This window comes from Hyperolius riggenbachi, chromosome 2, assembly GCF_040937935.1.
Source record: "Hyperolius riggenbachi isolate aHypRig1 chromosome 2, aHypRig1.pri, whole genome shotgun sequence".
In the NCBI taxonomy this organism is placed as follows: domain Eukaryota; kingdom Metazoa; phylum Chordata; class Amphibia; order Anura; family Hyperoliidae; genus Hyperolius; species Hyperolius riggenbachi.
In genome coordinates this window covers 180,598,364-180,670,452 of record NC_090647.1, presented here as the reverse complement: position 1 = coordinate 180,670,452, position 72,089 = coordinate 180,598,364, and the positions used below count along the sequence as shown (strand labels likewise).

The window sequence follows — 72,089 nt, the reverse complement described above, 5'->3', positions numbered from 1 at the left end:
TGCAAGGAGTCACACCCAGCCTGCCTACAGCATTCTTTATTGGCCCTTTCTGTGTATGGGGCCCACAGCATGCTCATGTGGCCGGCACATTAACCTAATCTTTCTGAATACAATCCTATTAACTCACATTTATACTTAATTCATTCCTTCTGTCATAAGTTATTCATTATATTTACTACACACCACTTACCACATACCGCCCACAGACACATGCACACACACACAAATGGACCAAAAACATGTATAGGCAGTCCCCTACTTACAAACAGCTCACGTTACAATGTTTCATACTTAGAAAGTTGTCTGCATGTACAAAATGTACTGTAATGTTTTTATTACAGTACATATTTATTTTTGTTACATTACAGTATTTTATAAACTGTTGTGAATAGTTGAAAACAGATGAAAAGCACATTGAAAACAACAAAAAAACATTGTTTATACCATATGTCCAAATTCAGAATTGTCCTAAAGTAAATCATGTATCCATGTTTCACTGTGTTGAACATATGACTCAACTTACGACAAATTCAGCTTACAATCTCCCAGAAGGGAACCTGTTTGAAGGGTCCCGCCTCTACTATCCATTAATTGTGGTTTCCCTCAGTGTCCTATTTTTCTAGTAAATAGTTCATGTAATCCGGTAGTCACCCACTCTATACATAACTCCGGGATGCTCACACACTCACGTACATGGCCTCTACACCCTCATCTGTATCCCATTTACAGTACGTCTGGTCAGCATTATTTCTTTAATTGAACTTCTTTTTTCTTATTATAGATATTATACACATCCCAACCTATATGTCGCTTACTCACATCTACAAGTGTGGGATGCAATGCTGATTGTTTGTATTTATTTAGCATTTCCCACTCACTGAACCCAGTTGTACTATGATAACACACATTTATTTGTAATGTATTCCTTTTTAATAATGTATATAAACTCCAAAATACACTCGCCCTGTGTATCACTGTAGCACAACCCTCTGCCAGCAAATCGACAGATGCTGATGTCCTAAGCAGATTGTGCATCTTGATAGTGATGTTTTTCAAGAAATGGGGACACATTAATAGAGTGTTGAATTTTGATATGATGTTGACACATGTTGGTACACTGTGATGAGTGTAGAACATTCCTCATGGATTATTTTGGACATCATCTCTCCACGTACATAAAAAAAGATGTGAGTTAGAATGGGTGCAGATTTACCAGTTAGTAGAATAACAGTAAATTGACCAATATTTTATTATCTTCTTTTACCACCAGTACAATATCGGTAAATATATGGATACTATATTATGCACTTTTACCATTAGCAGAATATCTGTAAATTTACCAATATTCTACTATGAATTAATGGTTACCTAACCCTCTAAAGCAGTACTCTGTTCCAAATGAATTGGATCGGAACGGGGATTTCAAGCACAATGAACAACGACAGAAGGGTGGGGGGTGTAACTCACCCTTGACGCTACCTCCGTGCGCTGCCCACGGTGTGTTCCAACTCTCCAGCTACTTCCTTCTTCTGGCTGTGGAGTAAACCCCACCCCTGTCATGGTCCGCTGTGCTTCAAATCCGAGCAAAACATCTAAATTGGATTGCCTGGCAGGGCCCAATACATATTTACATACTATAACTGTCTTAAAGCCTAAGCTTGATAATCTGAGGCATCAAGGACAACTACCGATCCCCCTTTCTCTGCCTCACGTATAACAATGGATTTATCATCTTGATCCTGAAGCAACTGAAAAGCTAAGTATAGGGGATAGAGGTGCCCAGGTTGAGATAAAACTTGTTTAAAACCAATAAAATAAGTCGTGAAGATGTGGGTTACCTCTTAAGGCCCGTACACACGCTCAACCAAACTGCCTGATTGTCATCTGACTTTAGTATGTTGGACAACAATCAGGCATGTGTACGTGTGCAAACGACTTGACAAGTGACTGATAACAGGCAGTTTGCCTGATCCAACTGTCGGATCTACTCACATGACTGTTGGTCTGATATCGTGCAGTTGATGCGTGTGTACAAGTTGTTTGAATGACTTGTAATGACTTGTACTTGACTTGTACAAGGACGTCGTCCTACTGAGGAATATGTTGCTGAGTTTTGTAGATGTGTACATCAAGTGGAATGGTCCTGACCTTCTTGATCAGTTTCTTTATGGACTTTCAGATACTGTCCCCGATAACTTGGTTAGCCACCCTGTTCCTGATACCTTAGAGGAAGCCATCACTCTCCCCATCCGAGTTGACCGGCAAGCTTGGAAATTTTGTCAATGTAGAACTTTCTTTGCCCTGCTGACAGTTGTTTCTGACTCTCCAGCCAGTCCTGCCTTTAAGTCTCTGGAGGAGCCCATGCAGATTGGTTCCTTCAAGTTGTTATCTACAAAGAAACTTAGGAGGCATTCTGAAGGGTTATGGCTATACAGTGGAGGTAAAGGACAACTGGACAATGAGGCAGAGCTTCTTGGCGCACGTCCTGTAGCGCCTGAGTTTGGGGTAGCTATAGCAGCAATGGCGACTTACCCTGCACCAAATTGACCAGAAGGCAAAGTGCCATGTATGCCCTGGCCTGTTCCACAAAGAAAAAGTAAAAAAACTCCAGCACCTTAAGCAGGGTCGAGGAAACTCACTTAGGCGACCAGGTATTTCCCCTCAAGTATGAACGTGTGTTATTACCAGTAGTCATTTTTGGGGGTGATTGGTCACATACCTACAAAGCCTTTCTTGATAGAGGTGCTGCTGGTAATTTCTTAGATTATTCTCTGGCAGGAATTGGGCATCCTTGCCTTATCATTATCAGAGAAAATGTGTGTAACAGCTATTGACGATTCTCCTTTACGATTGAGCCATCCGGTAGCTGTTACTCCATACATTCAGCTCAAAGTAGAGGCTGTTCATTGTGGGAAAATTATATTCTTTTTGTTAAAAATGTCTTCTGCACCTATGATTCTTGGTTTTCCATGGCTAAAACAGCATAATCCAGTTATTGACTGGCAATCTGGACAACACACTAGCTGGCCTTGCTATTGTCACAAAAATTGCCTAAATATCTTGCCTCCACGTTGTGTAGTAGCAGCTTTAACTACTTCTGGTCTGTCCTCAGACCTGTCAGAAGTTTTGTTTACAATTCAGGATGGTTCTCTTCCAGGGAAGTGACCAGACATGTTATTCGTTCCTCTTCAGTTCAGACTACAGGTTTTACAACAATTTAAAGAAAATAAATCTGTGGGACACCCAGGGGAGTCCAAAACATAGAATTACTGTCACATCATGTCTGGTGGCCTTCCCTGGTGACAGATCCTAGGGCTTTTGTGAAAGCTTGTAATGTTTGTGCCCAAAATAAATCTCCCAGGACTGCACCTTCTGGTTCATTAATTCCGCTACCCATTCCAGTAGAACTTTGGACAGACTTATCTAAGGATTTCATAGTGGATTTATCTCTCTCTAATGGTGTCCATACATGGTACAATAAAAACATTCAATTTTCCCTTTTATTCGACCAGAATGATCAAAACGAATGAAAGTTTAAAAGAATATTTTTTTAACCAAGAAAAAAGAATTGACCATGCACATACACCAGCAAAAGCTGTGTGCTTACTGTCAAAAAACACAAACAGGGGAAGGAGAGAGTGCACTGAATTATAACCCTGGCCACAGGGGGTCAGTAACAAGAAAAAAAATCCCTTGATAGGTTTGATGCAATGAATGTTTGCATGCCTGCACTATGCATGTTACAGGGCCAGAGTTAGGACACCTACGTTTACGGGGGTACTTCTGCGCAGTCTAGGTGACTAAGCATAAGAATGCATTCTTCTGTGAACTAAGACCCCGGCTTTTAACTTAGCTGCAGGGATAACAGTGGTGCCTGGATGAGTGAATCTGTGAATGCATTTGTTTGAACATTTGCATGCGAGAGTGCGAGGGGTTAATAGATTTTCACTCTAAGAGGCGGATGTGCGTGATCACCCATTCCTCCTATGCATTATGTCACAGATGCTGACGCAGTTAATGAATGATCTCATTGCTATGCATAAATTATGTGCAGGAAGTGGTTTCTGGTTGGCTGCTGGGAGGTGTGGTCTGGTGTGATTGGCTTGGGGGCCCGTACAGGCTCTGGGGCCCTGGGGCGATTGCCCCCTCTGCCTCTATGGTAGCGCCGGCCCTGGGTACTGTATATAATCTGCTCCTGACTCTCACTTATTGCCCATGATAGCATTAGTTACACTAGCTGCTGAGTACCTTTGGATTACTGCTGATCACCTATTGTGACTATAGCCTGGACTCTAACTATCTTTTTGGATTGTTGCCTGACCCTGATTTTTCCAAATCCCTGTGTACTGCAATATTCCTGATGTCCCGTGTATGACCCTGGATTGTTACTGGACGTGAGCTTGCTCCATGAATTTGTAGTATGCCTTCTCTGTTCCTGTTGCTGATCCAGACTGTTTGTACTCTCCCTGTGTTCTAGTTAGTGTGGTTCTGGTGGTACTTCTGTCTTCCCGGCCTCAGTCCTTATGCTTTGCACACTTAAGTCCTGGGTGTAACTGTAGTCCGTGCACAGCGCAGCTAGAGGGATGCAAGACACGAGCAGCTGTGCCGGCATCGCGTCTCGCAAGGCGCTTGCTGCGCACAAGTGGAAGCGGGGCCTCACCTGTAAAGCCAACCCAAAAACTCCTATCTTGCTACATGAATAATTAATTTCATAGAGCAGTAGAGCAGGAGCCATTCCTACTTATGTTGCAGGGGGAGGGGGGGGTACTAGAAATCAGTGGCTCCCCATCCCTACCCCAGCAAAACTTTTGATGAATCCCCCCTTTTTAAAGAAAGAAATAAGGCCTATCATACATACAAATTGCCATATGATATGTAATTACATACAGTAGGTTGTGTATCATGCCTATAGGGTTTGTGCATGGCAGGAATGGAAAAAGCAAACCCAGACACATAAAAATGAACATGGGCCCATAGGACAGCATGGGTCTGTTTTGTATGTCTATTGATCCACTCCTGTCCAAAGCAAACCTGAGCATATCAAGGGTCATACTGCCTGACATTTAAACGTCAGCATCATACCCTGGCTGGAAAAATGAAGACCAGCTGTTATATGATTTTATGTTTCATGGGTTCATTTATGGTATATTTATGATTGTTCATCCTCTTTTTTTTTTTTTTGTAATCTCTGCGATGTTCCCCCATGTAATGCCCATGATCACATTTACTACACTGTATAAGGTACATCACATTGCAGCAAGAGCAGCAACATGACCCTTAATATGCTAAGATCTAACCAAGGGATTTATTCCTAAAATAATCCTTCAACAAATTGCTGTTGGTCCAGATAGAAAGTGTATTGCATAGAGTAACCTCTAGCTTTTCTGGCGCTATGAAACCTAAGTCCAGTATATGCAAATAATCAAGCACAGAAACACATTTTACTCACTGAAATACTCCAGCTGATATATCGTGTCACTCTGTAATGTGGAATTTCAGTGTCACTCACCATTAGTAGATATGGATTCCTCAAAGATAAAGCATGACCTTCTCTGTTGGGTCCTGCAGGAAAGGTTGGCTTTGTCTATGTGACTATTCTCAGGTAGTGTCTTTCTGGGCAAGCCAGTGGGAGAAGAGAGGGTAAAAGTTGAGAGTAATAGGAAAATAGAAAAACCATAAAGTTAAAAAAAACAAGAACAGACCATAAATTAAGGTTGTCAGCAGACTTAATGATATTGACTAAATGATATAGGCCAATTGACATGACGTACAAGGGCAGATGGCAGATAAGAGTAGCTGACTCTAGTCAGGACAAGAAGGGCTGCCATCAGAAATTTCCAGGCCCCATATTGAGCAGACCTGCTGGGTTCTTCCCCGACCCTCCCCCCCCCCCCCCCCCCCCCCATGCCAAGACGGCTCTTCTGGGTCTGCGTGGAAAGCAGACGAACACCATCAGCCGTGCCATGCACGGCTATGGGATCCGCAGCCTCCCGCACCGATTCGGATGGAAAAGCCAGCCGAATCGCTAGCGGTAGCGATTCAGCCAGCGTTACCATTGCACCCTATGGCAGAGTTTCCCCGCACTATTCGCCTGCGGGGAAACTCTGCGGATTCGCGGTGGTTTCCGCTCAAGTGGAAACGCGCCCTAAATCCCTGCACTCGCTCCCTATCCGATTCAGGATAAGTCTATGCCTGGTGTATAAATCTGTGCTCCAAACTTGCTCTACCTACATCTCGGAGCTTGTTCACAAGTATACACCAGGTTGTCCCCTCCGATCCTCCAATGACCTTCGTCTCACCGCCCCATGCATTTCCCACTGTACGGTTATTTTCTGGTGAAATGCAGCCCACTTTACAATTCTTTTATGTTGAAATGCTGCACACATTTTGATTATTTTATGGTGAAAGATTGCTCCATTACGATTATTTTATGGTGAAAGATTGCTGCATTACGATTAATTTATGGTGAAATGCTGCCCCATTACAATTATTTTATAGTGAACCGCTGCCCCATTACGATTATTTGGCACCTATGGGGGGGCCCCATCCAAATTTTTGCAGGGGGGCCCAGTGATTTCTAGTTACGCCCCTGATTCTAAACTGTGCTGCAGCACATATACAGTATGTATGTATTGTATGTATGCAATACATGGGGAATATAGTTTTTCTGGGTGGGGGTGGGGATGGTTGGGCATTTTCCTGTAGCCAGAAATAGAGGAGCAGGCCACGGGAAGGGGAGGGGAAAGCAAAGGAGGAGGTAGAGGCTCTTTCGCCCAGCGCCATTTGCAGACTGTTGCTACATGTGGCTGGACGTGTGAGAGGGAGATCTCACTGTGTATCACTGTCAAAAATACTAATCCCAAAAGCTTTTATAAAAGCTATTATTAGGAGAAGGAGCGGTGTTAGTAGTGAAGTGAATAGGTAGGCTGGTGGTGGTAGGAAAAAAACTGTTCTTTTTTTCCCAATCTTTTTCCTTGCTGAGGCCCATAGATTTTCATTGTGTGTGCTGTTATACTGCGTGACTAGTGCAAGGCAATCGTACTGTCACTCAGGGGCGCCTTTACCTACTGACCACCCAGGCAGCGGCTTAGAGCGGCTTTGATGGGGAAGGCGCAATAAATTACTGTCAGTCCAAGGGGAAATAAAAATTCCTGTCCTGAAAGACCGTTGTAAGGGACTGGAGAGAAAAAGATTTCCTTCTGTTTTAAGAAGGCAAATTACACCAAGCTTTGCTTTTTTAGTAGGAGGGCATTTGGTTCCTTTTATCCCCCTATACATTCCTAGTAGCTTGGGTCACCCTGAGCTGCTTGGTTACTCTGCTCTTTTCACAAATAGCCTTCTGCTAAGTCACTAAAGAATCATTCAGAGTTCGGAATTATAGATACTCCCTAAGAAGAAGGTGTCTGGCTTATAGCTGTTCTCTGCCCCTCCACAGAGGAGACAGCGACAGCGCCCTACCCCCAAATGTTACTGAGTCTGCAGAGGGAGTGAGACAAACAAACAAACAAACAGTAAACTCTGCAGACAGCTGTGTGCTCTGCTAGAATGTCTGCATGTCTAGATGTCAGGACTCTCGCCATGACTAGCTATGGAGAGGTAGGATCATCTGATCCTCTCCCCTACACAGCCTGCACTTCTCCCTGAATTCAACAGGACAGTGTTTGAAGTGTGTAATGGACACAGTGGGGGTTGCAGGTTTTGTCTTTCATTGTGTGTGAGTGAATAGGAGGGCAGCATCTAAAGCTCAAACAATGATAATGGACATGTAAGCAATGTGTGTAATTACATCCATCACTACTTATAATTGAAGATGGTATAATAATGTATTTCCATTAATGCTGTCTGTTTGCCCTCTCTCTAATGCTATGTACCACCTCACGATTTTTCCAACGATTTTCCCGATGTTCATCAATTTTTTTTTTGAGCGACAAGTAGTCATTTACACGATGTCGTGACATCGCTTAGCGTTGTGTGGTGAAAAGTGACCGTCACTGAGGATCAAGTAAAGTACTGAGGTCGCTTGACTTCTCGTTCGCGCCCGTCCTGTAATGTCACGTGACATCTCACATACCCGCTGGCAGGAAGATGAATCGCTGGACGCTTGTCATGAGGGACACCTCGCTGGATCCATCTTCCTGTGTTGTTGCAGTCACTGTGGTGAGTGTGGAGCTTAACTTTGCTTGCCCTCACCCTCTGCTCATGCTCCCTCTCCCACTGTCTCTCTGACCAAACAACTGCTACTTGGGGAACAATGTGCACAATTATGTACACTAGTCTGAGCACTCTTCAGAGGAGCCAGTAGCATTTGGAACTATTATTGTGTATTTATGTAGCACTGACATCTTCAGCACTTTACAGAGTACATAGTCATGTCACTGACTGCTCACTGGAGCTTACAATTTCATCCCTACCATAGTCAAACTGTAATGTCCGACCATATTATTATCATGTATTTATATAGCACTGACATCTTCTGCAGTACTTTATATAGCACTGACATCTTCTGCAGTACTTTACAGAGTACATAGTCATGTCACTGACTGTCCCCAGAGAAGCTCACAATCTAATCCTACCATAGTCATAGTCTAATGTCCTACCATATTATTATTATGTATTTATATAGCACTGACATCTTCTGCAGCACTGTAGAGAGTACATAGTGATGTCACTGACTGTCCTCAGAGGAGCTCACAATCTAACCCTACCATAGTCATAGTCTAATGTCCTACCATATTATTATTATTTATTTATATAGCACTGACATCTCCTGAAGCACTTTACAGAGTACATAGTCATGTCACTGACTGTCCTCAGAGGAGCTCACAATCTAACCCTACCATAGTCATAGTATAATGTCCTACCATATTATTATTGTTTATTTATATAGCACTGACATCTCCTGAGGCACTTTACAGAGTACATAGTCATGTCACTGACTGTCCTCAGAGGAGCTCACAGTCTAATCCCTACCACAGTTATAGTCTAATATTTTCAATATAGGATTGTTTTGGGGTAAACGAGTTGACTTATTAGTATGTTTTTTAGGATGCAGGAAATGTCTGAAGTGTCTGAAGCCAGAAACTTCCATGCAGATTTTGCCCTGGCCAATGTTCAAGCCTAGGACTCAGCACTAAAATGCAGTAGTGCTACCCACTGAGCCTCTATTCTACTCATAGATATCTGCTCATCCATGTCATCAATTCTGACCCTCTACTACCCTTCCTCCCTTCATTCTACTTCTCTTCTCTTGTATCACTTACACTACAAACACACTGTGCTTATCTCCAGAATGGATTATGAATCAAACTATTAGGCCCAGTGCACACCAAAACCGCTAGCAGATCCTCAAAACGCTAGCGGTTTTGGAGCAGATTTCAGAGCGATTCTAGGCATGTTTAGAGACATTTTCTAAACATGCCGAGCGTTTTTGTGAAGCAGATTACAAATATTGTTACAGTAAAAGCTGTTACTGAACAGCTTCTGTAACAAAAACGCCTGGAAAACTGCTCTGATCTAGCGTTTTTCAGAGCGGTTTGCATTTTTCCTATACTTTACATTGAGGCAGAATCGCTTCTGCAAACCGCAAATGTGCAGCAGGAGGCACGTTTGCGGTTTGCTAAAAACCTCAAACCGCTGGTGTGCACCATCCCATGGAAATACATTAGCCAAGCGTTTTCACAGACAGATGCGGTTGGCGGATCGCTGCTAAAACCGCTCGGTGTGCACTGGGCCTTAAACCACCTTACCATATCAGCCCTTCAATGTCATGATATACCCACTCTAGTCCTACCCTAACAGGTGGTAACATATTTGCAAATCTCATAATGTTTGTGAAAAATTATTTTGAAAGTAAGAATGTCTTGCTTGATAATTCAATCTTGCAATGTGACTGCCATTGGAACTTGTAGTGTGGATGCTGTATTTATTTGAGGTGCATACTGGCAGCATGTGCTGTATGGCATACAATGCTGATCATCCACAAGGCAAACTTAGGCAGCTGCCTAGGGTCTAGAGAGAGTTTAGGGGCCTGGTGGTTGCTAGCCCCCACCAAATCTAACTAAATAAGCCAGGTGACCATCAGTGGAGGGCAAAGTGTTATCTTGCCTAGGGCCCCATTTCATAGTTATCCCTCTCTGATGGCTTATATCATGTGTGAAGTGTTCTATAATGTATATGATTTTTGTTTTATTTTTTATGGGGGGGGGGGGGCGCCACAGGATTTCTTGCCTGGAGTGACAAGAAGGCTAGAGGCGCCCCTGCTGTCACTCCTGCCCAGCGCAGATATACGCCTCTGCAGATATACGCTGTCAGCTGTCACCTCTCATATCAGATTTTACCAAAATTACTACAAATATGCAACAGCAGATTTCGCATTAACTTTTTTTAAAATTAAGTATGGGCACAGTCCCTGCCTATCTCATTTGTTAACCAGGGACTACCTGTATTTTGCTAGTATTTGGCTCCACCCACATTATGTAACGGCCACACCCACTTTTTCACCTTCGGTAGGGGGTACATTTGCTTAGGGATGACCCACAAATGGGTACATGTGCTGAAAAGGTTGAGAACCACTGTTGTACAGTATAACCTTGTTATTTTTGTCATCCTTGTATTATTGTATATATTTATTGTCCCGCACTGCATAATATTTTGGCGCTTTATAAATACAATAAATAATAATAATTCATCACACTCCTGTGGATTTGCATGGACTACATTAAGACTCATAGCTGCACATGCACAGGAGGCTCCCGGCAACAAGAGCGCAACCAAGGAGGTGCCCCACCATGCCAACGCATGCGCAGTAGTGTGCAACTTAGCACTGTGCTGGGCCAAAAAGCAAATCGATGAAGGGGACCACAGGACAGCGAGAGACTAACATGCCTTCGGGGATTGAAAGAAGCACCAAGAAAGTAAAAGAAAAGGAACACTATTTATTTTTGACTGTCACTTGGGTATCTTTTAAGCCCCTTTCACACTATCGCTTTGCAATACTCTACCCCACCGCCCTCACGTTGCAGTGGCCATTATTCTTTAAACAGATTGGCCACAGTACCCGTGGTGTGATGGAAGTGGTTCAAACAACGCAGAGGTGACACAGTGCGGTATGAACGGTACCACTCGGCGCACAATTGCATTAGAGTCAAAGGCACTATTTTAGATTGTTGTGGTAGCGGTGCGGCACACATGCACCGATCCTCAAAAATCCAATGACATAGTTCCTGTCCAGCAGGGAGCATGTGAGCAGGGGCTGAGCTAGGGAGATTACCCTGTCGGTGCTGTCTGCAGCAGGGTGTAAACAATAAGAAATGGTGCAGTGCGATTGTCCTGCGATGGGGTCTCATGCCACAGGAAAATCACAACGCACTATGGGCTCGATTCTCTAAAGCATGATAACTGCTAAGACAGCAGTTATCACGAGATCTGCTGCTGGCAAAGGTTTTCACGGGAACAGCGATACTTTACATGATAAGCGAAGGTTTCCACGTAATCCCGTGCACGTTTCACGTGTAACGCGCACGTGATCGCGCGCAAACCTTTGCTTATCTCGTAAAGTAACGCCGTTCACATGAAAACCTTTGCGTGCAACAGATCGCATGATAACTGCTTTTGATAGCAGTTATCACGCTTTAGAGAATGGAGCCCCATGTGTGGAAGTAGTCTTAAAGGATATCCAAGGTGAAATATCAGTTCCAGCGCTGAAGATCCGCCGCTCTCCACAGAGCCACGGACCCATGCGTAACATCGCCTACCCAAGCTGGGTCCCTGGCTTCTTCGCATGCGCAGGCTAGTTTGCGCACCTCTCACAATCCCACTCCCGTGGCCTAGAGTGTTCTACGCAGAAGCCATTGACCTATGGAGGGTGGTGGAACTGCAGGCTTCTAGGGGCTTGAAGAAGCCCCAGGTAAATAAAGCTGATTTTTTTTTTTTATTAAACCTCGGATATCCTTTTTAAGAATTAAATTATAAAGGAGAAGTCAGGGGAGCTTGGAGGTCCCACTCCCTGGCTCCGCTATTCCTCATTACAATTAAACCTAATCTTTAAAATTAAACTTCATTTTTGTAAAAAAAAAATACAAAAATCAGAGCAACCCAAGCAGTAAATTTTAGATGAATTATGGCCCAGGAATTTGGGCGCCACCGTAGGCGCCCATGGTAAACTAGTTGATTTCCAGCTTCAGCAAAGTAGTGGTGGTGGAGCTGTAGTGGTACTCTGCTTCCACTACAGGGACATCACTTAACCACATTCTGCTCAGCCTGTGTAGGGGAGGGGGTAAATTATCGACTTGCAGCGGGTATGGTTTTGAGTGGTTTAATATCTACTAGGCTGGTAGCTATAGTGCACCAGAGTTTAGCTACACTGTAGCCAAACTACAGGCTTTACAGTGGGTTGCAAAAGTATTCAGCCCCCTTGAAGTTTCCACATTTTGTCACATTACTGCCACAAACATGCATCAGTTTTATTGGAATTCCACGTGAAAGACCAATACAAAGTGGTGTACATGTGAGAAGTGGAACGAAAATCATACATCATTCCAAACATTTTTTACAAATAAATAACTGCAAAGTGGTGTGTGCATAATTATTCAGCCCCCTGAGTCAATACTTTGTAGAACCACCTTCTGCTGCAATTACTACTGCCAGTCTTTTAGGGCATGGGTCCCCAACCTGGGGGCCGCGGCCCCCTGGGGGTCCTTGGGCAGATTTCTGGGGGCCCGCGGCTTCTCCCTCTCCCCCCGCGACCGCCGCTCCTGTTACCTTATGAGTGGGCGGCCGCTTCCTTCCTTATATTCCTCCAGCCGCGGCTCTCCTCTTCACAGCATGTCGTATTACAGCAGCGCTTCCTGCGCGGCTGCTGTAAGGAGCCAAGGGAGCCGGGACAGCGGTTCCCATGGTAATGGGGATGCGTATCGCTGCTACAGGAAGCCGCTGCTCCGCCTCCTTCCCTCCTTATAGCAGCCGCGCAGGAAGCGCTGCTGTAATACGACATGCTGTGAAGAGGAGAGCCGCGGCTGGCGGAATATAAGGAAGGAAGCGGCCGCCCGCTCATAAGGAAACAGGAGCGGCAGCTGCGGGGTGGAGAGGGCACCTCTGCTAGCTACACTGGGCTAACTGTACTGGGCTAACTGTACTGGCTACACTGGGCTAACTGTACTGGCTACACTGGGCTAACTGTACTGGCTACACTGGGCTAACTGTACTGGCTACACTGGGCTAACTGTACTTGCTACACTGGGCTAACTGTACTTGCTACACTGGGCTAACTGTACTTGCTACACTGGGGTAACTATACTGGGGTAACTATACTTGCCATCCTGGGCTAACTGTACTTGGTATACTGGGCTAACTGTACTAGCTATACTGGGGTAACTATACTAACTATATTGGGGTAACTATACTACCTAACTAACTATACTGAGGCAGCTATAGTCCTTATACAGGGGCAACTGTGTTAGCTACCTATACTGGGGGCAACTATACCTAGTTACCTACTTACCTATATACTACACTCAAAATCAGGGAAAAGAGGGGGGCTGCCACCGCCACTAACCTCCCCCCCCCCCCCCCTCCTCCTTACAGCAGCCGCGCAGGAAGCGCTGCTGTAATACGACATGCTGTGAAGAGGAGAGCCGCGGCTGGCGGAATATAAGGAAGGAAGCGGCCGCCCGCTCATAAGGAAACAGGAGCGGCAGCTGCAGGGTGGAGAGGGCACCTCTGCTAGCTACACTGGGCTAACTGTACTGGGCTAACTGTACTGGCTACACTGGGCTAACTGTACTGGCTACACTGGGCTAACTGTACTGGCTACACTGGGCTAACTGTACTGGCTACACTGGGCTAACTGTACTTGCTACACTGGGCTAACTGTACTTGCTACACTGGGGTAACTATACTGGGGTAACTATACTTGCCATCCTGGGCTAACTGTACTTGGTATACTGGGCTAACTGTACTAGCTATACTGGGGTAACTATACTAACTATATTGGGGTAACTATACTACCTAACTAACTATACTGAGGCAGCTATAGTCCTTATACAGGGGCAACTGTGTTAGCTACCTATACTGGGGGCAACTATACCTAGTTACCTACTTACCTATATACTACACTCAAAATCAGGGAAAAGAGGGGGGCTGCCACCGCCACTAACCTCCCCCCCCCCCCCCTCCTCCATACAGCAGCCGCGCAGGAAGCGCTGCTGTAATACGACATGCTGTGAAGAGGAGAGCCGCGGCTGGCGGAATATAAGGAAGGAAGAGGCCGCCCGCTCATAAGGAAACAGGAGCGGCGGCTGCGGGGTGGAGAGGGCACCTCTGCTAGCTACACTGGGCTAACTGTACTGGGCTAACTGTACTGGCTACACTGGGCTAACTGTACTGGCTACACTGGGCTAACTGTACTTGCTACACTGGGCTAACTGTACTTGCTACACTGGGCTAACTGTACTTGCTACACTGTACTAACTGTACGTGCTACACTGGGGTAACCATACTGGGGTAACTATACTTGCCATCCTGGGCTAACTGTACTTGGTATACTGGGCTAACTGTACTAGCTATACTGGGGTAACTATACTAACTATATTGGGGTAACTATACTACCTAACTAACTATACTGAGGCAGCTATAGTCCTTATACAGGGGCAACTGTGTTAGCTACCTATACTGGGGGCAACTATACCTAGTTACCTACTTACCTATATACTACACTCAAAATCAGGGAAAAGAGGGGGGCTGCCACCGCCACTAACCTCCCCCCCCCCCTCCTCCTTACAGCAGCCGCGCAGGAAGCGCTGCTGTAATACGACATGCTGTGAAGAGGAGAGCCGCGGCTGGCGGAATATAAGGAAGGAAGAGGCCGCCCGCTCATAAGGAAACAGGAGCGGCGGCTGCGGGGTGGAGAGGGCACCTCTGCTAGCTACACTGGGCTAACTGTACTGGGCTAACTGTACTGGCTACACTGGGCTAACTGTACTGGCTACACTGGGCTAACTGTACTGGCTACACTGGGCTAACTGTACTGGCTACACTGGGCTAACTGTACTTGCTACACTGGGCTAACTGTACTTGCTACACTGGGCTAACTGTACTTGCTACACTGGGCTAACTGTACGTGCTACACTGGGGTAACCATACTGGGGTAACTATACTTGCCATCCTGGGCTAACTGTACTTGGTATACTGGGCTAACTGTACTAGCTATACTGGGGTAACTATACTAACTATATTGGGGTAACTATACTACCTAACTAACTATACTGAGGCAGCTATAGTCCTTATACAGGGGCAACTGTGTTAGCTACCTATACTGGGGGCAACTATACCTAGTTACCTACTTACCTATATACTACACTCAAAATCAGGGAAAAGAGGGGGGCTGCCACCGCCACTAACCTCCCCTAACCTTCAGAGTGATGTGCAGTGTTAGTTTTCTGCCACACATAGCGTTTTGCATTTTGGTCAAAAAGTTCCATTTTGGTCTCATCTGACCAGAGCACCTTCTTCCACATGTTTGCTGTGTCCCCCACATGGCTTGTGGCAAACGGGACTTCTTATGCTTTCTGTTAACAATGCCTTTCTTCTTGCCACTCTTCCATAAAGGCCAACTTTGTACAGAGCATGACTAATAGTTGTCCCATGGACAGAGTCTCCCACCTGAGCTGTAGATCACTGCAGCTCGTCCAGAGTCACCATGGGCCTCTTGACTGCATTTCTGATCAGCGCTCTCCTTGTTCGGCCTGTGAGTTTAGGTGGATGGCCTTGTCTTGGTAGGTTTACAGTTGTGCCATACTCCTTCCATTTCTGAATGATCGCTTGAACAGTGCTCCGTGGGATGTTCAAGGCTTTGGAAATCTTTTTGTAGCCTAAGCCTGCTTTAAATTTCTCAATAACTTGATCCCTGACCTGTCTTGTGTGTTCTTTGGACTTCACGGTGTTGTTGCTCCCAATATTCTCCTAGACAACCTCTGAGGCCCTCACAGAGCAGCTGTATTTGTACTGACATTAGATTACACACAGGTGCACTCTATTTAGTCATTAGCACTCATCAGGCAATGTCTATAGGCAACTGACTGCACTCAGATCAAAGGGGGCCGAATAATTATGCACACACCACTTTGCAGTTATTTATTTGTAAAAAATGTTTGGAATGATGTATGATTTTCGTTCCACTTCTCACGTGTACACCACTTTGTATTGGTCTTTCACGTGGAATTCCAATAAAATTAATTCATGTTTGTGGCAGTAATATGAAAAAATATGGAAAACTTCAAGGGAGCCAAATACTTTGACAACCCGCTGTATGTAGTTTTAGTAGTGTTAGGCATATATGGCGGGGGTTGGGCGGGGCGGGGGGGGGTTAGTGTTAAGAGCAGATAGAGGGGGGTTAGTGTGAGAATTGGGTCACAGAGGGTGATAGTAGAATATCTGTATAATTACTGAGAGGTTAGTGTTAGGCATATATAAGGGGGAGGTTAGTGTTAGGAGCAGATAGAGAAGGGTTAGTGTGAGACTTGGGTTAAAGAGGGTGATAGTAGAATATCTGTATAATTACTGATATCCTACTATTGGCATTATCCTGTTTCCATTTTTGCAGGCGTGCCTATTACACATATACCAAAGCAAGATTTAAATAAGCATATAGTTCTATATCTAGTCAGCAGAGAGTATTGGCATACACACATGTAAAGTGCATGCAGTAAAGAAATGTCAAGAATAATAATTATTATTATTTTTTTATATAGCGCCGACATCTTCCACAATTCTTTAGAGCATTTAGTCTTGTCACTATTTGTCCATCAGAAGGGTTCACAATCTAATACCTACCATAGAATGCTTGATTGGAATAAGGTGGATTGGAGTTCCAAGATCAAACTGTAAATGGTAGTTGGTTACTTCTTACATCAACCATAACAGGTGATACTAATCTATATAACATGGCTTACTTTAGACTTTCATCAATACCTACATGCCGTAGAGATTGTCGGCTTGATTGAAATTTTGAAAGGGCAAGGGTCTCTCTCTAGTGTGTTCCAATACTGCTGTGTAATATGTGTTTATACAGTAGATCTTCCACCTCTGTGTACAATTATATATTCTCTGAATCCCCTCATTGTTTATACAACAGTATATACTAGGCATTGTCCATGAAAGATGTTGGCACCATATAAATCAGTAAGGCCCCTGTCTGCCGCCCGCCAGTGCAAATTGGGTGCAATTTAACCACTTGAGGACTGCAGTGCTAAACCCCTCTAAAGACCAGACCAAATGTTCCCTAATTGACCACTGCAGCTTTAAGGCATAGCTGCAGGGTCACACAACTCAGCACACAAGTGATTCCACCCCCCCCCCCCCTTTTTCTCCCCACCAACAGAGCTTTCTGTTGGTAGGGTCTGATCCCCCTCCCGTGTTTATTTTTATTGTTTTTAATAAATATTTATGTAACTATTTTATTAATAAAATTTCTTAATAAAATTTTTCTTTATTTTTTAAACCCCTCCCACCCCCCAGCTTCTGCCTATGAGAGCCGATCGCTCTCTTGTCCCTCAGGGGGACAGCCGTGTCACACGGCTGTCCCGAGTACAGCGCTGCTGCTGATCGCAGCGCTGCACTGTGTAAATAGACGCCGATTACGTCGTCTGTCTCTCGAGCGGCAATTGCCACTCGGAGACTGAAGGCGGGGCGAAGCTCCGGCCCCCAAGCAGGAGATGCGCATGCAGCCTGCGCGTGATCTCCTGCAAAACAGAGCCCTAGGATTTGACGCCAATTGGCGTTAGTCGCTCCTGGGGCTACCGCCGTGGCCACGGCCATTGGTGTTAGGCATGTAGTTAAGTGCAGCGGTTGTAACACCACGCGTGTCAAGCGTTGACATGCGGTGGTGTTACTGGGCAGCAGAGAACCGCAACATGTCGAGTCTGAGCATGGCTGCGCTCAGATCTCACACCATGGGGGTTGCCTGTGTAGTCCCAATAACAGGCGCCAGGGGCGTTTCTAGGGTCCTTGGAGATCGGGGGCACCTGTGGGCACCAGGCGGGGAGGCGCGCCCACGGCAAAAAATGGGTGTGGCCATGAGGTGAGTGGGCGTGGCCATGGGTGGGGCAAAATGTACATGAACTTAGCAGCGGTGTAAGCTACAGATAACGGGCCTGCCTATCGAAATATTGGATGGAGCCCCCTGTCCTTTATTTAGATAATTTACAATCAGTATAGGCATCGATCAAAGATGTATACCCACATACAATTTTGATTGGTCAATCACTGACCCCCAATTTTACCACCCCCGTGCAGTAAGTGGGCCAACAGACAATGAATTTTATGAACAGAGCTAAAATTGGCTAATCAGAATTGTATGTGTGTACCAGGCTTTACAGCTAATACTGTACATACTGAAAGTAGCAGGGATCAGCATACAATATAGCTGGTTTACAATCAGTAAAGGCACAGAGTAACACCTTACACTGTACACACTGGAGGTAAATCAGCACACAGTGCAGGCACTAGAGAACAGCGTATACTGTACATACTGTAGGCAGCAGAATTCAGCACACTGCAGCTAGCGTGCCAAAAATATGAGGATCACGTTGTGCGGCATGCTTATCGCACCGCACCGAAAAATGGGTGGGCCATGGACCAGAATATAGGTGTGGTAACGGATGGAGACAAATTTACATGAATCTAGCAATGGTGGGACATTAGATTATGACAGTTTGTGGCGAACCTTTTGGAGGCCGAGTGCCCAAACTGCAACCCAAAAGTCACTTATCTATCGCAAAGTGGCAACAGCAATTTAAACTAAATACTGTACAAACGTTTTAACTCATACATGAACATTATGGAAAATCCAAGTTGAACTGTGAAGATAAACAATTTCATCCATCCTACTCATGAAAAATGTATTAAATTTTTTAGAACCTCCCAGTTTTATTTTCTGTTTTAAAAAGCTAAAAAAGTAGGTTTAGTGCTATTGTCTCATATGATAAGGATTCAGCTTTTCCCATAGTCTCGCAGTTAGCAATCATGTGACCCCCAACAAGACAAATTCAGCAATCATGAGGCCCCCAACAAGACAAACTCAGCAATCATGAGGCCTCCAACAAATCATGAGGCCCCCAACAAGACAAATTCAGCAATCTTGAGGCCCCCAACAAATCATAAGGCTCCCAACAAGACAAATTCAGCAGTCATGAGGCACATAAATAGACAGCATTTCACATAAATAGGCAGAATGCCCCCTTAATATGGTAGCCTCCCAAGTTAGGTAGTGAGTGAAAGGGACCTCCAGGTTAGCTAGTGAGTGACAGGCGCCTCCAGTTAGGTAGTGAGTGACAGGAACCCCGATAGTGAGTGACAGGGAGCCCCTTTAGGTAGTGAGTGAGTGCCAGGGAGCCCCTTTAGGCAGTGAGTGAGTGCCAGGGAGCCCCTTCAGGCAGTGAGTGAGTGCCAGGGAGCGCCTTCAGGCAGTGAGTGAGTGCCAGGGAGCCCCTTTAGGGAGTGAGTGAGTGACAGGGAGGCCCTTTAGGGAGTGCGTGAGTGCCAGGGAGCCCCTTCAGGCAGTGAGTGAGTGCCAGGGAGCCCCTTTAGGGAGTGAGTGCCAGGGAGCCCCTTTAGGTAGTGAGTGAGTGACAGGGAGGCCCTTTAGGCAGTGAGTGAGTGCCAGGGAGCCCCTTTAGGCAGTGAGTGAGTGCCAGGGAGCCCCTTTAGGCAGTGAGTGAGTGCCAGGCAGCCCCTTTAGGCAGTGAGTGAGTGCCAGGGAGCCCCTTTAGGGAGTGAGTGGGTGACAGGGAGCCCCTTTAGGCAGTGAGTGAGTGACAGGGAGCCCCTTTAGGGAGTGAGTGGGTGACAGGGAGCCCCTTTAGGCAGTGAGTGAGTGACAGGGAGGCCCTTTAGGGAGTGAGTGAGTGACAGGAAGGCCCTTTAGGTAGTGAGTGAGTGACAGGGAGCCCCTTTAGGGAGTGAGTGAGTGCCAGGGAGCCCCTTTAACCACTTGAGGACCTAGGGCTTTCTACCCCTTAAGGACCGGCCACTTTTTTTCCATTCAGACCACTGCAGCTTTCACGGTTTATTGCTCGCTCATACAACCTACCACCTAAATGAATTTTGGCTCCTTTTCTTGTCACTAATAAAGCTTTCTTTTGATGCTATTTGATTGCTCCTGCGATTTTTACTTTTTATTATATTCATCAAAAAAGACATGAATTTTGGCAAAAAAATGATTTTTTTAACTTTCTGTGCTGACATTTTTCAAATAAAGTAAAATTTCTGTATACATGCAGCGCGAAAAATGTGGACAAACATGTTTTTGATAAAAAAAACCCATTCAGTGTATATTTATTGGTTTGGGTAAAAGTTATAGCGTTTACAAACTATGGTGCCAAAAGTGAATTTTCCCATTTTCAAGCATCTCTGACTTTTCTGACCCCCTGTCATGTTTCATGAGGGGCTAGAATTCCAGGATAGTATAAATACCCCCCAAATGACCCCATTTTGGAAAGAAGACATCCCAAAGTATTCACTGAGAGGCATAGTGAGTTCATAGAAGATATTATTTTTTGTCACAAGTAAGCGGAAAATGACACTTTGTGAGGAAAAAAAAAAAAAAAAAAAGTTTCCATTTCTTCTAACTTGCGACAAAAAAAAATGAAATCTGCCACGGACTCACCATGCCCCTCTCTGAATACCTTGAAGGGTCTACTTTCCAAAATGGGATCATTTGTGGGGTGTGTTTACTGTCCTGACATTTTGGGGGGTGCTAAATTGTAAGCACCCCTGTAAAGCCTAAAGGTGCTCATTGGACTTTGGACCCCTTAGCGCAGTTAGGCTGCAAAAAAGTGCCACACATGTGGTATTGCCGTACTCAGGAGAAGTAGTATAATGTGTTTTGAGGTGTATTTTTACACATACCCATGCTGGGTGGGAGAAATATCTCTGTAAATGACAATTTGTTAATTTTTTTTACACACAATTGTCCATTTACAGAGATATTTCTCCCACTCAGCATGGGTATGTGTAAAAATACACCACAAAACACATTATACTACTTCTCCTGAGTACGGCGATACCACATGTGTGGCACTTTTTTGCACCCTAACTGCGCTAAAGGGCCCAAAGTCCAATGAGTACCTTTAGGATTTCACAGGTCATTTTGAGAAATTTCGTTTCAAGACTACTCCTCACGGTTTAGGGCCCCTAAAATGCCAGGGCAGTATAGGAACCCCACAAATGACCCCATTTTAGAAAGAAGACACCCCAAGGTATTCCGTTAGTAGTATGGCGAGTTCATAGAAGATTTTATTTTTTGTCACAAGTTAGCGGAAAATGACACTTTGTGAAAAAACACAATTAAAATCAATTTCCGCTAACTTCTGACAAAAAATAAAATCTTCTATGAACTCACCATACTCCTAACGGAATACCTTGGGGTGTCTTCTTTCTAAAATGGGGTCATTTGTGGGGTTCCTATACTGCCCTGGCATTTTAGGGGCCCTAAACCGTGAGGAGTAGTCTTGAAACGAAATTTCTCAAAATGACCTGTGAAATCCTAAAGGTACTCATTGGACTTTGGGCCCTTTAGCGCACTTAGGGTGCAAAAAAGTGCCACACATGTGGTATCGCCATACTCGGGAGAAGTAGTACAATGTGTTTTGGGGTGTATTTTTACACATACCCATGCTGGGTGGGAGAAATTTCTATGTAAATGGACAATTGTGTGTAAAAAAATCAAACAATTGTCATTTACAGAGATATTTCTCCCACTTAGCATGGGTATGTGTAAAAATACACCCCAAAACGCATTATACTACTTCTCCTGAGTACGGCGGTACCACATGTGTGGCACTTTTTTACACCCTAAGTACGCTAAGGGGCCCAAAGTCCAATGAGTACCTTTAGGATTTCACAGGTCATTTTTGTTTCAAGACTACTCCTCACGGTTTAGGGCCCCTAAAATGCCAGGGCAGTATAGGAACCCCACTAATGACCCCATTTTAGAAAGAAGACACCCCAAGGTATTCCGTTAGGAGTATGGTGAGTTCATAGAAGTTTTTATTTTTTTGTCACAAGTTAGCGGAAATTGATTTTAATATTTTTTTTTCACAAAGTGTCATTTTCCGCTAACTTGTGACAAAAAATAAAATCTTCTATGAACTCACCATACTCCGTACGGAATACCTTTGGGTGTCTTCTTTCTAGAATGGGGTCATTTGTGGGGTTCCTATACTGCCCTGGCATTTTAGGGGCCCTAAACCGTGAGGAGTAGTCTTGAAACCAAATGTCGCAAAATGACCTGTGAAATCCTAAAGGTACTCATTGGACTTTGGGCCCCTTAGCGTACTTAGGGTGTAAAAAAGTGCCACACATGTGGTACCGCTGTACTCAGGAGAAGTAGTATAATGCGTTTTGGGGTGTATTTTTACACATACCCATGCTAAGTGGGAGAAATATCTCTGTAAATGACAATTGTTTGATTTTTTTACACACAATTGTCCATTTACATAGAAATTTCTCCCACCCAGCATGGGTATGTGTAAAAATACACCCCAAAACACATTATACTACTTTTCCTGAGTACGGCGGTACCACATGTGTGACACTTTTTTGCAGCCTAGGTGCGCTAAGGGGCCCAACGTCCTATTCACAGGTCATTTTGAAGCATTTGTTTTCTAGACTACTCCTCGCGGTTTAGGGCCCCTAAAATGCCAGGGCAGTATAGGAACCCCACAAGTGACCCCATTTTAGAAAGAAGACACCCCAAGGTATTCCGTTAGGTGTATGGCGAGTTCATAGAAGATTTTATTTTTTGTCACAAGTTAGTGAAAAATGACACTTTGTGAAAAAAAACCAATAAAAATTAATTTCCGCTAACTTTTGACAAAAAATTAAATCTTCTATGAACTCGTCATACACCTAACATAATACCTTGGGGTGTCTTTTTTTTCTAAAATGGGGTCACTTGTGGGGTTCCTATACCGCCCTGGCATTTTACAGGCCCAAAACCGTGAGTAGTCTGGAAACCAAATGTCTCAAAATGACTGTTCAGGGGTATAAGCATCTGCAAATTTTGATGACAGGTGGTCTATGAGGGGGCGAATTTTGTGGAACCGGTCATAAGCAGGGTGGCCTTTTAGATGACAGGTTGTATTGGGCCTGATCTGATGGATAGGAGTGCTAGGGGGGTGACAGGAGGTGATTGATGGGTGTCTCAGGGGGTGGTTAGAGGGGAAAATAGATGCAATCCATGCACTGGGGAGGTGATCGGAAGGGGGTCTGAGGGTTTGGCCGAGTGATCAGGAGCCCACACGGGGCAAATTGGGGCCTGATCTGATGGGTAGGTGTGCTAGGGGGTGACAGGAGGTGATTGATGGGTGTCTCAAGGTGTGATTAGAGGGGGGAATGGATGCAAGCAATGCACTGGCGAGGTGATCAGGGCTGGGGTCTGAGGGCATTCTGAGGGTGTGGGCGGGTGATTGAGTGCCCTAGGGGCAGATAGGGGTCTAATCTGATAGGTAGCAGTGACAGGGGGTGATTGATGGGTAATTAGTGGGTGTTTAGGGTAGAGAATAGATGGAAACACTGCGCTTGGGTGGTGATCTGATGTCGGATCTGCGGGCGATCTATTGGTGTGGGTGGGTGATCAGTTTGCCCGCAAGGGGCAGGTTAGGGGCTGATTGATGGGTGGCAGTGACAGCGGGTGATTGATGGGTGGCAGTGACAGGGGGTGATTGATGGGTGGCAGTGACAGGGGGTGATTGATGGGTGATTGATAGGTGATTGACAGGTAATCAGTGGGTTATTACAGGGGAGAACAGATGTAAATATTGCACTGGCGAATTGATAAGGGGGGGTCTGAGGGCAATCTGAGCGTGTAGGCGGTCGATTGGGTGCCCGCAAGGGGCAGATTAGGGTCTGATCTGATAGGTAACAGTGACAGGTGGTGATAGGGAGTGATTGATGGGTGATTGATGGGTAATTAGTGGGTGTTTAGAGGAGAGAATAGATGGAAACACTGCGCTTGGGTGGTGATCTGATGTCGGATCTGCGGGCGATCTATTGGTGTGGGTGGGTGATCAGATTGCCCGCAAGGGGCAGGTTAGGGGCTGATTGTTGGGTGGCAGTGACAGGGGGTGATTGATGGGTGATAGGTGATTGGCAGGTGATTGACAGGTGATCAGTGGGTTATTACAGGGAAGGACAGATGTAATTAATGCACTGGCGAATTGATAAGGGGGGGGGGGGGGTCTGAGGGCAATCTGAGCGTGTGGGCGGGTGATTGGGTGCCCGCAACGGGCAGATTAGGGTCTGATCTGATAGGTAACAGTGACAGGTGGTGATAGGGGGTGATTGATGGGTAATTAGTGGGTGTTTAGAGAAGATAACAGATGTAAACGATACATTTGGGAGGTAATCTGACGGCGGGTTTGCGGGCGATCTAATGGTGTGGGTGGGTGATCAGATTGCCCGCAAGGGGCAGGTTAGGGGCTGATTGATGGGTGGCAGTGACAGGGGGTGATTGATGGGTGATAGGTGATTGGCAGGTGATTGACAGGTGATCAGTGGGTTATTACAGGGAAGAACAGATGTAATTAATGCACTGGTGAATTGATAAGGGGGGGTCAGAGGGCAATCTGAGCGTGTGGGCGGGTGATTGGGTGCCCGCAAGGGGCAGATTAGGGTCTGATCTGATAGGTAAAAGTGACAAGTGGTGATAGGGGGTGATTGATGGGTGATTGATGGGTAATTAGTGGGTGTTTAGAGGAGAGAATAGATGTAAACAATGGATTTGGGAGGTGATCTGATGTCGGATCTGTGGGCGATCTATTGGTGTGGGGGGGTGATCAGATTGCCCGCAAGGGGCAGGTTAGGGGCTGATTGATGGGTGGCAGTGACAGGGGGTGATTGACGGGTGATTGATGGGTGATTGACGGGTGATTGACAGGTGATTGACAGGTGATTGACAGGTGATCAGGGGGATAGATGCATACAGTAAACAGGGGGGGGGGTGGTCTGGGGGGGGGTCTGGGGAGAATCTGAGGGGTGGGGGGTGATCAGGAGGGGGCAGGGAGCAGGGGGGGGGATAAAAAAAAAATAGCGTTGACAGATAGTGACAGGGAGTGATTGATGGGTGATTAGGGGGGTGATTGGGTGCAAACAGGGGTCTGGGGGGTGGGCAGGGGGGGGGTCTGATGGGTGCTGTGGGCGATCTGGGGCGGGGGGGGGGAGAAAATCAGTGTGCTTGGTGCAGACTAGGGTGGCTGCAGCCTGCCCTGGTGGTCCCTCGGACACTGGGACCACCAGGGCAGGAGGCAGCCTGTATAATACACTTTGTAAACATTACAAAGTGTATTATACACTTTGTATGCGGCGATCGCGGGGTTAACATCCCGCCGGCGCTTCCGTATAGCCGGCGGGATGTTGCGGCGAGCGAGCGGTGACAGGCGCCGGCGGAGGATCGCGTCACGGATGACGCGATCGCTCCGCCCATGCCCTTAAATGGACCGCCGCCTCTGTGGGTGAGGCCGTCCTGCAGGGCTCCACTTCCCCGCCGCCCCTGTGTAGTGGGCGGTCGGGAAGTAGTTAAGAAGTGAGTGAGTGACAGGGAGCCCCTTTAGGGAGTGAGTGAATGCCAGGGAGCCCCTTTAGGGAGTGAGTGAGTGACAGGGAGCCCCTTTAGGAAGTGAGTGAGTGACAGGGAGCCCCTTTAGGAAGTGAGTGAGTGCCAGGGAGCCCCTTTAGGAAGTGAGTGAGTGACAGGGAGCCCCTTTAGGGAGTGAGTGAGTGCCAGGGAGGCCCTTTAGGTAGTGAGTGAGTGCCAGGGAGCCCCTTTAGGGAGTGAGTGAGTGCCAGGGAGCCCCTTTAGGGAGCGAGTGAGTGCCAGGGAGCCCCTTTAGGGAGTGAGTGCCAGGGAGCCCCTTTAGGGAGTGAGTGAGTGCCAGGGAGCCCCTTTAGGCAGTGAGTGAGTGACAGGCCCCCCAGGCAGTGAGTGAGTGACAGGCCCCTCTAGCCGCCGCTTCCCCTACCTCGCAGCAGACCTCAGGATCAGCGGTGACCCGACCAGTACCATCGGGCGCCGGACGCACCCGCTCGATATGCAGAAGTGATGTCACTTCCACATATCAGTGCGGGCGCTGGGTCCTAGCGCCCGCACGATTGGTCGCCGGCTCGCCGCCTGATGCTGAGGTCTGACTGAGTGTGACGCGGCGGCGGCGGCTGCGCTGACAGAGGGGGTGAGCGGCGGGTGGAGATCCGTGGCACCCCAGGACAGATTGGGGGCACGTGCCCCCCCAAAATAGGGCTAGCGACGCCCCTGACAGGCGCTAACAAGCGCCCAGCAGATGCAAGAGAGCAGCTGACAGGCGGTGGCTTCACCACTTGTCAGCTGCTGTGTGAAAGGGCCCTATGAGTAAGTAATGTGATTCTCTGAATCAGAAACAGACATTGTGAGCCAGTCGTCTGACAGGATTTCTTTTTTATGGTGCCTATTAGTTCTTCATTTATTAACCACTTCTATACCATGCTATTTTGTGCTGATCTGTGCTGCGTGGGCTCTCCAGCCCACAGCACAGATCAGATTGCAGCCAGGCCTATCAGACTTCCCCCCTTTTTTCCCCACTAGGGGGATGTCCTGCTGGGGGGGTCTGATCGCCGCTGGCTGCTTGCGCTTGCGGGGGGGGGGCTCTTTAAAGCCCCCTCCGCAGCGCTTCCTGGCCTCCTTCCCCTTCCCTCCCTCTCCCTCCACCTGTGAGCAGCGCAGGACGGATTTCCGTCCTGTGCCTGATGGGATAGGCTTTAGCCTATCAGATGCCGTCGATCCCCGGCCAATCAGAGGCCGGGGATCACCGATCTCCTCTACGGCGCTGCTGCGCAGCAGCGCCGTATACATGTAAACACCGGGGAAGATCTTCCCCGTGTGTTTACATTTACCCTGCGAGCCGCCGATCGGCGCGCAGGGTGTTCACGGAGACACCCTCCGTGAACTGACATGGAACGGCGGCTCATACGAGCGGCCGTTTCCATGGAATACACTTCAGGATTCAGGGGCGTACATATACGCACCGAGAATCCGGAAGTGGTTAAAGATCAGAAGTCTGTTTCATCGAAGCAATGCCTATTTCCCATGTTAGGTTGAACTACAAGCTTGGCGGGCAGTTCAGCTTCTCATCTAATGGCCACAGAGTGCCTTTTTAGCTGAAATGTAACCTGTGTAACCCACCCATGTCAGCGTTTGACACACAATGTGATTTTCTGGCTGCAAAAAAAACAAAAAACATGTCACATCTGAGTGTGGCCACGCTTAGATTGGTCTCAATTCAGTAGCCACATATCCACTGTCTTTGCCGAGCACTAAGAAGCACCTAGCCGACACCCAGCAGCAGGTTAATATACCACCTTCAGCCTCCAACGTGAAAAAGGCCTAACAGGTAATTTCCTGAAATAACTATAGGTCGGTAAAAGCACAACCGGTTGTGCATTAGGTGCGTTGTCTCATCAGAGAATCATAACTGAACTGTGGAATGTCAAGAGTTACATGTCCCAGCTAAAGTTGTGTTAAACCTGCCATACACTGGTAGATCGCCACCCAATTTAGCCAAAAGACAGATTCTCACCCCCCCCCCCCCCCCCCCCATGGACATCTGATCAGAGAGGGATCTATTACTGCCACACACTGCAAATAGATTTTTAATAGATTTCAGCATGAAATCTATAGGGCCGCTGTTTTACAGAGACGGGAAGCTAATAATCACCCCCCCCCCCCCCGAGGACCCTGCAGAGTATAAGCGGTAGCAGAGCACACTCCCTCCTGTGTCCTTCCATTATCTCCCAGTGCCCATACTCCATAACCCAAAGCCATGTACTTACTGATGGGGTATGAGCACCGGGACATGACAGCAGCACACAGGAAGTAGATTGCCAGCCAGACAGTAGAGTGCACTCTGCTGCTGCTAATACTCTGCAGGGGCCCAGTATTAGCTGGGGGGGGGGGGGGGAGACCTGAGGGGCCATCACTGGCTGTAGGCCTTGAGCAAAGATACCATCATGCCCCCGCTGCACAAGTCAGGTCATCTTTGCACACCATAGGCCATAATGTTTTTTACGGCTAAGGTGGCACAGCCTGCATTAAAATACTGTAATTCTGGTGCCAGAAATTGCTGGACCTTGAATTATGCATCCGAAGGAAATGATTAGGTACTCAGTAAGGGAATATATTCTGAGATTACCTAGTGCAGGGAGAGAGGTCTTTCGGCTTCTCCCTGTGCCCAAATTACACACGGCCAGAGCATATGGACTCCTCGCTACACCCTCTTTTATCTCCAAATTTAACACTCTATAAGTTAGATTGATTTTGGATGGGAATCTATCAAAATTTCAATTGGATGGCCATGTTGGGGAATCAATCTTCAGCAGGTTTTATCAAATTTGCCAGGGAAAATTGAATCGTGTAAGAGCACCGTTACACTGAATGGTTTCATTCATTTCATATAAGCAGGAAGTTTTGACTCATTACCATACCATTTATTTTGTGACTATCCTTGCCTGCCACCTTCCTCAGCCTCCTTCTGGGAAGTAACTATCCTTGCCTTCCACCTTCCTCAGCCTCTCTCTGGGAAGTGCCTATCCTTGCCTGCCACCTTCCGTAGTCTCTCTCTGGAAAGTGCCTATCCTTGCCTTCCACCTTCCTCAGCCTCTCTCTGGAAAGTGCCTATCCTTGCCTTCCACCTTCCTCAGTCTCTCTGGAAAGTGCCTATCCTTGCCTGCCACCTTCCTTAGTCTCTCTCTGGAAAGTGCCTATCCTTGCCTTCCACCTTCCTCAGTCTCTCTCTGGAAAGTGCCTATCCTTGCCTGCCACCTTCCTCAGTCTCTCTCTGGAAAGTGACTAGCCTTGCCTGCCACATCCCTCAGCCTCTCTCTGGAAAGTGACTATCCTTGCCTGCCACATCCCTCGGCCTCTCTCTGGAAAGTGACTATCCTTGCCTTCCACCTTCCTCAGTCTCTCTCTGGAAAGTGACTATCCTTACCTGTTACCATCCTCAGCCTCTCTCTGGGAAGTGACTATCCTTGCCTGCCACATTCCTCAGTCTCTCTCTGGAAAGTGACTATCCTTACCTGCCACATTCATCTGCCTTTCTCTGGGAAGTGACTATCCTTGCCTTCCACCTTCCTCAGCCTCTCTCTGGGAAGTGACTATCCTTGCCTGCCACATCCCTCAGCCTCTCTCTGGAAAGTGACTATCTTTGCCTGCCACATTCCTCTTCCTCTCTCTGGGAAGTGACTATCCTTGCCTGCCACATCCCTCAGCCTCTCTCTGGAAAGTGACTATCCTTGCCTGCCACATCCCTCGGCCTCTCTCTGGAAAGTGACTATCCTTGCCTTCCACCTTCCTCAGTCTCTCTCTGGAAAGTGACTATCCTTACCTGTCACCATCCTCAGCCTCTCTCTGGGAAGTGACTATCCTTGCCTGCCACATTCCTCAGTCTCTCTCTGGAAAGTGACTATCCTTGCCTGCCACATTCATCTGCCTTTCTCTGGGAAGTGACTATCCTTGCCTTCCACCTTCCTCAGCCTCTCTCTGGGAAGTGACTATCCTTACCTGTCACCATCCTCAGCCTCTCTCTGGAAAGTGACTATCCTTGCCTGCCACATTCCTCTTCCTCTCTCTGGGAAGTGACTATCCTTGCCTGCCACATTCCTCTTCCTCTCTCTGGGAAGTGACTATCCTTGCCTGCCACATCCCTCAGCCTCTCTCTGGAAAGTGACTATCCTTGCCTGCCACATCCCTCTGCCTCTCTCTGGAAAGTGCCTATCCTTGCCTTCCACCTTCCTCAGTCTCTCTCTGGAAAGTGACTATCCTTACCTGTCACCCTCCTCAGCCTCTCTCTGGGAAGTGACTATCCTTGCCTGCCACATTCCTCAGTCTCTCTCTGGAAAGTGACTATCCTTACCTGTCACCATCCTCAGTCTCTCTGTGGGAAGTGACTACCCTTGCCTGCCACATTCCTCAGTCTCTCTCTGGGAAGTGCCTATCCTTGCCTGCCACCTTCCTCAGTCTCTCTCTGGAAAGTGCCTATCCTTGCCTTCCACCTTCCTCAGCCTCTCTCTGGAAAGTGACTATCCTTACCTGTCACCCTCCTCAGCCTCTCTCTGGGAAGTGACTATCCTTGCCTGCCACATTCCTCAGTCTCTCTCTGGAAAGTGACTATCCTTGCCTGCCACATTCCTCTTCCTCTCTCTGGGAAGTGACTATCCTTGCCTGCCACATTCCTCTTCCTCTCTCTGGGAAGTGACTATCCTTGCCTGAGACATTCCTCAGGCTCTCTCTGGCAAGTGCCTATCCTTGCCTGCCACCTTCCTCAGCCTCTCTCTGGAAAGTGCCTATCCTTGCCTTCCACCTTCCTCAGTCTCTCTCTGGGAAGTGCCTATCCTTGCCTGCCACCTTCCTCAGTCTCTCTCTGGAAAGTGCCTATCCTTGCCTTCCACCTTCCTCAGCCTCTCTCTGGAAAGTGACTATCCTTACCTGTCACCCTCCTCAGCCTCTCTCTGGGAAGTGACTATCCTTGCCTGCCACATTCCTCAGTCTCTCTCTGGAAAGTGACTATCCTTGCCTGCCACATTCCTCTTCCTCTCTCTGAGAAGTGACTATCCTTGCCTGCCACATTCCTCAGCCTCTCTCTGGCAAGTGCCTATCCTTGCCTGCCACCTTCCTCAGACTCTCTCTGGAAAGTGCCTATCCTTGCCTTCCACCTTCCTCAGTCTCTCTCTCTGGAAAGTGACTATCCTTGCCTGCCACATTCCTCAGCCTCACTCTGGGAAGTGACTATCCTTGCCTGCCACATTCCTCAATCTCTCTCTGGAAAGTGACTATCCTTGCCTGTCACCATCCTCAGCCTCTCTCTGGAAAGTGACTATCCTTGCCTTCCACCTTCCTCAGTCTCTCTCTGGAAAGTGACTATCCTTGCCTTCCACCTTCCTCAGCCTCTCTCTGGGAAGTGACTATCCTTGCCTGCCACATTCCTCAATCTCTCTCTGGAAAGTGACTATCCTTGCCTGTCACCATCCTCAGCCTCTCTCTGGAAAGTGACTATCCTTGCCTTCCACCTTCCTCAGCCTCTCTCTGGAAAGTTCCTATCCTTGCCTTCCACCTTCCTCAGCCTCTCTCTGGAATGTGACTATCCTCACCTTCCACCTTCCTCAGCCTCTCTCTGGAAAGTGACTATCCTTGCCTGCCACATTCCTCAATCTCTATCTGGAAAGTGACTATCCTTGCCTGCCAGCTTCCTCAACCTCTCTCTGGAAAGTGACTATCCTTGCCTGCCAGCTTCCTCAACCTCTCTCTGGAAAGTGACTTTCCTTGCCTGCCAGCTTCCTCAACCTCTCTCTGGAAAGTGACTATCCTTGCCTGCCAGCTTCCTCAACCTCTCTCTGGAACATGACTATTTGTCTGCCACCTGTCTCAAAATTTTCCTATCATTGCTTACCAGGGACATAACTACAAACCAGGGGGATCCCTACTGTGAAAATATAGGCTGCCCAGATTCTAACGCCTCCCCTCTTTGAATAAGTGAGGCCAATCCCCCTCCTTCCCCTTAACACATGCAACCACCATTAAGCTACAACAGGTCTGTGAACCCAGGATATTATAGCAATCCAGTAACTTCCTGACCTTCAAGTTTCAAATACAGATTATGTTTTAAATGTCTTTAAAACCTAGTAAACGATATTAGACTGATGCTAGGTACACACGATACAATTCTCTGGCAGATTTACAGAATCAATACAATTTTCTAACTGCATTGTGATTGTGGTAAGTTTTCTTTTAGCTACAGTAACAAGCTTATCTCATCATGCAAATACCTGAAAGCTTCCTATTTTCGGATAAGATATGGACACTATGACCAGAAGGTAATTGAATATCCCCCTCCCTTTGAAGCTTTTACACAGTGATGTAAGCCTGTTGTCTAGGTGATGTTTGCTGTGGGAGGGACATCAAGCTATGGCTGTAGGAAGAGGGAAAATTAACACTAAGGGCCCTTTTACACTTAAAGTGGATCCGAGATGAACTTTTACTCATTGCATAATTGTGTTCCTTTCATATGGTTTATAGGGAACTCCTCAAGCCAAATACTTTTTTGTTTTTGTTTTAATACTTTAATTCCCTATAAACTAAACAAGCCCAGCCCACAGTTTTCAGAGAGCCTTGGCAGTAGCAAGGGCTCATGGGAGCTCAGTCTGGGCAGGAGGAGGGAGAGGTATTACTAGCCAGAGATTTCAGAGGCAGAGGGGAGGAGGAGGGGAGATTAGGTTTTTTTCACAGTCTGAGTGCTGATGGTGCAGATAAGCTTGGCTGTGTGTAATGTTTACAAACAACATGGCTGCTGTCATTGTATCACAGGAAGAAATAATCATATTCTATTAAAGCTGTTTGCAGACAGATTTGCTGTTTAAACCATCTAAACTGTACATAACATATATAGACAAGTTACTTGTTTTAGTTTTTCATCTCTGATCCACTTTAATCAGTTGCTCTCAGTTATAACGGAAAGAAAACTGATTTTCAAAGTAATGCCCATGTTTTCCTATGGCACCTTTCACACTTAACGCGTTTTAACTGAAATCTTTTTCACAATGCACTGCTATGGAAAAAATGCATACTAAAGCGTACCAACGCACACCAACTGATTAAGTGTAAATGAGGCCTCAGCTGGGTGGAAAAAAAGAAACAGGGCAGAAATGATCTAATTTTTGGCATCACAGAGAAACAGTAAAGATGGAAACCATAGATCTGTCCTCTGCCTTCGACACTGTTGATCATACCCTACTTCTCCAGACCCTCTCAACACTGGGAATCAAGGGCCTAGCACATTCCTGGATCAACTCTTACCTGTCTGGACGTTCTTTCATGGTCTCCTATGCCAATACCAACTCCTCTCCGCGCCCACTGTCTGTGGGAGTACCACAAGGGTCCGTCCTTGGACCCCTCCTCTTTTCCATTTACACCCATGGCCTGGGACAGATAATAAGCTCTTTTGGGTTTCAATATCACCTCTATGCTGATGACACCCAAATTTATTGTTCTGCCCCAGACCTCTCCTCACTACTATCAAAAGTCCCCAAATGTCTATCCGCTGTATCTACATTTATGTCATCCCGCTTCCTTAAACTCAATATGAGCAAAACGGAGATTGTGATATTTCCACCTTCGGTCTCTGTTCCACCTCCCATTGTCACAATCAATGTAGATAACACCCCAATAGCATCAACCCCCAAAGCTCGTTGCCTAGGGGTAACTCTGGACCCTGAGCTCTCCTTTAAACCACATATTAACACTTTAACGACCTCCTGCTACTTCCACCTCAAAAACATTTCCAGAATCCATCCCTTCCTTTCACAAGAAGCAACTAAAATGCTTGTGCATGCCCTAATCATCTCCCGTCTTGACTACTGCAACTCCCTACTCTGTGGTCTACCATAAAGCAGACTGGCACCTCTCCAATCCCTACTAAACTCTGCGGCCCGTCTCATCCACCTCTCTTCTAGATCCTCTGAGGCAGCCCCTCTCTGCCAATCCCTCCATTGGTTACCAGTTGCCCAAAGGAACCAGATTAAACTTCTCACACTTGCATACAAAGCTCTACACAAGCTATCGCCTCCATACATTTCCTCTTTAATCTCCAGATACCTCCCCGCCCGGACCCTCCGTTCCTCACAGGAGACCCTTTTGTCCTCCAGCCTAGTCACCTCCTCTCACTCTTGCATCCAAGACTTCTCACGGGCTATCCCTTTCCTTTGGAACTCTCTCCCTCAGCCGGTTCGTCATGCCACAAGTCTGGAAACCTTCAAACGTACTCTGAAAACACACCTGTTCAGACAAGCCTATAATTTGCTATAGGCAGAACTGAAGGCACACTCACTAATCCTTGTGTTTCCTTCCCTTTTGTTTCCTCCCCACTACCCTCTAGATTGTAAGCTCACAAGGGCAGGGACCTCCTCCTAGTGTTTCTCATACTGCTGTAATTTTAACATATGTACATGTACCAACTACACATCAACTATGTATGTATTTGTATTTTTAATTCTATTCAATGTCATGACTGTACAGTGTCTTGTGTTTCTTATGTATATTTGTTCCCCATTATTTGTTTGTACTATGTACAGCGCTACGGAAGATGTTTGCGCTATATAAATAAAAAATAATAATAATTATTATTATTTTCATATTACATTTCTCCTAAATCTGACAGTGAACACTAAAAACAGGCTAGTCATGCTAAAAAAAAATATTTCTCATTAGATTATTTGTTTTCTCTATTTTTCAGTTACTATAGAGTTTCTTCCCACTTTAACCCGTGACAATGATTACAAAAAAAAAGTACATAAATGACACCGACTTATTTAGGCACTTTAGTTTATTGAAGTTAATAAGTACAAAGGACTTTCTTTGGGAAACTGTCTTTTTTTGGGAAGCAGCCAATGCTCTGGAGAGGGAGGAGAACAGGGGGAAGCACCCAACTGCAGGACAATACTGCTTGGAACAAACAATGCAATTTCCCGTCCGTGTACAAGTCCAAGCTGCTCCCGATCCATAAAAGGGATCAATTTTTCAATGGTAACTTTGCAAAATCGATCGAAAAAAGATCAGACATGTTGGAAACTGGCATCAGCTTTCGAGTACAGTACTACTTGAATTTGGAATTCAAATTAAGTCTAATGACTTCACGTGTGACAGCGGGATGGGGGGGGGGGGTTTAACTTACCCAGAAGTCTTTGTGTCGTCTGCGTTTCATTACATGTCATAGGCATAATGAAAGCTGCGTTCCAAGAATCACTGCCACGCTTCCTCCTTCTGGCTTGAAACAGGAAGCGTGGTAGTGAGTCACACATGAAGTCATTACACTTTATTTGAATTCTGAATTTGAGTAGTACTCTACTCGAAATCCCATGCCTAGTCGGAAATAATCGCCCGATTCCCATCATTCGGACGGAATATTGCATCGTGTGTCATCATTATCAGATTATTTGTTTTCTCTATTTTTCAGTTACTATGGAGTTTCTTCCCACTTTAACCCGTGACAATGATTGCAAAAAAAAAGTACATGAAGGACACTGACATATTTAGGCACTTTAGTTTATTGTTGTTAATAAGTACAAAGGACTTTCTTTGGGAAACAGTCTTTTGTCCCTATAATAACTAGAAATATAAAAATACAGGACAAAGCAACAAAAATGTGCACATCTTCATATAAAACAAATCAAAGTGTTGTACAAAATTATTTACATTTGTAATGTATTTACACGTTTTAAAAGGTACACAAGAAGGAGTATAATAAAGTTAAGTTATCAATGGTAGCTAAAATACAGTAGCAATCTTAAAAAAACACCAATTTTAACCACAAAAATAAATAGACAATAAAATACAGCATTTTTAAGAACAAGACCCTTTCTGTGTAATGTATTTTTCCTTTAGCATTTTTGGTTAATTCAAGCTTTTTTTTATTTATTTATATTTTTAACTGCATCAAACCTTCATCAAATCTATTTTCAGCAATACATTTATGAAAGATACTGAAATTATATCAGGGTAAATTGCATAGTAACTTTTTAAAAAAAATTACTGTGTCTTAACATAAGTTGCATAAACATTTATAACAAAAAGACCACTTGCATGAATGCTTAACAGTTTTAACATTAAGCTTCGCCTTTAACATATTCAATGGCATCTCTTGTGCTAATTCTAGTAAAGAGAATTTTCCAAAAGATGACTAATCAAGTGCAAACATTTCATGTAATATTCACAGGAAAAACAGCACTGCAAGGATGTGAAAATTGGGGATCATGAGTCATTTGTTAGGCATACATCAGTAAAAGTATTATGTAAAAGAAAATTATATACAAATACAACTGTAAAATATTTGAAAGATGACAGATGTTTTGTGTTGAACTGGACAGGTAAAATGTTATACATTTGATGTCCCAGTGGCAGCAAGGTAGTAATGTCACAGAAACAATTAGTGTGGTTCAGATACGTTGTGCTACCTTCTGTAGAAACTAAAAACATTCAGAGAATACAGTATATTGGTCTGCTAGGGACAAACGGCCTTGCAAATAACATCATATGGAGAAGATTTATCTACAAAGTCTTCTTTTAGCTTATCAAACTATATACAGTTGAGCTAAATGCTTATTTAGTGGCACTATCCTACTTTAAAATATAAACAGGAAAACTTTAATAAGAAGTTTTCAAGGGTACTGAAATATTTTGGAACTCTAGGAAGCGGCATTAAACATATGAAAAGCCATATTTGAGATGATACCATTGAGATTAAACACAAAGCGTATACAGACATTGAATTATATTTTATATATATATATATATATATATATATATATATATATATATATATATATATATATATATATATATATATATACACTTGTCCTTTGCGTGCAGTCGTCCATGACCTCATTTCATTTACTAAACACCGTAACAGTAAAGACAGTGCTTTGGTCAAAACATCGCTAAACCACCTTAAAAACTTTTGTCTGTTGAGATGTAAATAAGCTGTATTGAGATGAAACTGCCAAGTAAAGCACACTGCAAGGAAAAGGTGACAGATGAGTTGTAGCAAAAAGTTCATTGACTGGTTGATCACTTTGCATTTTAATACGGAGATATAAATAAAATAAAAAAAATCCAATGTTATGTTCCAGTTCCTCTTTCTGCCCCACTCTCCTGCAGGTGAAGTCTATAACACAGCAGAGATAATAGTTTTCTGCGGGGATCTACCCTAAAGGGGAGTTCCACCTGTCTGCATAGTGTTTCGACAATGAGGCAGTAGGGAATAGATTGCATAGTGAAGAAGAGCCTTGCAGAGAGTCCTCTTTAGTTCTGATGTCTCTTCATGTGCAGAGCTAAGTGGTCAGAGCGGGAAAAACTGCGGTTGCAGACTGCGCACTGGAAGGGCTTTGCACCTGTGTGTTTTCTGTAGTGGCGCGTCAGTTCATCTGAGCGGGCAAATCGCCAGTCGCATCCTTCCCATGTACACTTGTATGGTTTCTCTCCTGAAAAACAAATGGAACAGAAAAACAAAACTTATGAGTACAAAAAAGCTATCCGAAAAAAGGGAGAGGAAAAAGATACAGAGATTCTGTGATCCATACAAAAAGATTAAAAGGGGATGAGGTTTTACTCTCCCTACGTGACTCATAACCAGCCTGTGTGGGCAGTGGTCCTACAGCAGAAGGAGCCGTCAGAGCAGATGCACATCTCTACAGCTAATATAAGTTGTAAAAGGACATTCCAGGGAAAACATTTTATCTTATAAATACAGTATGAGTTATCTATTCAACAGCACCTTTGTACTTTGTATTGAGTAAAATAAAGTTACCGCCTGCTCTAGATAAAGTGTTCTACAAAACTAGAGAAAGTTCAGAATTACCAACTAAAACTGTAATGCAATTCTGCTGGAAGCCAATATGGTTTTATAAAGCTCATACAGACGTTAGAGATTGGTCTCCCGTAAATTGCTTATGATTAGATCCCCCCACAATTATATAAAATGAACCCAACTCTGAGGGATGTAAGAGGAGGTTAATAAAATGTATTTTGATCGGTTGCAATTCTCTCCATTCTTCCCCACTCGCTGGCCAAACCAAACATGAGCGTTTGAACAGGAACTGCAAGGCAAACTATGAAATATAGTCAGATTGCGCTGTGCACAGCCCAACTACTAGATAACGCGTTTAGCCCATCCATTCTTAGTCACCTGTAATGAAAGATCTACCAGATTCATCCATGTGCTCAATAAATATAACCTGAAATGTTAATGAAAGTTTTGGGTGACCTTAACATTGGCTGTCCAGAAAAACTGCTTGGTTACAGCCCAGCAGCCAATGTTATGAAGAGGTAGGAGAACAGGGGGAAGCACACAACTGCAGGACAGTGATGCTGGGAACAAACAATGCAATTTCCCATCCGATCGGGTGATTGGGAAGGAAGTTGTACCGTGTGTACATGTCCAAACTGCTCCCGATTGATATAGGGCTTGATTTTCCGATGGTAACTTTGCAAAATCGATCCTTTTCTCGATCTGAAACAGAGCAGACATGTCGGAAATAATCGGCTGATTCCCGTCGTTTGGATGGGAAATTGCAACGTGTGTTCCCAGCATAATAGCCCAACAATGGTGAGCAGTCGGATCACCAAGGACATTGCCAGGGATGAAATGGGGCAGTGGTACTGATGCTAGATTTTTACCAAAGAAGATCCTGAATGTGATCATGTTAAGCTGGCCACTAATGGTCCAATTTGTAGCAAAAAATCGTTCAAGCGATCAGAAATTCTGATCGGATTGGTTGTAAATAATCTACATTGGTGGACACAATTGATTATGAACGAGTGAAAAAAAGGTCGCCCGAATGAATTTTCGTCGAACAAAAATTAGGATTTTGTTGGCGGCCGTGATAGATAGGAAGCAATGATGTTTCCTTAAAGGTTATTGCTCAACAAAAACAAGCAAACCTTTATTATTATTTTCATGATAACTTGTCCAAAGGGTACAGCTATCTCTACTTACATCTATGATGACACCACCTGACCAAGACACTAGAGGCTTTATGGCAATTTTAAAAGATAAACACTCTAACATCGTGCAGTTATGTTGTATGGTCATATAATCTATTGAACACTTAACAGAAACATCAAAAGAAGGTGCTTAAACTACATCTAATCCCGGTCATTCCTTCAGCGATATACTGCTTTTATAGTTTTTTTGTACTATTCTGTTATCGTGAGATGGCACTAAGACAGGTCTATTTGTGTCTCTGAGAAGACAACTTTAGTTATAACAGTTATTATGACCGCTGTGTCCACACAACTCTATCCATCAGTCAAGACCATATAAGTGGCTGCTACTTCTATGGGCACCAAACATTTTCCTGTTTACTCATTGAGATATTTTTCAAACTTGACTTATTTAAGATTATTATACACCATGCAAGTTACATAAAATTGTTTCACCATGTGTGGAAATATACTATATTTTATCTGGGTTATCAAAATGTATTGCAAAGCAACATGATCAGCTATCATCCTTGCAAAAACAAACAGGCAGCAGGATTTTCACAAAACCAAGATCAAGTTGTGGCTTACATCTTGCTGCAAAGGCGTATAAACTATGCTCATAAGCTACCCAAATTGTTCTACACTGATTGTCAAAAGCCTTTCCATTACCAGGCAAATATTTCTGGGAAATCAAACTTTACAGTAGCAATATAGTAGATCCATCAGTGGCTGGATAGTGTACTGGTTAAGACTACTGACATAACAGACAGGAGTTTCAATCCTGGCTACAGCAAGTACGTAACCACTAAAGACTCCCTTATGTTCCAGGATGGTCAACTGGCTGCAGCTCTCAAGTGCATTGCGTCCAATAGGAGAAAAGCGCAATAGAAATGTAAGCATTTCCTTTCATAGTACAACCTATCCTATGCCAAAATAGTATGACTATGGCACAACCCAAACTAATTTGACCAATTATCTAGATACGTTTTTTAAATTATCTGGTGGAAGTATATTAATAATTGGAACATAGCATTCTTCCAATTTATTATCCACTATCAGTATGTCATAGATCTAATTAGAATTTCAAATATCATATGGAATGTAGATCATAATAGTGGAATAATATCTTCTTTGCACTCCAGTGAAACATAGCTGAAAAATACAGCTACACAACACAAAAATTAATTTCCAAATGAAGTCTCCTGTAGTCTACAAATGTCTACAGTAGTACCGGCTATGTTCAACTTCATGAAGTCACATAAGAACATACGGTAAATACAATGCTGATAAATAACAGAATTACTAGTTTCAATCTAGTTCAGCAATACCTATGCTCTGCAATGCTTTGTCTTCAAAGTAAACAGGTATTAGTATTCATAATTATCATATTATTACATGGACAAGTTAAAGGGTCTCTAGGCCACACCTGTGCCCCCCCCCCCCCCCCCCGCACATGCCCCTTGTTACAGCTTATAGAACTCATACTGAGATTCTGCAGGGTGGTTACTTTCATTGGTATCCTGGGAGCACAGAAGGTGTTACCCTCCTGTGTTTACATATTATCTCAATATTCGGCAAACATCTGACAGCTCGAATTACACTAGCTCATTACTTGCTGGGAAGGAATAATTAGACAGGCTGCTCTCTATAATATTGTCTCCTGTGCAAGAGTTTAGGTCTGATTTAAAGCCCTATTTCTAGTCTGCGTCATATTACCATATCAGATAATGTCAGAAAAACCTACTATCCCTTTTGTGGGAAAAAAACAATATTTACAAATCTGATGGTGGAACAATAAATATCTTCAGTCTGTTCTGTGGAAAATAAATAAGCTACATACATATTTGTTATAGCTGCTTTAAGTCTCTGACTACTGGGTACATAAGTGACTATTCAGATAGCTGTAGCTGAGAGGATCAGTGGGAGTTTTCCCTGCACTGCAAGAGCATGATATAAGACTAGGAAGCAGCTCACACAGATGTATAGGTACTATGGGTTGGTCAGCTGCAATGCCAGAAATCAGTTGTCGTGGTCATCCACCTGCTGAGTGAATGATTTGAAGTATTCCTGATGAAAAACCTAATCCACCGGGATAAAGATCTGGAAACCATTGTATAATCATAGCAACTAACTTGCATCTGATTTATGGAGAGATTGGGGGGGGAGGGGAGGATGAACAGGTTATCCAACTGTTGAATAATAATAGAGTTTAGTCATTAGGGATGCAGTAGGATGGATCGCTAATGGCCTCTCCAACTACATTCGGGGACACCTGTGCATACTTTAGTTGTTCAGCCAAGACGATTACATATAATAGTTTTGGCTGAGAAAACTCCAAGTTTGTACATTGCTTTTTAGTGGAGAGTGCCTACTGCCACTGCACACAAACGTTAAGTAACTATGTAGCTATCTTTAGTGATTTTACAGCCACCTCACTTTGCTTTTTTCATTAGCACAGAGGAAGAAAAATAAACCAAGCAAGATTTGCTCTCGGTCTGAATGCTGTTGACTAAAGCACAATTCACACAATGTTCAGGGGAAAAAAAAATTTGATTCCTTTCCAGCAAATTCTAAAAACCCTTTTTTTTCATCCAGAGAACTAAATCAAAAATACTATTCTTCATCAAAGAGTAATGTGTTTAAGCTCAGTTACTGGAACATGACGACTGAGTCCAAACAGCGATTTAACTGTGCAGCAAAATGCAGTTACTCCTCCACTTCAGAGGAACTTCTATGGCATTTGTCAAAATGTCAGCAATGTTCAAGTAAAAACAGCATGGAGGAAACTGGTACCAAATTATAGCCAAACAGTAAACTCCAGCTGTTTCTTTCCAAGCCAGAAATATCATGCTAATCGCTGCTGCCAAAAGCAAAGACTCGCACTCTATACAGAACTGCTATGGCAGAGTGCAGCCCAGTGACAGCCTGCACTCGCTATAATATACTTTCAATGCTGCAACTTTGCCAACAGCCTGGACAATATAATCTACAAAAGGTTTCTATAAAGAGCTAGCTAGCTTTTAAAAGCTGTGAAAATAAATCACAACTGACTTTGTATAGTGCTGAGGAGACAGGCACACAAAGGTCTTCCCACAGTCAGTTACTGTTTATTGGCTACCACAGTTTCAGTTAAACACTGGAAGTGTTATCAAGGTTATTGTGTACACTGGTAGCCAATAAACAGACCGAGTGCCACGTGAGGCACCTCACATCCTCACCTGCATTGCACAGCGCTTGAGAAACAAGTTATGTACAGACCATAGATTTTTCTCAGCCAATGCAATCACTCCTGATGCTGTAATTTCAGATAGGAATCTGAAGTTTATGCAGGTGGCCCTGATGTTGGGGGCCTACCTTTAATTAATCTGTTAAAGCGGACCTGACCTCAGAACTTTATCTCTGCTCTAAAAGATGCGCAATAGCATAATAACCTTTAAATAAAAACATTTCTTTGTTACAGCTAATACAAATCTGCAGTATGTCTACTTCCTGCTTTCATGGAAGTAGACATATTAACATGTTGTGTTTACAAATTAGCTGCTCTGCCGTGGCAGAGGAGATTCCTGATTTAACACAGCTGAGAGATCACATTATGGTGGTGATTAGTCAAAGATGAGTGGGAATTAGACAGGCTAAACTCTATAAATACATACAGGGTGCATTCCTCTATATTTTTCTTCTGTCCTGTGGAAGAGTTCAGTCCACTTAAAGGGAAATCATGGTTCCCTGATACCTACTGTTGACTGCAGGCAGTGCCACTTGGATGTCTCCTTGTGACCTCTGCCTGCAGCAGAACACATTTTGTGGCAATGTTTCAATAGTTTTGTTTTGGTAAAATAAACCTCCCAGAGTTCCGACTCTGGTGTAGCGTGTACATTTGATCACAAAATTCATCATGTGAGGTGGTAGGAGCAATGGTGATTTTTTTTTTTTTAACATTCAATGACAATGGTGAACTTTTAACTTTGCATCACCAAACATTTTGAGTAAAGACCTAGCATAAGTTCAGTTGAGCTTATGTCAGCAGACTGCAAATTCTTCTGCAGGGTCCACCTACTACTTGGCTGACTTCAACTGTACTTCTCACTGCAGCAAGACACCTTCTAATCATTTGCTTATTTCCCCTTTCTTGATTTGTATATATTTTATTGGTCATGTCACATTGCTACTTCCTGTGAAAAGTAAAACAGAAAGCAGAAGTGACATGTGATCCCAACCAGCCATTCAGACACTTAAAAATCAGCTTCTCCATGAGTTTTCTAAGAAAAGAGTTTATGTATAGAAATGTGATCATTTCTGCAGTAATAGTGGTTGTTTTTAGCATACTGTAACTAGAACTGAGCTCAGGGTTGCAATACATACGTCACTACTTGTATGCTCTTCCTGCCGTTATGTGGACAGCCATGTCGGCTTGCTCAGTTGCAAAACATTCCTATGATTGTGGCTGACTATGCTTATCTTTTTTTGATGAAGACTTTACATGCATGTAATCAAGACAAAACATGCTAGCAATCAAGACTAAACAAGTTAGACTCTCAATAGTGTTGTGGCTCAGTGCCCGATTTTTGTACTCCTTGGCACGGCTTTACTTGGTATTTGAACTTGTTTGAATGCATCAGAAATGTCCAGCCATTTTATTCCGCTCACAGAAGCCACACATTTCTTTCAGAAATCAAGAAAAGCAAACTTTCGTTTTTGGTCAATCTTATTTTAAATTTTTTTGAGAAAGCTTACAAAATTTGTGTTTATGGGTGAATATTAAACACAGAGCACATACAGACTTAGCAAAACATTGTTTTGGGCAGCAGTTTAGGAATGAAGGTTATAAAGTAGTGATGGTCATGTCTAGGAGAACTCATGGAGAAGCATGTGATCAGTTTGCTCAGGTGATAGATATGCAAGGCTCTGACTTGTTAGTTATGATCATGTGCTAAAGCAGGATGTGATCACACCAAATCAGAGCTTTGCAAATCTATCAGTTGATCAAACAAATCACATGCTTCTCCATGAGTTCTCCTAGACTGGACCATCACTATTCTACTAAGGATGCATGTTCTACTCTAAGGAGAATGAAAGGAGAGAACAAGCAATCAGCATGTCTGTTTTTTTCAGGATCACTATTGGTGAGAATGTGGGGGATGTCGGTAGCAATAGTGCACAATCAAGGTTTCCATATTTTTACAATGCATTAAGCAGTACATATGAGTTGCTAGGCTACAGCTTTGTGATGCATTCTGTTGCTATGGAAGGGGGAGGAAGAGCTATTTTGCTGCAGGGGACAGGGATGCTTGCAGCAGATGGAGTAAGGAGGCCAGCAATGCACTCAGCCAAGGAGGCCGCAACAATGCACTCAGCCAAGGAGGCCGCAGCAATGCACTCAGCATCTTTCAGTGATGCGCTAGATTCTCAGAAGAGGTGGTCCTAACTGGTCACCTCTGCCAGGTTTGGTATATAGTGTGGATACGCACCTAAAGGGTACCTTTGTATCATTAACCTGCACTGATGAGTCAGCTAACAGTGTATCAAAAAACAAATTGCAGGCATAGTGTTTGAGCCCAGCTGTCTTCTGTCTGTGGCGCACATACAATAAAGAGGTGTATCACCTCAACCTTTGTTATACCGAGTAAATACTTTGTGCTTTATGATTTCTTCAGAAAAAAAGTACCTTTCTTTCCTGCCGAGTGTGACAGCAACAGAAAATACTTACTAAATGCATCACCACTGCAAATATTTCTAACTGGGTGCATAGGTCACTAGTACAGAAACTAGACATATATGGAAAATGCAACAAATACATTTAAAATAAAGACTTCTCCACTTGTAAGCTTAGCAAAGTTGCACTATGGCAATAGGCAGCTAAAATAACAGATTAAAGTACCTCTGGCATGGTCCCCTCCCTTCCAATACTTTTAATATTGTTATTACTGGTGCTGTGCCTAGCACACCATCCTCCCCCCTCCAGAGCCCCCTGTGGCCCCCGTTCTGCTGTCAAATATGGGCAAAGGGGAGGAAGAGCTGCCACTTCCTCCCCTTTGCCCGTCCTTAGTCCCGCCCCTCCAATCGCGGCTATAGTTCCACATATGATTCACTGCACACAGCACACAGGGGAGCTGTGCTGTGTGTGGTCTTGTGGTAATTGAGGTCTGAAGGATATCCAACCTCAATTACCATAAGCCCACGCAGGGCTGGTGCACACCGCAAGAGCTTTTTAAATACTAGAGATTTTAAAAGCTCTTGCTAATGCAATGCTATGGGGGATTTTCACAAAATCACCTTCCTCCAGTGTGAACACACACTAGGATAACATTAGAAGGAGCTTTTAAAATCATAAAACGCTCAGAAAAGCTTTTCTGGTGTGCACCATCCCACACAGTGCAGCTGCTGTGTGCTGTGAATCAAATGTGGAACTATAGAGGCGAATGGAGGGGGTGGAATTATGGACGGGCAGAGGGGAGGAAGAAGAACTGCTACTTCCTTCCTGCATTCAACGTTCTGCTCAGTCGAAGATTGCGAATGAGCAGAATGGAGGCCACAGAGGGTATGGTACTTAAAGGGAACCAGAGAGGAATGGAGCGTGAAAATAGAAGAAGCTTTTATACATACCTCGGGCTTCTTCCAGCCCCATAAGCCTGGAACGCTCCCTCCGCTTCCTCTATCGCCGCTACCGGGTCCCGTCACTTCCGGCGGACGCAAACAATTGTCCGCATCACAGGGGCTCCCTCCATACCCTTACGCAAGCGTAAGTGTATGGAGGGAGCCCCTGTGATGCGGACAATTGGCCACGTACGCCAGCCGACTGGCGGTAATGACGAGACCCGGTACCGGCAGATCCAGGCAGCGGAGGAGGGCGGCGTGGGAGCGATCCGTGCGTATGGGGCTGGAGGAAGCCCCAGGTATGTATAAAAGCTTTGCTGTTATCCTCTCTGGTTCTCTTTAAATGGTAACCTATAGTCTTTCAGCTGATGGCTACAGTTGGTCAATGAGATGCAAACTATTCCAGCTTGCATGCAAATGTAACACAAACTGTATGCAGCTTGAAAATGGACCAATCAAAATCCACAGGAAATTCATTTGATAGGGCAAACTCCGAGCTGCATACAGTTTGTGTTAAATTTGTGTACATGCCCAAATTATTTGCATCTCATTGACCATCTCTACACAAACCTAAACTAAGTTGTTCTGTTAGTCCCCCATTTCCACTTGCTTAATTGATATACATGGCCACATCAAAAAGAGTGAAATTTCCATTTTATTGTCTAGTGTGGAAACCCTGTACACTTTTAGTGCAAATATGGCCCTGTTTCTACCTGTTCTGTCATCAGTCTCCAAGACGGACACCGACACTTGTGCAAAGCTATGGGGATCTGCATGCATTGTCCAAAAAAAAAATGCAACAGGCTCTATTTTTTTTCACCGCATGTGAATTGGAAGCAGCCTATTGATTTCAATAGGATGCAATTCCACTTATTCTTAGCCGCACATAATTTTATGACCTCTTCTAAGTCATCAGTAAGAGTTTGACTGCAGATAAACTTATGCTGGGCATACACGGCTCGATTTTGCTGATCATTCCTCGTGCTTGATCGTTTTGTCGCTCAATGCCGCAGTCAATTCTCTTATCTTCCGCTCGTTTTTCTTATCTTTTTCCATTAACTGCTATCCGGAATAGAGCGGCGAAGTATCGGGCAGGAGATCGGACATGTCGGAAATGATCTATCGAGCCATCTTAATGGCTCAAAAACGAGCCGTGTATGCCCAGCAGAACATTAATAGCCCTGAATTCTTAAACTTAGGCATAAAGCAATGATTTGCATATTTCACTCACTGACCCTAAATGAATGCATTATAGATGTTACTTCTTGCTTATGTGGAGGTGGAATTTAAACACACATTCTGTTTCAAGAAAGAAACAAAAAAATTGTACTTTACCAAGCCTCTAAAACATTTTGCACATGCCAGACAGAACTGTTGTGTCCAGGCTACATTCTGGCATTGTAAACTGCAGAGGAAGCAGATTATGGAAAAAAAGCACATTACAGAAAAGAAGGCGTTATAAAAAAAAAAAAAAATTGTACATACAGAAAATACTGTATGTAATAATTTCTTTCCGACTCCTATACATTTCATCCTTCGCTTACTTCTGCCCTGGTTTTAGATCTGCTTTTTTTCAAGCGATTAACTATATTTAGAGAAACGTCCCTCTACGATGAGTTTCTGTCATTATGTCTTTTAGAGCTGCTGTGTTGCAAACCTATTTTGCAATGAACAAAATGTTCCCAAGAAGTCGCATTCTGCCAAGAAACTGCCCAGCTAAGTTCTGTGTAAAAACCTGAAGACTCCAGAGAACAAGGATTCTCCCAGCTAAAGAGAGCATTAGAGCTTGTCTGTGTTTGTTCTGAAACAAAATCTATTAGGAGCTATTCAAACTGATTGAAAGGGCCAACAAGGCTGAATAAATAATAAAAGACGGAGGGGTTTTTGATACAAAAGAAATTCTGAAAGTGTTTTGACTCCTATTGCCAGACAAAATTTGCTTCGGGCTTTTCATTTTATTTGAAATGACAGATTGTAAAGGAAGGTTATCATTCACAGGTGATTTACAGGCATTGTCATGAAACGAAGATTAGGGAGAAAATGCCGTTTGAATAGTCAGCGATTACTATAGAACAAGTTTGGCCAGATAAACAGGACTGCTGAATACCTCAAGGCCATTTGAGACATATTAAACAAAGCTTTGTTAAATTGCATTGCACAGTACTATCTTATTAATTTAGGATTTGCTTTGAAGGTAACTTAGTGTAATAATAGTGTTTTAAAGATTAAACAGATTAAAAAAAAAAGCTATTCTTACCAAAGGAAAATAAAAATAAAAATATAAAAGCCACACTACAAGTTATAAAAGGTTTTGGAATAGGTTAGTAACAGAAAAACAAAAATGGAGGCCTGTGCACTAAGAGTCTTTGTATGCACTGTTCAAACATCGCTTGATTAATGAAACCTACACTTGTTAAAGTTAATTAGAGCAGTCATTAGGAATTGTACAAGTTCCATGAATAATTTAGAGTTAGTCTGGCATATCACTTACTTTTCAGGGTTTAGCTCGACACCTAAAAGGGATCATGCTCAAATGCTTACATCAACCAGTATTTATTCCAGGTTCATATGTCAAAAATGGCTTAAACATATAGATTTAAACTTTAGAATGGTAGGTCTGAGGCTTCTTTGGAAAATCCCACACAATAAGATTCTTTCAAGCAGCAAACTTCTTGTGTGCAGGGCTGCAGAGACGGCCAAAAGAATAGGTTATTGCTAATCCCATAAATTAGCCATGATCTCTGCTGAGCCAAGGTTAGCAGATAAAGGAATGACTCAATATCTGTGGGACTCTGTATAGCAATATGTTTAAGCTAGGATTATGAAAACACATATTGCTCAGAAGAGTTTTGTTTAGCATGGTAACAGTCTGCTAAACAGACCTTTGTTCTACTTCTTTTATTTTTTTACAGTGGCTGTTAGAGATAACTGCTCCAATTATCAAAGCTAGGGTTTCCATAGCAACCTCTGGCATTCATATACCCTCTGCATACACATAAAAAACAACCATTTTAAATAAACTGCCTAAAAGAAGGGGAGGTGCACTACTGAAGTTCATTTGCCTGATTTGTGTTGGTAAACTGACTACAAACATTACATGACAGTTGGGTGGCCCAGAACAATGCAAAAACTTAATCTCTGATGAAATCCTCCTTTGGAGACAATGAAGTGTGTTTACATGAACTGATGAGATCCTTATCACCATTAGTCAGAGGATCAAAAAAGACTATCAGCCAATAAATTCCAAAACAGCTAGAAGGACTTTGCTCAGCAAGTATGCCCCAAGGATATAGACCCAAGTGACAGCAGTCTGAGATCCACCAGATCGACCACCAGATAGAGTCCTCTCTGATCTAATCTGACCAGAGAGCAATCTATTACCTGTCTACACTCTGCACACTAAAATCAACCTGGCGCTGTTGCCTTCAGCCTGCCTCCCCCTCACCAATGGTATATTGTTCCCCAGGCCTGTGGTGAGTGTGGAAGCTGCTGGCACAAGTCCTTTAGAATCTTCTCTCCATCGACGTGGATGCCAGTACTCCGTAACCTACCTCATGTACATGACATCAATACATGAGACTGGATTACGGGGTACAAGTGCCTCACATGGCAATAGAGGAGAGAAGAAGTGGAATAGTTGCGCAACTTACAACGGGCCTGGAGAGGGGACACCGACCTGGGGTTCATCGCTCATTGGAATATCAATGAACCAAGCCTTTTTGAGTGAGAGAATTCCAGCATGCCATATTGATTGACAGACATATTGACAGAAATTAGTCAAAACAATCAATTATGCGGCCATGTTTGGGAATTGATCTCTGCCAGATTTAACATCATGATTCAAGCAGCCATAAATTAATTTTTATTTAATTATATAGCACTGACATATTATGCAGCGCTGTACAGAGTATATTGTCTTGTTACTAACTGTCCCTCAGAGGGGCTCACAATCTAGTCCCTACCATAGTCATATGTCAAAGTATGTATCGTGTAGTGCATGTCTAGGGCCAATCTAGAGGAAAGCCAATTAACTTATCTGTATGTTTTTGGGGTGTGGGAGGAAACCGGAGTGTCCCGGATCAAACCCACGCAGACAAGGGGAGAACATACAAACGCCATGAAGATGTTGACCTGACTGGGATTCGAACCCGGGGACTACGCCACCTTGCTGCCCCAATTAATGCCGCAAATTGAGTAATGTTGGAGTACCTTTACTGAATACTGGACACTCATCATAGTGGGTACTTTTAGCATGCACTGTAGGACGGAGCAGTGCTTTTCAGCACTGCTAGATTTGGGCGCAGCCAGCGCCACCATAGACTATAATGGGAATCAGTCTATAGCGACGCTCAATGAGTAACGTCGGCGCCGTCAGAAGACGGAGCCGAAGTTGCTTAAAAAAAAACAATAATTTGGCCTCCAGCAATCACTGGAAGCTGAATTATATCATTCCCCCACTATCCATGGCGGCCTGGAGGGGGAATAGTAATTAACACGGCCCGGACTTGTGCAGAAGCAGGATCAGCCATATAACAGCTGTATCCTGCGCCCAACTCTACCTGCGCCATTTTCATATGTATGCCAGTAGGAACCATTTCCCATACTCACATAAAATGATGTGAACTATGATATTATACTCAGTACATGGAAATATAAAGGTTACCCAGGAGGAACTTTTCAGCTTGGTTTTTGTCTAGGTTTAGTATCCCCAGGGTAGGTTAGACTTTTTACCTCACACACTGTCTAAATAACTCTGGCATCTGAAAATGGATATCTGATGTGTTCTTCTTCTCTACATTATCAGTAGCCAGTGTAGCATGAGATTATTTTGTATTATGTTAGCCTAAAAGCAATAAAAACAAACAAAAAAACACACACACAAAAAAAAACCCCACAAAATGGAACTAATACCACTGACTGGCTAAGTAAAATAGACTATGTAAAATGCATGATTTTAGGTAGTATTCATTTTCTTTTTAGAGCATAGACCAATCTAGAGATTGATGCTTCAGTGCCATGTTCCAGCTCTTATTACGTGGACAGACTTCAAAGACCTTTACATCTTCTTTGACTGGCTTGGCATTTAAGATAGTAAAGACTGTGCCTTTATATGACACTGTAGCTTGGCCCCTCTGAGGAAATATTTGGCTGAAAAAACAAACCAGTCTTCTTCTGGCAATAAGGTGGCACCAAGCAGGGTTTTTGCCCCACACATCTCCATTGACATAAATACTTGGAAAGTCTAAAGATTTATAATTTAGCCAAAATTACTTCTCCAAACACAGTCACCTGTGAACACCCTATGATCATGAGTTCCACTGTCAAATTAATGATCAATATGAATTAAGTTTACCGTAATGACCTAAATAGTATTGAAAGAAGAGTTGGTCAATAAGATGGTAATAATTTTGAGTAGACTCAAATTTTACATTTCTTTTAAAATGTAAGCATTTTGGAATTGTTCCAATCAAATGCAGTGAGTGGCTGATAATTTTGATTGCCAATTTATTCAGTTTTGGTATTAATCTAAAGTCAAATTTATCAGCCACTCACTGGATTTACGAGGGCGCAATTCTATGCAACACTTTTAAAGGAATACTGTAGGGGGTCAGGGGAAAATTAGTTGAACTTACCCGGGGCTTCTAACGGTCCCCCGCAGACATCCTGTGCCCGCACAGCCACTCACCGATGCTCTGGCCCCGCCTCCGGTTCACTTCTGGAATTTAAGACTTTAAAGTCTGAAAACCACTGTGTCTGCGTTGCCGTGTCCTTGCTCCCGCTGATGTCATCAGAAACTTACTGTGCAGGCACAGACCATACTGGGCTTGTGCTATACACTCCTGGTGATGTTAGTGGGAGCAAGGACACGGCAACGCAGACACAGTCATTTTCAGACTTTCAAGTCTGAAATTCCAGAAGTGAACCGGAGGCGGGGCTGGAGCATCGGTGAGTGGCTGCGCGGGCACAGGATGTCTGCAGGGGACTGTTAGAAGCCCCGGGTAAGTTCAACTCATTTTCCCCTGACCTTCCTACAGTATTCCTTTAACAACAGTCCAAAAACTGCACTTAATTATTCCAGTCTAGTAGTTTACCAAAATTAGTTTTCTACTGGCTACTTTGTATTACAGCACACACACCTAGCACCTTGTCATTAAACAAGCCCAGTATGAGATTATCCAACACAAGGGGAGAAGAACCTAACAGGTGAAAGCCAGCACTTTGATTATGTGTTTAGGTATTGCCCAAGCTGGTTGCCAAGGAGACAACTTCTAAAAGCTTTTAGTCCCAGGCCTTTTTAGCACATTAACAAAAACCGGTTTACATTCATAAGGGAACTTGAAAAAGGTAGCAACCTCAAATATCACCACAAAACAAATTACACCTAAATTCAAAGCAAAGTCGCAATATGTATTCCTACTGAACAGACCATCTCAAAAGGAAGAGTACTGCTTGCTCCTAGCCGCTTTCCCTATCTATAGTTCACTATCCACTTATATCAACATGAAAAGAAAAATGATGAATGAACTTACAAGGTCCACAAATAACAGAGTTATATTATGCAAGATCTGGAAGATCTGGAATCTGGAATGACCGTCTAAGAAACATCCTGCAATATATGTCCTCTAATTATGATCAAGATAGACTAAAAGTTACCTCAAATGCTCTAAGGTGTGGTCATTATCCAGCCATATTAGTTATTTGCATTATTGTCAAATATTGTCTAAAGGCCCCAGTGCAGGAATGGAGCGGCGCAGTAAGACCTGGGAAGCCTCTGAACTATTCAGAGCCTTCCCTCTACTGAGTAAACTATCTAAAGCTGGGAATATGTCATGAGATTTTTTGGCAGACAGATGGATTGATCAATAAGAAAAACGATTGAAAATAGATCGGACATTAAATCTGCTGAAAAATCTCATTGTGTACTCCCAGCGTAATGTGTTTTTTTTTCCCATCTTGCTTTCAGGTACTCTTTAAGATAGATAAACACTCTAAACACTGCTTGTCCAAAACGATTACTCCTGATTGTTTCGGGAGTTACTTTTTTGATTGATCACTGTTCAGTTTGAGCTCAGTAGAGGTGTATGTGTGAGTGTGTGTGTGTGTGTGTGTGTGTGTTTAGGGATGTGCATCACGATGTTCAGGGACACCTGTACACACTTCAGATTTTTTGGCTGTCAAAATCACTAATAATCATTTCAACCAAGGAAAAGTAAGGTGCATGCTTATGGTTAATTCCAGAATAAAATATTGGAGAGACAAGGTTTTTTTTGTCCCAGAAAGATAGTGTAAATTAATACTAGGAATGATCAATGATATGCAAATTTGTATGCAAATATATGCAGCTGAAAAATGGACCAATCAATTTAAACCTGGTTTAAATTGATTGGTCTATTTTCAAACTGCATACATTTGCATCAACTCAGAAAAAAATGCATATCATTGATCACCCCTAAATAATACATGAGGTCTATAAAAAGGAGTTTGTGAGTTCCAATAACACTATAGGACTTAAAGCCCTCTTATTGTAAAGAGATGGGGCTTAGATGAAAGGGTGCCATCATTCCTATGATCCATGGACCGCATGATCTCTAAATATGGCCCTGCTAGTCCAGCCCAGTAAAAAGTTTGTTCTTTGAGTAAATTAAATATTAAAGAAAAAAGAAATGAGTGGAAAACTATTTTAAAAATAAAGAGGGACAAATGTAGAACTAGGTGATAAAATTTAACAGTTTCTGTGAACAATCTGTCCAAACAAATTAGCCCTGAATGAGTGACTTGAAGTGAAAAAAAGTACCAAACACACAAACTTCAAAAAGGGAAGGTTTCTATGAATAATATTTACTCAGCCATTAAAATGAACAATAAATGCACATACCTGTGTGTGTTCTCAGGTGAGCTTTCAAATGGGATGACTTTGTATACACCTTTGTGCAGCCTGGAATAGGAAAACAAAAGAAGGGCATGCTGAATACAATCAAACCGGCAAATAGCTTCTTAAGTCTAAAGACTAAAAAAAAAAAAAATGTCAACGGGTTCCTAAAATTAGAGCAGACCTCACCGGTGGTCAGAAAACAAGACGTGAAAAACTGCACAGTCTATAGAAATGTATCACACATACTGGGAGACATTCCTTCACCGCCCCAAATAGGAACAAAAAGAAAGACGGCCTTTCATTAATGTTCCAACAGATGTAGTTTGTCAGATCCAGAGTATATTTATTCCTATTAAGCTGACTTATTTATCAGAGTTATTCCTAGCCACACATATTCATCTGCATTCTTGCATTCTAAAAATACCTGGGGAGATTCCAGAATCACAAAGTGCAGCACAGTTTATCGTTACTTGGCTAGTGCCAAAAGGAAAGTCGGGATTGCTACATGAAAATATTACTGCATTCATTCCTGGGGCTATTATTATCATTGTTCGCTTTCCACGATTCAAAACGCTATGTCACGGTGCCTTCAATCTTTGTTAGTCTGCTTCAGTGGAGCAAAGAAAACCAGCATGATTTATTAATTAATTGTGACATCACATATAAAAGGTATAGGATATCTCAATGTGACCTTTCCCATGAAAAAAATAAAATAAAGAACACAAAGTCAAACGGTAAATTACACAGATATAACAACGGTGATGACATTTGTATTTGTACCATAAACAAAGCTTTGGTCTTTCACTGAACAGCAAACAGACCCTTGACTGCAGAGCACGTTTTTACGCCACACACTTTGAAAAGAACCAGGAAGCTGAAACAGCTACAAATATTCCCATCTACTTAGGAGAATTAGTATCCTGGAAAGCACAAGTTACAGAACATCATTATTCAGTATACAGTCATCTGTAAGATGTTCTGCACAGCCGAGAAATCGTTTATGCATAACTTGGCTCTCGGCTGTAGTTTTAGGATTAATTATAATTTTTAAGACTTTATTCTGATTTATTATATCATATATTAAAGTGAGGTTTCGACATCTGTCCATTTTATTCATTGTATTAAATTGCTGTTTTAAAAACCAAATTAAACTACCACACATACATATATGGATTTGGATTCTGGATACTTGTACTTCTTGCTCCTTCAGTTCCTGTGGCAAGGTACACACGTAAAGAGAACCTGAGATCAAGTAACCATAAGAATTTATACTTACCTAGGATTTCCTCCCAACTCAGGTAAAAATAGTGCTAATAATAGTCCAATAACTGGAAGCTAAACTACTTCCAGCAATAACTGGAAGCCGAACTATGTCTTACACCAGCATCCACGGCGACCTGGAGGGGGAATAGTAAATAATGCCGCAGGGACTTTTACAGGAGCGGGGCGAGACATTTTTCAGATTCACTCTGTTCCCAAATTTCCCGACGCCTTAATTACATGTATGCCTTCATCCAGTAGTCCGTAGGCTTCCTCAGTATCCATCCAGTCCTCCGCTGTCTGTCTTGGTCTACTGCGTATGTGCGGCCCCGACTGCGTGCCTCCTAGGTCATGACCCATGGCCAAGAGTGTTCTGCGCAGTTACAAGCCTCAGGCACAGAATTCTCCTGGCTATGGATGCACGACCAAGGACCTGTGCGCCCAGGGCCACACATATGCAGCCCTGCAAGGGGAAGTCCCAGGTAATTATAAATCTTTATGTTTTGCTTGATCCCAGGAGCTCTTTAAGATTTGCGGCACCCAGGAATGGTAATTTTGCCTGAGGAAAACCTTTAGTGTGTACAGGTGTCCCTGATGTAACGGTCCTTCCGTATAGCTAAGGCAGATAGCGCTTGCAAAGAAAGGAAGTTCCCACAGTGTGATTCCAATTATGTGTCAACCCCCTCCTCTATCCATAGAGCAGAACATGGCTGGGAGCCAATTAGATTGTCAGCATAGTGCTTGTTATAAGGAACTGTTGTATGTATGGAAAGGTGTAAGTGGCTTAACATGTCACATTTCCAGGTTGTACACAAACATGCCCTCCTGACCCAAAGCAACTCCCCCATGTCCATGCTAAGACCTAGTAAAATAGCTGATCTTCATGTAGAGGAAAGGACTACTACAGAGTGGTGACAATGGCAGTGGCAGTCACCATCATAGCAGACTCGTTTTATGCTTAACATTTTAAAACTACATACACATGATTGATTTTTGTTGATCGAAATTAATCTTTGTGATTGTCTCATACAATATGCCATAATTTCACTGGCATCCCCATCTACAATCCACAGTGCTGGATTGATCTCCGGCAACTGCTATTGAAGTTACCTCAGCAAGGTACCTTCTGTGCCTCTTCCCCCATCCCCTCTTTATAAAGGGGGAGGTCTTCGGCACTAGAAAAATCACCATACTTTCTGTTTAAGGGCCCAGCTACATCTTATCTTTCCTAAAACTTAGAACTAGCCTATATTTCAGAACATCACTGGCAATACATCAGTGTGATGCTAAGGGGCAATGGAGGAAGGGGGAGGGGCAACTGCACAATGCAAGACAGAGTGCCTTGAAGTGGGCGGGGTAAGGAGGGAAACAATGGGCTTGGGTGTTGCTGTTGCTAAATATTTTAGTGTGCCAAATCTTTATGCAAAGTTACCAGACATCTGTACACAGGCAAATGTCTTGACCAAGACAATCCTGAATGGTTAGTTTGGATGAGTGTCTACCTAGCTTATGTGTGCTTTGCATGGTGTGCAGTGATAGATACCCTCCAAGGACACCTTATCAATAATACATTTGAAAACTGCAGACCATGCTAGTAATGTTATGAGCTGTAACACTGTTTATTTCTGTGTATAACTTTAAAAACAATATTTGCTATTTTGTGTGCAGGCTCTGTTGAGTTGTGTCCTGATTCTTCCCTTATCTAACAAAGACAGAGTCTGATTGAAAATAAAAGACTCACTTTGTTCTCACTGTAGTTTTCATAATATTAAAAAATAAGACACAGGACTAATTCTGAACATCCACGTTGGCACTTTCTTGGGCAAATAGAGAGCAACGCATTTTGAGTGTAACATTTTCTTTGTTGTGGTAGGAGTGTGGTACTTTTTTTTTCTTTTTTTATAAGTAAAGATATTTTATAAGGTAGATTTGCACACTTGAGTCAAGTGAAGTGTGATTTAACTACTCATGAATGTTTAAAAATATATCTACGACAATAAAAAAAAAATACTTTACACTTATAGATCCTGCAATAAAAAAACATGACTTAACAAGCTGTACATTTTGATTGAAATGATAAACTTTAAACATCCCCTAGGCCAAAGCTTTACAATATTTCTAAGATATCCACAGAGTCAAAATAGTTTTTGGATATAGATGGCTTTAGTGAAGTTATACAGCAATATGACCACGTAAGGGCTATAAAGAATATGACCACATAAGAGCTATAAAGGATATGACCACGGAAGGACTATAAACATTATAACCATGTCAGGGCTATAAACTCAACCAATGCAATCTGCGAGATCAGCCGACTGACCTGAACTTTGGATGTGGCTATAAAATGGATTTACTAAAGGTCTGACCTTTTAGCAGTAAGGATGAGACAATTGGGCCTATGGGCCATTTTTATGACAATACATTCTTTTATGCCTAGGTATAGACTATTTGTATATGCATTTTAGATGTCTGAAATGAGGGGAGGCAGTCATCTACATTCAATGTGGCTTACAGCTAGTCTCACAACTAACCATTTAAGTAGAGATGCTAAAAATATTCACTATCAAAAGTGAAGGAAAAAGTATAACAATTTATCAGTGTATCTATATTTTAGGATCCCCTCATGTTCAAAGTCTCCCCCATTAAACAAAAAGGCCTTGGTTGTGTGTTTGAACCCTCTCTAATGGTAGCCACAAATGTATAATTTTTTTAAGTTTAAGTCCTGCTAGATTTGATTACTTCGATCAAAATCAGCCAGAAATCTGTGCCCTTACATGTCCAATTCTAATTTCAATTAAAAAAAAAATTATGTTAAAGCAGTAGGATCAGCCATACTATGCCAGGGAAAAAAAACACATATATAAGTAGATAAATACTTGATCTACTTACATAACACATGTATTATACTGTCCACTGTTATAATACTGTTATATAGTAAATCACGAGAATTCTGTTAGTGGTGAGGGCCATGTCTTTTGCCCACAGTAAAGGCTAACTCGTGATGTCAGTTCTGCCCTTTACTTTTTTTCTTGTCTCCTCCAATCACTGAGTCAACTCAGCCTTGCTTGTAAACACAAGTGAGTAGGGGATCTGGTTTCAGATAAGCAGCAGACAGGGAAATAAAGGGAAGAGGAGGAATATATTATAGATAAAAAGAACCCCCAGCATGCAATTCTTTGGCACGACTACTAAAGAGCCAGTGCTCCTAAGGTATATGATAACTCCAAATCATAACAGCAGAAAATGTTTTGAAAGTTTTGAATGCAGGATTAGCATCTTTATCACTTAATACACTCAGACCAGTTGTTGTTGAAATTAGATTTTTATAGTGACGATACCGCTTTAATAGTGGGCAGATGGCGGCCCAAAGTGTTGCACTGCAATTAGATCAATTTTCAATAGATTTCCTGCTGAATTCTATTGAAAAATCACCATACAGTGTGTGGTAGGAATCAGATTCCAATCCGAGGGAGATTGATCATTTGGGTGACAATTAGTGTGTGGCTAGCTAAACACTGAACTAAAGAGGACAGAGTCCTCTTGCATTCACTTGACTGGAGGAGAGGCGGAGGAGTGGGCTCCTCCCATATGAGTCATTTTGCAGTGTGACTCAATCTCATGTCAGAACTACATTTGTCCTCCACCTGTTGTCTACAAATGGAAATAGGAACCTGAAAACTTTAAATATTTCATATTTAGCCAAATAGAAAAATAAAGATTTAGAGCCAGTTCACATGGGCTTCTAGCAGCGTCCCTTTTGCCAGCATCTTGTTTAGGGCTTGCGGTGGCTTCCCACCGCGATCAACGCTTTTCATCTCCGGCTCCGCGGGTGGATGCGATAACACGAAGGTAATCAACCCTGGAGTCCAGGGTTGCCTAGAATTACTGGGAAAATCAGGATTGAAGCGCAGCGTTTGTGCAAACAGCGGTAAACGATACACGCCGCCCAATACAAATTCCCCCAAATCACTTGAATCGGAGCGTTTAATGACGAATCCCGGGCGCTGACGGTAAACGCCCGCCAAGTGTCTGTGTGAACCGGCTCAACTGAACAATATAATTACTAAAACATATACATTCCCTTTAAGTCTAACACAAAAATATAAAATGTGTTTTATGTATGTTATCTTTTCATGCAGAGTTAGGTGCGGACTGGGAGGTTATGCACTGTATGCAGACAGCCTGTACTGCAAGGCACACTGCTGTCATAGTAAGGGGCTTTCAGGTACCGCGGAATGGACAAAGGTGATTCTGCAAAAATCCTGGGAAAAGGAGCACAAGAAAGACCTCAGCTGTGCGATTAGCTTTATCCATAGACCAATTAATCAGCAGAGTTGAGGGACAGGAAGAATAGTGTAGTCCCTTTCCTGGTGATGTAGCCTGAGAGCTAGACAACAATCTAAATAAGGTGAAAAGACTATCCATTTATATAGCGTATGTATAGCTGGCCATACAGGCAATTAATCACTCTATGAAGCTACACGCCACATCGATCATGTTTCAATTGATTTGTGGCAAATATTGATCAAAATTACAATCAGACAGTAAATTTCAATTGATCAGACACAGCGGTAGAGTGACCACCCATAGCGTTTATCTAGAACCCTGTTTTACAGTAGAATTTCAAACACTGCACTGAGTAAAAAATAAATAAAAATAACCCCTTAACCTCTGCAGAGTCAGAAAGCCATGGGTCCCAGATCCATAGAACGTAAACTTGCCATTAAGGCAAGTCTGGATGATGTCCTAAAAATGCTACTTTTCTGGCTGCAAAGTGGATCTGTGAATTACTCTGAATTAACGAATTTCTAGATGCTGTTCTAGCACTTTGAGCTTCTAGATCTGCATACTTGTTCCAGATCAGTCATTCAGTATTATAGCCTGAGGATTAGCATTACTGTCAATATAGATAATACGGTTAGATAAACTGCAAGACCAGTGTCGTATTTGTCAGGACATCAGTTGTAGTAAATCATGCTTTATAATTTGCTCATCATTGTTAGAAATGATGCAGGGTAGACACACGCTGTATCTCTGTGACACGCACAATGATATCTGAGACAGTGAGATCTTTGCAGTGTAGGACCATCACAACGGGACTTCATAAACAAGTCAGACTTCACACACCACAATTCATAATATCCATACATCTAAAATCAGGCCAACAGTATAGAAATACATAGCAGGGCGTTTTCTTATACTGTGGCCAACTTTCGCTAATGTCTTACCAGGATAATCACAATAGTGAATTCGTCTTTTCTCCAGGTCTGGGTTGTTTCTGCGGTTGTAGCGAACCGGCTGAATTGTAACCGTTGTCATTTGCACTTGGGTAGGCAAAGCTGGGTTGTGGATAGCCATCTTAGAAGCTATTGTGGCTGCGTAGGAAGGAGGAGGGTTCATACCCTGAAGCAGTTCTACCTGACGGTCTGGGCTACCAGGCTCTGAGCTGGGAGGTGATGGTGGGAAGTAGGTTCCTTCTTGTTGCTGCTGCAGGAATTGCCCATGCATGCCATATGTACACTGGTGAATGCCCTGAAATTGCTTCATTACAGTCTGTGTTGCAGTGCTGAATCCAGTTAAATCTGTGGGTAAGGAAGCATTGCTAATAGTGTCCATGACTGGGGTTTGGTTTGTGGAGTTCAAGTCTATATCTGTGGAGCTTAACAGCTGGTACAGCTGACCATGCTGGGGGTTGACTGGAATCTGGATATCCGGCTCTTGTTTAATGTAGATATTGGTTAGATCTGGGGTTTGGTGGTTGCTGAAGATGCTTGTGAATTCTGGAAGAGGCTGTGTGGCTGTAGCTTCGCTTTGCTGATTGAAAACAACAGGCTCTGTCTTAATGTGGGTGACTGTAGGCCTCTGAGCCTTATACAAGTTTGTTCTGAGATGAGTGATGTCTGGAAGGAAGACGTTCATGTTGATACTGTAAGGCATTCCATCAGCGTCGCTGAAGAACTGGTCGATACCTGAAGCGCTATCCCTACGGTATTTCTTTTGATCTTGCATCATGTTAACTTGGGCTTGATGGGGTGTGAGATATTTTTCCATTTCGCATCTAGTCTGGATATAAAAGAAAATAAAAATTGGTTATTTATATGAAATGCCAAACACGGCCATGCACTGTGAAGAAATGTTACAGACTACCCAGCAAGCTTGTGGTGAACCAGAACTTCTAGGAGATTGTAAGGCGCTACAAAGGACCAAAAAATGTACAACTTATCCTACTTATTAGAACCAAATCCCACTATTACAGAAAGATTATCTGAACCTAAATATGCAGTACTCTAAAATATTGGCTGTGCTCCAAAAAGTCTTCATGCAATTAAGTATATCAACTAAAATAAAGATTGGTGATTTGTTGTTATATTTCATTATCATTACCAAAGCCAGGTAAAGAATACTGAAGTTAAAACCTGACTGTTGGCAGGCACTCACCATGTCCCAATCCGCCTGCCTGCTCAGCCACACACCACTCATGCCTCATGCACAGGCAAGTAGATCCAACTACAGGACTATTCTGAGAGGCCTCTGTATGAACATGCCAGTTCATTTCTATGGACAAGGGAGGGAGGAGGAGGAGGAGATGTCCTGGAGCGGCCTTGTCTCAAGGAAAAACAATAGCACTTGGCCAAGAAAACTCAAACCGGCTGATTTCTGCCTGAGAAAGGTCAGGAGGTTGGGGGAAGTACAATCCGATCAGATAAGGCAACAATCATCTAATGTCCGTACGTACCTTCAACCTCTTAACCTTCTCGATAGTCACCTACCGATTAATACCTTCTCTGCTTGTGCCACAGCCACAATCAGAAGTATTAGCCACAGACACGACATTTTGATTGCAGAATGTTCACCACCTTTCCTGACATACAATCATTTTTAGCAGAAAAAAAAGGATTTTTTCTTTTTGTGATATTTCAAGTGAGATTTTAGTATCTACAGCAATCTTATTCCACAGTGATCAAGCTTCTCTTTTTACCAATGCAACTATTAATCTTCATTCAGAGGCTATTGGAGTAGGACTTAAACCTTATTTCAACAGAAATGAGGCTGCAAGCTCTAGGGGTTTATAAACTAGGCATAGGTGCTCACCAGACCCCAACCTGACAACACACAGTCATCAAGATGGTTGCCATCTTGCTATTGCAGTCAACATAATAGCCAGTCAGTGCAATTATAACCCCAGACCATAACATACAACTCAGCATGCAGATTATGGATAAGATACAATTACTAAAATATGTTCTTTAGGCCATCATGATGTACATGTTAATACAATAAGGACACATGCAAGACTGACAGTGCTTGACCAATATGTACACTCCGTATCCGAGAACACCTGCTTAGAGTATCACTAGCAATTAACAATTGTATTATCTGGACAAGAAACTTTTTTTTCTCCCTGTGCAGCAGTACCAGATATAACCCTATATAACTCAGCCACATACCAAACAAGATCTTACAATCACAAGTGGTGCATTGTAGGCCGTGGGTGGCTGCAGGCTGATATTACCAGCACAGTCATCAGCAAAACATTTATCATGTACTCTTCAATGGACAAATGCTACATTCCCTCCTGCACTGTAAAAATCTACAGTCATTCCTAATCCCCTCAGCATTCTCCAAAATGAATCAGCTGACAAATGGAAAACAAGTGTAATAATTCACTGGAAATCAGCAGCACCAGCATACAGAAGGCAAATATTCACTTCAAAACATTACAGTGAGTAGAAGCAGTTCCACAAAAGTAAGTTTTACAGCGTGTTGTTAAGTCAGTGCCTGCAGCTTTTGCATTAACAGGAAAAGACTTGTAGCTCTTTATTGTCAACATCACTTACACAGCGCAGCTATAAAAATTTAACCATTCCACTGCAATATTACTGTAAACATATAAAGTGCTCGGGCAAACAAAGAGCACTGACGTGTCTAATGGTGGAGATCTGTGGACTCTGTGACCCCTGGATCTCTCCACAGAGGTGAATGTAGGGATATAGCCCTGGATCACACCTGCCACAGCCCTAGCGTATCGCCTTCTATATACAGGCTTCATGATAAAAACAGTCATCCTGACGTGCAGCAACGTGCTAAATGGGGAATCTGAAGAGAAAACCTGGAAGTGGTTCACTCAGTTTGTGGTTAGTCCTTTCTGATTTTAGCTCGCCCAGCTGTTGTTTGCATGTGGATGTCACCCCAAGCCAGTCCGTGTTTTATTTCTGATGTGCAGGAGTGTGTGGGGGCGACTGCCATACAGTTGCTCTCGCATACTCATACTACTAGTATAGCAACAGCAGCAACCATGACAGCACCCTTGGCCAGGGAGTAGCCTGCACTGCCCCCACCCTGGCACAAGGTGGGCATTACTGCTTCTCCATCCCTGTTGACCTCTCCTACCTGGTGGATGTTTCCCACCTCCGGTGCTGAAATCCTGTTCTGACACCCAACATTAACCCCTTGCTGTCTGGGATCTGATCTTATACCCCCTCCCACTTCTTGGTGACTTATTTAACCCCTTCCTGGGGTGACAGTGTCCACTCTTGACAACCTTCCTCCTCATTCCTTTTTCTTGCCTTTAGCTGATGCCCCCTCCCCTCCTAAAACCTCCCCTGTTGTCTAACCCTTTATCTCCAAACTTCATGACTAGTAAGCAATAGTTCTAGTAAGAAACCTGAACCCCTTCCCACCTGGTGCCTCGCGATGCCCCCTGCTTGGAGGCTGCCCAGAACCCAACCCCAGAGCATAATCCACCAGGTAATATCCTCTCTCGAAACCCACCAAGACTGGACAGGTAGCCTATCTCCACTGCAGCGTGCTGATAAGGAACTGCCTGCGTGTAAGCAGAACCGTCCTGCTATTTACCTGCTTCTCCCCGCCCAGCACTGTACAGGACAAGCACTGGGCACAACACTGGCATGCCTATCCTCAGAAACTGCAGCGATCGCCTATAAAACAACCACATGTATGCTCCATACTATATGTATGTCTATGGAGCCGCGTGCAGTCCTTCTGCCAGTTCTGCACTGATGAGCCCTGCAGGGCGCATGCAGGACAGGTGTCTCCATGTGCCACCAGCCTGCCAGTCGCTGTCACCACTCACCTGCGCGATGTCATCGGGCAGCAGCCTGGGGCTCTTCATGTCCTCTGCAAACACTGGATCCCCCCTGCTAGTGGGCGGCTGCCCCCCGCTCCCCACTACAGGTTTCAGCTGGGTGAAGACAGGTTCGTCCAGGCGGCCCAGCCTGGTGCTCATGGTCAGCACGGTGGTGGCCATAGTGTGTCCAGGGAAGGTGGCGGTGAGATCAGCACGGGACAGCAGCACAAGCGGCGCCGCTGATCACAGCGGTGTGAGCGGAGCGGGGATGCTACCTGTACAGGGTGTGTACGGACACTTTATTCCGGGGCAGGACGGCGGGCGGCGCTCATGGGCAGCAGCGGCCAATGCGGGCTGTGGGCGGGGCCGCCGCTGTGTGGGTGTGAGGTGGACTCGGGCGGCCGGGGGCGGCGATAGACCTGCTGCAGTCTCCTCTGTAATACGCTTGTAATGAATCTGTAAGGAGCTGCTGCTGCTGCTGCTACTTCCATTTACAAGAACAAGAAACCGAAATGAACTTGTATAGAATAGAATGTGTAGTGCAATGAGCTGCTGCTGATCCACACGTGCTGCATGCCTGCCCTTCTCATTCTCACTAGACATACATGGTCCCAGCTTCTCCCTCAACTCTTTTATTATTCATGGCTGATGGGACGATCTGTCTTTATTCCTTTTGTTTAAAGATCGATGCTTGTTTATTTTACTAACTGTGTTAACAACACTTGGCCATTTATCAGTACAAATTAGTTTATTTAATTGAGCCCACATCAAAGTGAACTAGTGAGCTCTGCAGTGATTTGGATGGGATCAAGAGCAGTAGTATTCAGCTCCGCAATGTAATTAATAGTACATTGTAACAATTTTGAACTCTGACCATTTATGTCCATCTTTGTGTTGTTACATAAAATCAGCCACATCCCTCCTAGTGGATGTGTCACTCTGTACAACTGTCACAAAGTACTTAATTCATGTAATTTCACAAAGGGTTCTTTCAGGTTAAATAAAGAAAACACATTTAGAATAGAGCAGACTATTATTTCCATTTGCTGTGTAGCCTAGCCTAATCAAATAAACAATGTCAGCATCTAGTTTGTGCTTTTGACATATAGTATAAAGCTGGGAATACATGCGTTTTTTGGCAGATAGATGGTTCAATAGATAATTTCCGACATGTCCGATCCCACTTTCGATCGTTTTACCGCTCGATTTCTGATAGAAGTGAATGGAGATTGATAAGAAAAGATAAGAGAATCGAGTGGAAAAACGAATCAAAACGCGATCGAACGGCAAATTGACTGCAAAAATGCATCGTGTATTCCCAGCATTAAGTTAGCGGTACACTTAAGCTCTGCATGCATGAAAAGAACACAGAATGATGGATCAACAGAGAATCAGTTAACAAGGTGTCCCAAAAGACAGCAATTATCGTACATGTCCACGATCCCTTCCTGTCAAACAATAATCGCTCACGATCCCTTCCTGGGGATCAATAATTGCTCTTAGTTGATTATATCGAACAATTACAAACAATCACTTCATTCAAAGTACTCAGGTGTGGCTAGTTATGTACAGCCGTCAGGGTGGCGTAACAATAGACCCTGCAAGGGATGCAGCTGCAGGGGGCCCCTTTTTGAGCGACTGACAACTAAGGGCAAGGAGAGAAAAAACTTTCTGCTCTCTGCACAATTGCTCTAATGACTGCATCTGCTCAGCCACTGATAACAAATCATACAAAATTTTGTAGACAAAGATTTGCACACAGTCCCTACTCAGTGTGCAGGGGGCCCCATTCAAAGCTTTGCAGGGGGGCCCAGTGATTTCTAGTTACGCCCCTGACAGCCGGATCCTCATTTTAGCACTTTCACTAACGTTCCGATCTGCAAACCATCGTTGAGCCATTGCAGAATTGAGCCATTGCTCTGTCGCCATTTGTTTGTCACTAACCATTAGGTACTGCTCCTTTTATAATGATCCTGGTCGGGCCGTGTAGAGAGCTTTATAGATGGCCACTTGATGTGGCCAAATATAGATCTCTCTTTGATCAAAATCTGTCCGGGGGGGATCAATCTAATCGATTCCTCTCACACATTGCACATAGATTTTTAATAGATTTCAGCATAAAATCTATTAAAAAAATCTGTTAAGGGATTCATCTGTTTCGCAGAGGGATTCCTCTGTTTGCTACGTTGGGTGGCAATCTAAACATGTATGGCCAGCTTTAGTGATGTGACTTTCTTAAAGTGGTCTAAAAGTCAGCATTTCTACTTTGCTCTAAAAGATTCATCACAGCTTTAAAGCTACTGTCCCAGAAATATCTTTTAGCAGAACATCACTGGAATGGTTAAACGAAGCACTTTGTCCTGCTATTCAGCTTAAAATCCGCATCCTAACTGGAGATAACAGTATCTTTGTTTATTTTCCAATGTTGATACATGTGTGTAACAAGTAAAAAAACACCTTCTGAGAAGCTGTCTCTGCTTCAGGCACACACACAATTCAGAACAACTCTTCAGAAGATTTTAATATATAATAAAAAGCAGTTAGAATAAAATACAATAGCAGCTTTTATGGTACGATAAACCACACTTTGGAAACTTGTAATTTGTAGACAGACAATATTACTTGTGCACAAAAGCAAATATGATAACTATATGAATAATAAAAAGTAGAAAAACATATTGTTATTGAATGTTATGTCAGAGTTTCAGACCACTTTAATGTACTCTTTAAAGCACTATGGGAATTGAGGAGTAGCTACTCAGATCTTTTTTATTAGGAAATACAGAATGCAATAGTACTCACACACTTATAGATTGCCACCCAATATGGCAGAACAATTGATTCCTCTCTAATCGAAATAAATTCAAAGAGCAATCGATTCCTACCACACACCAATTACACTTACAATAGATTCCAGCAGAGAATCTATTCAAGATTGATCGAAGCTCAGTGTTGCACTGTTCAATGCAGTGCAACAGCTATGGGCCGCTGATCGACCCCCGTTTGTGCTCTGCCACCATTCAATTTTAGGTGAAAATCAACCAGAAAACAATCAAAAAGAAAATCATTCTCTGTAGATTTAAAGTGAAACTTAAGTCAACGATAAAAAATGAGATTTACTCACCTGGGGCTTCCCTCAGCCCCCAGCAGCCGATCAGTGCCCTCGCAGCCCCGCTCTGACGCTCCAGGACCCGCCAGCGAACACTTCCGGTTTGGCCGTCACCGGCCGACAGGCATGGGAACGCGAGTGATTCTTCGCGTTCCCAGCCTGTATATCGCCCCCTATGCGGCTATTGTGGCCAGCTGGCCGCAATAGCAGCATAGGGGGCGATATACAGGCCGGGAACGCGAAGAATCACTCGCGTTCCCATGCCTGTCAGCCGGTGACGGCCTAACCGGAAGTGTTCGCTGGCGGGTCCTGGAGCGTCAGAGCGGGGCTGCGAGGGCACTGATCGGCTGCTGGGGGCTGGGTCAAGCCCCAGGTGAGTAAATCTCATTTTTTATCGTTGACTTAAGTTTCACTTTAATCACTCTGTTTAAATCTGCCGGATACATTGTTAAGTGTATGGACACCTTAAAGTGTACCTGAGATTATACCTGGGGCTTCCTCCAGCCATCTTGATGCTCATCGATCCCTCGCCATCCTCCCAGGCTGCCTGGATCTTCTGCTAGGCAGCCTGGTAATGCAGCCAGTCGGCGCAGGTGCAGCTTGTGCCCCTCCCCCCCCCTCCCCCCCCCAGTGCTAGGTGCAGTATGCTCCGGGTGTTGTGAGCGCGATAGGGGGTGCACATGCGGCTGAGCCACGCATGTACAGTTCCTTTGAATGGCTGAATTATCGGTCCACCTAGCGGAGGATCCAGGTGGCCTGAGAGGATGGCGAAGGACCAATGAGCCTGAAGGGGGCTGGAGGAAGCCCCAGGTATGTATTTTTTTTTCTAGATCTTATGTTTCCTTTAAGAATTACCTATAAATCTGTGTCATATGTTTCACATTATTGATGTGGAATATATGACACAGATTGTTTATGTTATTGTTCCACAATATTTAACTGTCTAAACATGTACATAGGAATTGTAATGTGTCCCGTCAATCCTTGGATCTCGGTGCATGTGAAAAGGAAAAACACAAATGTACTGGAAATACCTTTTCTGCATTCTAGACATACAAGTCACATGACCCCTATTCCCAGATCTCTAGTAGTGGTAGAAATCCCCTCAGCTCAGCTGGGTACTATGAGTAATATTTTTATTCCTACTACCTTACACAATAGCTGTCCAGGGGAAGAGCCTGGAAAACTGACTAGAGTAGCTTATTCTGAGTTTATCTGTAATAAAGCTAATCCTAACAAAATACTACTGATATCCAGTACTTAGAGCAGATCTGAAGTACATTTTCCTTTATTTGCTCTAATATCTGCCATGATGTTCTAACTTCTACGTGCCTAAACACCATTGCTTTACTAACTGATAGCTTGGCTGGTCAGAGCTGTAGAATGTGTTGTTTCCGCCTCATGGTGCTGTCATCTTGATTTTTGTACATTTTAAAAGTAATTTTACCTGGAGCTGGCATTCTTTTTTTGCCTCAAAATATTTCCACCTTTAAAGAAAACTCAAGCTGGGTTTAAAAGTTAAAAAAGCATGCTACCTGATCCGGGAGGGTGGCCAGATCAAGTAACGTTCATTGCTGTCTCTCTTCGCCGCTCCTATCTGCAGCAATACTTCACTTTTGCTTCTGTGACCTTTGAGGTCATGACACTGCAAAAGCAGCTCTGTGCTCTCCTCCGTGAGCACAGAGCGCTGATTGGCATGGGAGAAGTGAGGGGCAGGCAGTGGAGAGCCAGTGAGAAGGCTCAGATAGGCGGGGAAAGGGCATTATGTAGGAGTTCTTCTCCTACAAAGGACACCTTTTCCCCATTACTTTGCTGATAGGCTGCATGTTGGCAAATTCTGGGGATGGTCTAGCTGGGCACAGGGAGTGGAGGCACACAGAGGCATGTCCTTCAGATAGGAACATACCTCTGTATCCCTTTTTTATATTTAAAAACTGGCTCAGGTTCATTTTAAAGGCGCACTTTCACAAAAGGGTCAGATCTTTAAGATCCCTTACGAGTCCTGCGCAAAGTGCTGCAATCAGGCTCGGATTTACATCACAGGAGCCTATAGGCACAGATGTCTTTGCAAACTGGAGTTTCCCCTCCATGAACCTACAAACACCAGAGGAACTGCTCCACAAGTGTGCTGGCTGGCCCAGCTGTCTCTTATCCCTTAGTTTCCTTGCCGATTATAGGCAGCTACAGGTGACCCTTAGAATTAGGTAGTCAGAGGTAACCTCAGTATTAAGTAGCTAGATGTTCCCCCAAGTATTAGGTAGCTAGTGGTGCCCCTTGCTAAAGGGAGATATGATCAGTGGAATGCAGAGAGCTGGGTGAGTCACCTCTCATTTACACTACGCTCAGGACTCTGCACAGGGAAGGAGGGAGGCACTAGGGGAGGGGAGTGAGTCACCTTTCCATCATCAGGCGCCTGTAGGCACAAGCCTACAGTGCCTAATAGTAAATCCGGTCCTAGCTGCAATCATTTGAACCCGTCGCGTGCCATTGCGTGTTCCCGCAGTAGGAAGATATGGATCGGGTAACGCTCATTTGTTTGATCACGTCGCCGTGGCTTCCCTGATTGATCTTCTGGTAGGTAGCTTAAGTTTCTTTGCGATAAAAATGTTTAAAGCACGCCTGAATCAGGAAAAATAAACAGAATGTAGCCCGTGGTGGCATAGATTACCTCCTCGTGACTCGTGAGTGTCCAGATGCTGCTTGTTGTCCTCGGGGTCCCTCCCATTTCCTGTCCCAGTTTTCTCAGGGCTGGTTCACACCTTCAATCACAAAAGGCAATCACCTAGTGATTGCAATTTTGCACTGTGGTTTGTGATTATCACTCCAAAAATGCTGCTTGCAACATTTGGAAATAACATGTACCTTTGGTCAAATGACATGTGTTATTGACAGTCTAAATGAAAAAAGTTTACACATTCCCATCTTTAATAGCAAAAAGATTGTCAAATCTGTGTTCATAGTGAAAAACTGGCTTGTGCCCCTCCCACCCTCTCCATGACTAGAAAAGGGATAAAGAGGCGCCCAAGGTGAATAAAATACACTAAAAGCAACTAAAATATAAATAAATGAGGTGGCTTACCTCAATGATGACACACCCATATAGAAATGGATATTTATTAGTAAAAAAAAGCACAGGCAACGCGTTTCGTGGGAACCCGCCCACTTCCTCAGGCCAAATAAAGTTCCACTAGATGCCGGTAGCCGGATTCAAGGCGCCTCAAATTTTAGTTGCTTTTAGTGTATTTTATTCACCTTGGGCGCCTCTTTATCCCTTTTCTACTTTGTCTCACCCCATCCGTGGGGTGCTCCTACACCTGACCACTGGTGGTCTCTGACACTACCTAGTTTGCCAATGTGTAAGAGTTTTTTCAAGAGAGCGACCTTCGCCAGGTTTCCTGGTACCCCGAGTGGAGTCGGGTTTGTGCATCTCCACCTGCCTGCAGTGGTCGGTTGCCCTTCTGCAACCCGCCTTTGTGAGTATTATTTCAACACCATTTAATTTATTCATCAATCTCTGTGACATACTGCACCATCTGGGCTCCCGTTGTCTCTGTGTTTCTTCCCATAGGGTGCACATACTCACCCTCAACCTTCTTGCTCTCCATGACTACCTTCTGTGAGTGTGAGTGATGATGGGACTGTGGGAAACTGGACACAACACATACTGCTATCCATTCTAACCAATCAGCATATCTGATGTTGGCACCAGAAGCCAGCATTGCATACTCAACCGGCCAGGTAATTAAATAAATAAAAATTCAAAAATGGTTAATGTACAGTGCACAAATCTTTAGGCATTGCAGATTATGATTTACTCCACACAATATACATTAGAAGAAATACAAGCCTAAACTAGCGCTTTACACTGTAAGTTGTGCAGGGGTGTGCCTTAATTTTGACATGAGTCAGGTCTAGCTCATATATAACTTAATAAGTCATTAAGTTGATACAAGTAACAAGAGTACAGAAAGTAACCTGACCTCAAGGGTTTCTTTTTATTCAAAATTTTCTTTACATAATAGCACTTATAAAATAGAACTTATAAGTGACACACATCGATGTACTGCAAGCAAATGGGTGGTTGCTGCCTCCACCTCCAGCATACATGGTCAGAGAAGAGTGATTTCCTCAGATGCCTGTTGTACTCCAGGTTTATTATTACATATTTATATCATTACATGGCACTTCTGATCTACGTAAACCATTGAATGATATCTACATAATGTGTAGAGTTAATAAGTTCATTGCATGACTTCATTGTATGATTAATAAGGTCAACAGGAATATAAGTCCTCAAATATTTTATTGCTCTAGAAACAACTGTGAGACTGTGGGAATTATATATTGTCATACATTAAAGTTCTGTTGTATATTGTGGTGCAATATTGTTCAATGTTGTTGAACTAATAAAAGTTGAATTGAGTGGGGCTGGGTTATCAACACAAGTGCACAGAAAACCACATAAAAAGTGGCCCAATAGAGCAGAATGCCCAATCAGCTGTCAGCTGTAAAATTAAATCAGGATTCTGATTGGTTGCTCTGCACAGCTGCACCAGTTTGGCCCAATTTTTTGTTGTTATTGTTTTTTCTTTGTTCCCTCTTTTTTTGTAGTGGAAAAATTAGCCACGGGGTGTGGTGAAAATTAAGACATACATTATATATTCAAAAACCCTACATTCTTATTTTGATGCATTTTTCTATATAAAGACTATAGGAGATTTTTGATAGAACACGTATTAGAATATATGATTACACTCAGGGCCGGATTTACCATAAGGCACTGAAGGCACCTGATTATGAAAGGAGGCTTACTCTCATCCCCTTGTGCCTTCCTCCCTCATTTCCTATGCAGGGTCCTGAGCAAAGCATAAATAAGAGGTACCTGTGACTTCCTAATGTTAAGGGACACTGGTAGCTACCTATGACAGGCATGGGAAGTAAGGGAGAAGTGACAGCTTGGGACAGCCAGCACACTTGCGGTGCGGTTTAGCGGGGGGGGGGTTTGTAGGTTCATGGAGGGTGAAGTCTAGGGTGCCAAGACATCTGTGCCTGTAGGCTCTTGTGATGTAAATCCAGGCCTGATTACACTTATATTGCTATACAGGGCCCTCTGTAACTTGCACTTTGTAGGATATGATGGTGGGAAATAGTATTTGTCTCTCCTGGATATTTTATTTTACTGCATGCTATTCTCAGTGAATATTTTCTGATTTCTAATTTTAAAAAAGTCTGATTGGATGAAGGCATCCTAAGTAAACACATGACAATTTTTACAATTTAACTTAATTTATTTAAGGAATTATGGTGTTAATAAGTATAACTAAGCAGGCCTATTCAATAACTATATTTTTTTTAGATTGATTGTGACATTTGAAAGATCTGACCATTGTACACCTGTGTTTCATTTCTTCTCAGTTATAAAAAAAAAAAAAAAGATTGACAACACCATAAAAATTGATTGGGTCACACATCATTCAATTTCTAGAGAAAATGAACAGAAAAATCAGCTACTAATGATCTACTAAAATTAAAAAAATTGTAAATTTGATTAGATGTCTCAGTCGAATCCAAAAAAAAAAAAAAGTTCAGTTTTTCTAAACAACTACCATAATACTTT

General features: G+C 43.6%; 1 protein-coding gene across 2 annotated transcripts; it reads right to left on the bottom strand.

The window, feature by feature from the left end:
• Positions 1 to 35,082: 35,082 nt before the first annotated feature.
• On the bottom strand, positions 35,083 to 63,646 carry KLF5 (KLF transcription factor 5). Of its 2 annotated transcripts, none has more exons than XM_068267853.1 (4): positions 60,714 to 60,796; positions 59,504 to 60,338; positions 53,019 to 53,078; positions 35,083 to 37,047 (listed from the first exon to the last, which is right to left on the bottom strand). In XM_068267853.1, exons 1-4 carry the CDS (start codon positions 60,753 to 60,755, stop codon positions 36,869 to 36,871), a joined length of 1,116 nt encoding a protein of 371 aa, XP_068123954.1. In that variant the 5' UTR covers positions 60,756 to 60,796; the 3' UTR covers positions 35,083 to 36,868. The 2 variants fall into 2 exon arrangements, with proteins under 2 accessions (XP_068123954.1, XP_068123953.1); XM_068267852.1 differs by lacking the exon at positions 60,714 to 60,796 and adding an exon at positions 63,370 to 63,646 and having other exon boundaries at positions 35,086 to 37,047.
• Positions 63,647 to 72,089: the final 8,443 nt, after the last annotated feature.

Coding starts and splice junctions, on each gene's coding strand:
- KLF5 (XM_068267852.1), bottom strand. CDS start 63,543: ATGGCCACCACCGTGCTGACCATGAGCACCAGGCTGGGCCGCCTGGAC. Junction 53,079..59,503: donor TCACTATTGTGATTATCCTG/GTAAGACATTAG, acceptor TTCCTATTCCAG/GCTGCACAAAGGTGTATACA. Junction 37,048..53,018: donor TCACCTGAGAACACACACAG/GTATGTGCATTT, acceptor TTTGTTTTTCAG/GAGAGAAACCATACAAGTGT.